This window comes from Mesoplodon densirostris, chromosome 15, assembly GCF_025265405.1.
Source record: "Mesoplodon densirostris isolate mMesDen1 chromosome 15, mMesDen1 primary haplotype, whole genome shotgun sequence".
In the NCBI taxonomy this organism is placed as follows: domain Eukaryota; kingdom Metazoa; phylum Chordata; class Mammalia; order Artiodactyla; family Ziphiidae; genus Mesoplodon; species Mesoplodon densirostris.
Genome location: NC_082675.1, coordinates 23497808 through 23555653, shown reverse-complemented (window position 1 = coordinate 23555653; position 57846 = coordinate 23497808). Strand labels below are relative to the sequence as shown.

At 55.6% G+C, this 57846-nt stretch overlaps 2 protein-coding genes across 4 annotated transcripts in view; both read left to right on the top strand.

The window, feature by feature from the left end:
- Window positions 1–2870, top strand: part of OSM (oncostatin M) — a 3007-nt gene extending 137 nt beyond the window's left edge. Inside the window, exons 2-3 of the mRNA XM_060119683.1 lie at window positions 1538–1671; window positions 2310–2870. Coding sequence (XP_059975666.1) covers window positions 1538–1671; window positions 2310–2870 — 695 coding nt within the window. The remainder of the gene's footprint in view (window positions 1–1537; window positions 1672–2309) is intronic.
- A 5537-nt stretch (window positions 2871–8407) lies between these two features.
- On the top strand, window positions 8408–24936 carry LIF (LIF interleukin 6 family cytokine). 3 transcript variants are annotated; one of them, XM_060118693.1, is made up of 4 exons: window positions 8408–8462; window positions 18674–18794; window positions 20503–20681; window positions 21387–24936. In XM_060118693.1, exons 2-4 carry the CDS (start codon window positions 18776–18778, stop codon window positions 21795–21797), a joined length of 609 nt encoding a protein of 202 aa, XP_059974676.1. In that variant the 5' UTR covers window positions 8408–8462; window positions 18674–18775; the 3' UTR covers window positions 21798–24936. The 3 variants fall into 3 exon arrangements, with proteins under 3 accessions (XP_059974676.1, XP_059974675.1, XP_059974674.1); XM_060118692.1 differs by lacking the exon at window positions 8408–8462 and adding an exon at window positions 16435–16476; XM_060118691.1 differs by lacking the exons at window positions 8408–8462; window positions 18674–18794 and adding an exon at window positions 18976–19324.
- Window positions 24937–57846: the final 32910 nt, after the last annotated feature.

Sequence of the window (57846 nt, the reverse complement as noted above, 5' to 3'; positions counted from 1 at the left end):
ACCGGGCAGAAGGATGCTGAGAAGGGGAGAGAGCCAGGGGGTCAGGCAAAGAGAGGGATCCACTGAGAACAGAGCATCTTCTCAGGGTGGAGAAAGATATTACCAGAGCACTTCCAGGGGGAGGGTGATGTAGAGTCAACTCTGGGAGCAAGGAAGTGAAGGAAGGGGGTCACTGCGGGAGAAGCCAGGGAAGCAGGTGGGAGGTGGGAGATGTGCTGGGGCAGAGGAAGAAGCCGCAGAAGCTGAGCAGCATCATGGTGTGATGTCTGGAAGGGCTGTGGAGCCTCCTTCTTGCCCCGATTTGAAGGCTCTGGGATGAATGGACACTGTCAGCCGGGCCTGGGGGCCCTGGAGCCCACACAGTCACACAGCACGCATAGCCACACCCACAAGATGACATGCACACAGAGCCACGTGACGTCATCTGGAACCCTCAATCTCACCAATCTGGGAACCCCCGCATGCAGCCTGGGGCCCCTGCCATGGATGGGACGCAACTGTTGTGTGTGGCCAGCTGTTCCCTCGAGCCTCGCGCAGATCTAGACGCACACCCATGCAGGCATCCTAGTCCCACGTGTGCTGTGCCCACACCAGCCCCCCTGCCCGAGCCCAGCAGAAGGTACCTGGGGGGCGGTGAGGGGTGCCTGGTAGTCATTATGCCTGGGCGCCCAGCCCCTTGGCCTCCCCAGCAGCATCTTCCCCAAGGGGCCACAGTTCTTAGGAAGGGAAGGTGGTGTCACTGCCTTCCGGGCCATTGCGCCACAGGCCCTTCCGACCACGTGGCTGCCAGGGCCCTGTGGGTGGGTGGGTGGAGGCAGGGGAGTGGTAACTATACCCGCCCCCCAGAACGTTCTGGCTCACAGCATCTCTGGTGGGCCTGACAAAAGTGGCCACTTACGGAGAGAGGAGGGAGGCATGAGAGATGGGGGCATGGGCTGGCCTTGGGTGACCTGAGCAAGCCCTTCTCCTCTGGAGCCTTGGTTTTCCTGTCAGTCAAATAGGGGCATGGACGAGATGGTCTCACACATCCTTTCCAGATGGAAACTTTGGGTGGAAAGGCAGCCTCTCCTGGTTCTGCAGACATAGCTCAAGGTGTCTGGCTGCTCCTGGGCTGCAAAACCCTCCAGAGCCCACCTGCGTGGGGGGTGGGGTCTGTTACAGCAGGTTCAGGGCCTGCAGCAATGGCCACCCCTTAGCCCAGAGGACTTGCGGGGAGCAGCCCCACCTGGGCCACCCCAGGTCAGCTCCTGAGTTTGGCAGGCTTGACTCTAGCCAGGGCCCACCACCTCGTCTCAAAGTCTTACTTGGTGAATTGCAACCACTGTTTTAGGTGCTGGGCAGTGACTCGCTGGGAAGGTGGTGGTGGCCCCAGCAGGTACCCCCGTGCATGCACCGTGCCCAGCCCTGCCCCCAATTGCAAAAAGCCGGGGATGATGGGCTGTGCCCTCTGAGGCCCGCTTGAGTGACCTCCCCTCTGAAAGGCACCCACATGTGGCTTCCTCACTAAGGCAGGTGGCACGTCCCCTCTCTGCCCCAGGTGTGATCCTCGGACTCCTGTTCCTGAGCATGGCGGCCACAAGCAAGTGCTTGGGCAAGTACCATGAACTCCTCCTGCAGCTCCGGCGTCAGACGGACCTCATGCAGGACACCAGCACGCTCCTGGACCCCTTTGTGAGTGACCAGCCCCTGGGGGCATCTGAGTCTCAGAGAACTGTGGGGTTAGGGCAACAGTGAGTCCCAGAGAAGACAGGCCCAAACCCCACTCAATCTGAGGCTGGGGGGAAAACGAGTCTCCGTGTTATTCCTGGGCCACGGTGAACATCCCAGGCCTAATGCTGAGATGCCAAGGAGGCAATGCAGCTCCCCCAGCTTAGTGGGCCTGGAGTGTGAACCCCAACTCCATTGCCTCATTCGTCCATTTGCCCCATGTGCTCAGTGCACACCTACCACGGGCCTTGTCTAGGCACCAGGATGTAGCAGTGAACAGTCCCACCCTCCTGAGCTCATGTCACCTCCCGTCACCTCCTCAATGACACAACTCATGCCACAATCACCACCTGTGTGGTCACCCCTCCAGCCCCCCGGCATCCCTCTAACCTCACCTGCAGTGATCCAGGAGTCCTCTCCCCTCTCGGGCCTCAGTTTCTGGATCTGTACAATGGGAGGATTGGATGGGGGCTACATGAGGTCCAGCGGTTCAAGGCTGAGCAGAGCAGATTCGTGTGTGTGTGTGTGTGTGTGTGTGTGTGTGTGTGTGTGTGTGTGCTGGGGGCTCCAGCTCTCACCCCTGCATTGTCCTGTCCCCACAGATCCGCATCCAAGGCCTGGACACGCCAGGACTGAAGGAGCACTGCAGGGAGTGCCCCGGGGCCTTCCCCAGCGAGGACGCCCTGCGGGGGCTCAGCAGACAGGGCTTCCTGCGGACCCTCAATGACACGCTGGGCCTCGTCCTGCACAGACTGACTGCTTTGTATCAGGACCTCCCTGAAGCCCAGCAGTTGGTGGGACTGAACATCCGCGGGTTCAGGAGTAACATCCACTGCATGTCCCAGCTGCTGCGCAGCTCCTCGGAGGCGGAGACACCTGAGCCCACTCAGCCAGGCCCCGGGCCCACGCCGCCGCCCACACCACCCTCAGACGCCTTCCAGCACAAGCTGAAGAGCTGCAGGTTCCTGCGCGGCTACCACCGCTTCATGCACTCTGTGGGGCAGGTCCTCCGGGAGTGGGGGGAGAGCCGGAGCCGGAGACACAGCCCCCGCCGGGCCCCTGGAGACACAGCCCTCGCCAGGCCCTTCAGAGGGGGGGCCCGCAGGACGTGGCCCTTCCGGAGGGACAGGAGACTCATGCTGAGGAGACAGCTTCCCCGGTAGCCTTAGAGGCACCCCTGCCAGGTGAAAGGTCAGCAGGTACTCTGCAGGATGGCACAGCCCCGGGGCCTGCCATCCTGCTCCCCTCTGTCCCCCGCCTCTCAGAAGTGCACTTTAAGGGGTGGGAGCCGGGCAGCCCCTCTACCTCCTCTGGGCTGGGCTAGGGACATAGGGTCAGGCTGTTGAGCCCCCCAGCCCTGAGTTCCTCAGTCTGGTGGGGTGGCCAGGTCAGGTCCACACGGGGCCAACTTTCCATTGATTCAGGGGTCTGATGACACAGGATGACTCATGGCCAGACTGGCCGCCACCCCCTGCTCTGCTGCCCGGAGGCCTGCCGGACTGTCCCTCTCATGACTTGCAGGGCCGTTGCCCCCATACTTCCTCCTTTCCCTAGTGGCCTGGTTCCAAGGTGGGGGAGGTCAGGGCCTGAGCTGGCCTCCTATGCCTCATCACGTCTCAGGCCAGAACCCTGGATGTCTGGATGACCTCACTTTAGGCAGCTGTGATGGGGCAGAGTGTACTAGAAAGAGCACTGATTTGGGGGGGTCCAAGGTTGGTCCCTAACTTGCTGTGTGGCCTCAGCAAGGCCACTTTACCTCTTTGTACCTCAGTTTTCTCTTTGTGATTTCAAGGGTCCCCAGACCATGTAAACCCCTCACTGCCTGTCAGTTGCTGGGACTCTGTGACATAGGGTGGATATCAAATTCTCTCCATACATGGGGACACGCAGTACAGATGGCCACTGGGCACAGACTGAGTTCTCTGGAAGAGACCTCCTAACTAGCACCTGGAAGCGCCTGGTCTTGGGTCTTGGGTGCTGGCTGCTCCCCCTGGTGGTACATCATGGTATTTTCTTATGCTGAAACCATTGCCCTCCTGGAGGGGGTCCCAGAAGCTGCTGGGCCAATTCCTTGGAGGGACATGACTAATTTATAGATTTTTTAAATCAGTTTTTATCTGTTTCCTATTTATAAGGCTTATTTATAATGTGTATTTAATGTTAATATTGTGCCAACATATATTTAAAACTTGCCTGGTTTCTAAAGCCCCCGTGTCTCTCTGCTGCCTTGTGGGACAGGATGTGGGGGAGCCTCTCGGCGGGGGGTCCCTATGTGGTAAGGCCACAAGTATCCACCACCTGGGGCCTGGGCTTGGGGGTCCTTGCTCTATCCAGGAAGGGAAGTCGCACACCCCAGTCAGCTGGGGGCTCTGACTGTGGGGCATGTCAAACACAGACAAGGTGTTTGTTGTTTCTGAATGGGTCTCTCTTGAGAAGTTGGGGACCAGGGGTGTTGGGGTTTGGGAGCCAGAGGGGAGGGAGGAAGGATGGAGTGTATGGGTTGCTCTGGGCCCTTGTGGGTGTCTGGCTGGGGGTATGTGTGCTGATGTGTGTTGTGTGAAACAGACAAGATAATAATAGATCCTGCCTCACATGTGGCCTGTAACCTGGTAGGTGCTTGAAACTGCTTCCTGAAGGGCCCCAGGGTGGATAGGGATTCCACCTGGCTCTCTCCGGATGCTCAGGGCCCCGCCTCGGGAGGGTCATCTCTAGGCTGATGACAGGCTGAGGCAGCAGCTACAAAGGAAGGGCTCACAGAAGCCTGTGAACGTGACCTGGATCAGTCCCATTTCCAGTGGGAACAGGACTTAACATGGCGTGGAAGAGAGCCCTGTGTGGGCTTCCCCACAATAGATATAACCCACTTTGCAGATAAGAAGACCAAGGCTCAGAGAGTTTGAGTCCTCAGAGCAAATTTACTGGGGGTGGGCACATTTTAAATTCAGGCCCGTTAGATGCCAGGGCAGGAGCATCCTCCTGTCACCTTTCAGCCTCTGTAACTCCGCTGACAATTTCACGAGTCCCCGGGGGCATGGAGCTCCCAAGTGTGGGGGCAGACAGACAACAGACAAGCAAAAGAACCAACAGGAGCATCTGAGGCTGCAGTGTGAGCTTGAGCTTGGCAAAAACAAAGCGGTGATGTAATAGAGAGTGAGAGTCAGGTGACGTGGGTTGTCAGTGTGGTGCCTGGAAGAGGTGATGTCCACTCTGAGGACTGAATGACGCACAGGAGAAGGGGCGGAGCCTGTAGGTGGCAGGAAGAGCTAGGGCAAAGGCTCCGAGCATTCAAGGATGAGGATATAGTGAGTGAGGGCATTGCTGATTTATCAAAAAGGCCCAGAGAGGGGAAGCATCTTGCTCAATGTCACAGAGCGAGTTAGTGCAGTGCTGGGGCTAGAACTCCAGGTCTCTTACTCCCAACCAGCAAGCGCCCAATATATTCCAGGCTGTTTACCAAGTACTTAGTAAGGGTCTCTACTGCCCCGCAATGGGCTCTCTCTTGCTCTCGGGCTCCTGCCACACCAGCCACTTTTGGGATCCCAATATGCCCAGGGTACCCTCCCACCACAAGGTCTCTGCCTAGGCTCTTCTCTCTGTCTGCAATGCCGTGCTCTGTTCTTTTGGTTAGTGCATCCTCGGCAATTCTTACCCCCATCGTGTTCTGGGTCTAACAACTTGGTTATTTTTTTTCTCAAAACTGTCGTGTGGGGGGCCTCTCTTGGTTTGCTTTGCCGTCTGCCTCCCCCGCTAGCCTGGAGTCTCCAAGGATGGAGACCACATCTGCCTTGCTCTGTTCTCAGCACAGTACCTGGCGCCCAGCAGGAGCTCAGTGAGCAGCAGGGCAGGGAACCTGGCCTAGACAGGTGCTACCCAGGTGTGGCCAAAGGCAGGGGCCGGCCTTGCTCTCTTCTGCCCTGCCCCAGCATGGGTGTGGGGGACTTTCCTCGGGCTGGGCTGCTGGGAATCTCTGGGTGGGAGGTGGCAGACACCGAAAGCCAGGCACCCTCAGGCTCCTGGAGCAGAAGGGGAATTGGCACTAAGGCAGCCTGTGGCTGCCCATGGAGAGGGTAGAAGTTGGTCTGCGGAGGAAGAGCTGGGAAGCCCAGGGTGATTGTTCTTCACCCCTGCCTGGGCCCCCTGCCTGGGCCCCCTGCCAGCCTCTAGAGAGGTGGCTAAGCCCCGGGAGAGGTGTCTGGGGCTGCTTTGAACTGGAGCTGCACCCACCCGGCAGGAAGCAGATCAGGGAGCCCCAGACTCTGGGGTGGGGTTCTTGGGGGTCCTATCAGTGAGGACTTGTCAATTCCACACTGTCTTCTGATGAGACCACAGCTGCAGGTGCCATCTCCAGCCTGGTCCCAGATCCACAGACCCAGCTGCCAGAACATCTGCTGGGTGCCCTGTGGGTGCCTCAAGGCTGAACTCAGCCCCAAGCCCACACGCTTCCTAATTGCCCCCACTGAAGTTCCAGAACCCCAGCGCACCTCCCTCAACCTCCCTTAGCCTCAACCTCTTCTCTCCCCATTGATCCTGTGATTTCTCCAACACCCTGTCCCTGGCACCTGCCTCCTTCTCTCCCCACCGCCAACCAGGTCCTGACTCCCTGGACACATCTCACTGTCATGTCTTCTGCTCACAAACCTTCGATGACTCCCTCCCATCCTGCTGCCTGAGGCATCGATTCCAAACTCCTCAGCACAGCCGGCCAGGGCCCTGCTCTCAGGCCCACCCAAATTTGCGAGCTCATCTCTGCATTTGCTACATGCTCAGCTGGCCCCCAACACATCCAGGCATCCTGACCTCCCAGTGCCTCCCCACTGCTCCTGCCCTCCCAGGCCCCTCCTCCTTAACTCCCCATCGAGTGGCTGGCGGGGCTTCCCTGGGGCTTCGGGCAGGGCAGCTTGCAGGGGTTGTTTCTGGTGTCTGCGCCTGGAGTCAGAGCGAGCCCTCTTGGATCGTCCCCGCCCCCCCCCCCCCCGCCCACCTACTACAGCGACAACTGCTGTGATATCAGGGTTCCCATGACCATCCGGCGTGAGGGGTAGTGGGGGAGGGGTTCTAATAATGCTTTTGTACCACAGTGTGAAGCTGATCCCCCTCAAGGCATGCTTTTCCCAGAGTGGCGATGCCCTGTGAGCCTGCAAATAGCATATGCTCCCCCCAGTGGCTCATGTGAAGGGACAAAGCAGCCGCGGGCCATGGGCGAGCTGGTACAGGGTCAGAGAGATAAGGAGTCCTCGGGCAACCCTGCTGCCGGAATCGACCACAAGCTGGGTTTTCTTTTCTTTCTCAAGTTTTTCAGGGTGACAGCCACAGCCCCTCAGTCAACCCTGAACATGACACACACGGATGGAAAGGTTCCTGGGACGGGGGGCCTGGAGGGCAGGGAAACTGCAGGAAAAAAGGCAAGGATGGGGTGCCAGCACTTATAGTCTGTTTAAAGAACAAAATCGTGGCTTGCAAATGGCAGATCTGGGTCTCTGGCCTCCATAGCCTCAGCGCCTTCGCTGCCCGCCAGTTCTGATGTGATTTAAACGCTCGCTCTCAAGGGACAGGAAAGTACTTGGGAGTTCAGCAAAGTGACTTCAAACCCCAGCCCCGTGGCCCGCGTAACCTCCGGGCTGAGCCTCGGCTTTCCTGTCTGCACAACAGACTCAGTTAATTGGCCACCTCCCAGGCCAGAGCAGAGGTTTTCTGGGAAACAATGCAACGCAGGGTCTGTTGGCGTTGCCGTCATAAGCTGTCACAGAACAGGTGCCCGAGCCGCCTCCTCTTTATTTTCTCTCCCTCATTTTCCCTTTTCCTTGTTGGTTTCTTTTTTCACAGCTCTTCTGTCTTTGTTCCTGTCCCCCCTCCTCACCGCCACCACCCACGCCAGGCCTGGGACCTGGAGTGCCCACAGAACCCCTTTTCCACGCTGAGGAAAGGGTCACAGTCCATGGTCAGAGTGGGGAGGCCCTGGGCTCAGCCAACCCCGCTCCCTGCTTCCTGGGGCGTCCCCGAGGGCTGGGCTCCACTGACTCGGGGAGGGGCGAAGGTCTCTGAGGGAGGGGGTTGGGCAGGTGGGGCCCCAGAGCCCGTGGAGGAGGGCGGACCAGATGGGCCAGGTGGCTCCCGGGTTCTGAGGTGGGTGCCAGGGCAAGGAGTGGTGGCTTGAGGGGCACCGTGTCCTGGGGGTTGGCTGCAGCCCTGTGACTCCTCCAGGGATGGGGACAAGGGGACATGGCCCTGGTGCACACGGCCTGTGGCAGGTCTGAGTCAAAACACCTAAGGCCGACCCCGGCCGGTCATGTGGAGGGCTGCCCAGTCATCGCCTTATGCCGGCCTGGATCACCCTGGCCGGCTGGGCGCGGCCCAGTCAGCCGTGAGTCAGGCCCCGGCGGCCTCGCCACGCAGCACAGGGCAGGGGCCGCCGGGCCCAAGGACGACCCCTCCCCACCCCTGGCCCTGCTTCTCCCCTCAACCAACTTGAAGACCCTGCCCCACGTGTGTCAGGTGCAGTCTGGCCAGGGACCTGGGCTTCCGGCCCCTGTTGCCCCCAACCCTTCAGCCAGGGGGTGGGGTGGAAGTGGGGGGAGCCTCGGGGCCACCCGGCCCTGGACGGGAAGTCAAGTCGGGGGCGGGGTGAGGAGCTGTCTCCAGAGAAGATTCAGCAGGAGCAAGAAGCAGAGGATCCTGGCCCACGTTGACGGTGCCCCACTGAAGACCCAGCAAGCACCCCGCCAGACGCTGGAGGGTCCAGCGTGGCACAGACCACGGTAGGCTTCCCCCAATTTATCCTCAGCACAGGCAAACGTCACCTTTTCCCGCATGTGTCGGGGGCACCGGATGGCCCACCTGGCTCTCCAGGCCTCAGTCTCCCCGTCCGCGTAATGGGCATGGTAAGACGTGCCCTGCACATGTCTCTGAGCCTGTGGAGGTAGAGTTCAGACCAGATGTGAAAGTGTCATGTGGACACCTGAGGGGTTAAAGATCATGGCAGGTTTAGAGGGCAGAGGAGAGAGTACTGGATGGGGAGGCCGGAGTCCTGGCTTTGCCATCCCGAAGGGGTCACCCCTGGGGGTGTTGATTCCTGGATTCCCAAGGGGCCCTCAAGTTCCCTTTTCCCCAGAGCAGTGGAGGGTTCTGAGTTCGTGGCGGCCTAGCTTTCCCTGGGATGGAGACCTGGCAGGTAGAGGGTCCCTGTCCCCCCAGAAGGGGCTGCGGTGGGTCACAGGGTGGTCCCTGCCTGCCTCTGCTTTTGGGAGAAGAGAGTGAGTCTTTGCTAAAGTGAAGTCCCTCAAGGGGGGCTCTGGGGTGTGTGGTCGGTCAAGGTCATGGCCCCTATGCTTTTGACCTTGACCCAGAGAGGACTCGACCTCTCTGTGCTTTGCTTACTCTGTAAGGTGGGCTTAACTGTGGGGGCACCAGCTCACGGACCATGCAGGGAGAAAGGAGAAATATAAGTAAAATCTTCACAGAGTTTGGCACCGGGGGGCGGGGGGGCGGGTGGCACCTTGGCATAAATAACCTGAGAAGGGGCTGGACCCCAATCTTGCCATCAGCAGTTCCCCAGGACTGGGGAGAGGCTCCCGGGAGGGCAGGGACATTGTCCCCAGAACCTGTCCTGGGTGGGGATTAGGTGGTCCTGGGGCTTGAGGGGGGTGGGAGGGGACAGTAGTCCCCCTCCTCCCCCTCCTCTCCCTCCTACCCGCCCCCCCCGCCCCTCCTCCCAGAGCTCCCACTGGATGGAGTCACGCAGCCCCCATCCCAGGCCCACTTCATGAGGTCTCTGGCACCCCCTTGTGGCCAGTCCTCAAGGCACACCCCCTCCCCCCGACCGCCAGGTGCTCAGCAGGGCAGAGGCCCCTCCAGGACCCCTCCGCTGGCCTCCTTCTCCGCCCTGGCTGACGGCCTCGGCCTACCCTCCATTCTGAGCCCCAGGCATCTACCCCCACTTCTTCTATCCCCAAATCCTGCCCTGCCCAGCCCTACGGAAGGCACTGACCCAGTCAGGTGGACCCAGGGCTGGAGGTGCCCCTGCCACGATGCCTGCTGCCCATTGGTCAGTGGAGGGCGCTGCAGCCCACGGCTTGGGGCTGAGCTCAGTGGCTGAGTGCTGGCGAGCGCTGGGCCGCGAGCCCTGGACCTGGCCCTCACCCCCGCTGTGTCCAGCGCTCCAGGGTGCCTGGGAGGCTTTCTCTATCCTCCACCACCCCATCCCATAGTTCACACCTCAAAGAGCCTTTCTGTATCCTTGGAGACAGATGGCCTTCTCTAGGCTGGTTTTACAGACAGGAAAACCGAGACTCCTAAAAGGTTCTTTCTGGAATCCTCACAGCTAATCAGGACTAAAACCTGGGATTCCCGACTCCTTGTCTGGGAGCCTGAGGGAGGCACACAGCCCACATGCTGTTGAGGGTGTGCCACTAATCTGTGGCCTTGGAAAAGTCACTTCCCCTCTCTGGGCCCCACCTGTGAAGTTTTAACAGCTAAGATAATAATACTATCAGTCACTCAGGCATGTCTTCTGTGCCTGCAGGGTTTCCCAGAGGGTGATGTTAACCTCGCAGGTTGACAACATTGTGTCCCATTTTATACTATTGGAACTGGGGTCTGAGCAATGAGGTCACCTGTCTGAGGCTGTGAGTGGCAAAGCTAGGACTGCCCTTGAGGCCTGGCTGATTGCAGAGACCACCAACCCCACCCCCCCGACACCCCCCTCATTCTTTCTGACCTTTTCCCTTTGCAAGTGGGGACATGGAGGCAGCAGAGGCCAGGGTGGTCTTTAAGTTTCCCAGGCTAACACCACTTTAGGAGGTACGTGGGCTCTTGAAGGGGAGCCTAAGGGTCAGGAACTACAGGCCACTGTCCTCCCTCTATGTGAGGGTCTCCTGCTGCCAGCCTGCTGACCAGAGTGGACTCTGGGGAGGCCACAGCCACTGAGGGGCTTGCGGGACTCCAGCTCTCTAGACAGTCCACTGTGATCCTGGGGCAGGCGTGGTCCCACCCAGAAAGGGAGGAAGCGGAAACGGGGTCCAGGGGTGGGGCAGGGGTGGAGGAGGCCTGGCTGGGCAGGAGATCAGAGCGGGATTGTGTCATGGGAGTCCTGCAGCTGATAAGCAGCTGAGCGGCCGGCCCAGGCAGAAGGAGGGGATCCTGGGGTTGACTCATCCTGGGGACCCCCCTGGCCCCCTGCTGCCAGTGAGCCCTGGACCACACTTGGCCTCCTGGCTCCGGTTTGAGGGAGGCTGTGGGGTCGTGGGCTGGAGAGCTCGCTCCATCGCACCCTGTGTGACCTTAGGCAAATCGTTCAACTTTCTGAGCCTCAGTTTCCATGTCTGTAAAACCAGGATTAAAGTGTCTCCCGCGGGGATGGGTGTTAGGACTGGAGATAATAGGGGACTCTCGTGAGTGCTTTGCTTGCTTTGGGGGATGCAGGCGGGAGAGAAGCTCATAAGGCCTTTGGGGTCAGCGATGGGCCAGCCACGTGCCCCAGAAAGCATGGGAAGCAGGGCTGGAGTGGCTCACGGGTGCAGGGTAGTGGGGACGGGTGTCATACCCAGGTTACCTGGAGGACAGAGGGGCAGCCTGGCCCTCTCCTCTCGGCTCCCCCCAGCTCCTCCCCTACCTGGTCCTGTCCCTCCCTGACTTCAGGGAGCTCATCTTTTCTTCTCTTCCCAGGAGGAGGACGGTCCATCCTCCGCCGGGCCTCACCCCTCTATCCCCCCCGCCCACTGGGACTGGGCTACTCTACTCTGTCCATCTTATCATCAGGCCTGAGGCTCACATCACCTCCCACCCACCATCCTCAGAACGGTTTCCTCAGTCCGTGCTGGCGCTGAGGGACGGTTGGGGAGAGGGCCTGGCTGCTTCCCTGACATCAGCTCTGGGGTCGGGTCAGGGTGGCCCCAGTGGGCTTGTCTGGGGGAGGGGACGCCAGTCCCCACCTCAGGGCCAGCCAGTTTCAGGCTGAGTGGGTCCGTGGGGCTGCTTCCTGTTCTGTTTATTGCTTCTGAGTTCAGGAAATCACTGAGTGAAACATCCTCCCCACCTCCCCCCACCAACCCCACGATTATTTAATAGGAGCCGGGCTGTGGTCTCTCTCTTTTGGAAAATCCAGTGGGAGAAGGAAGCTGTCAGCTCAGCTCTGACATCAGCTTGGTCCCTGAGCCAAGAGTCAGGGTGGCCAGGGCAGGGGGGCGGCGCTGGGGCGGGGTAGGGAGGAAACCAGCTGCTGGTGGCCCCCGTGACGTGAGGCTGCCACAGAGTTCCCAGGGGCGGGGGCTGGAGGGTGAGGAGCAGGGATTGTTGGAGACACACTCGGGGGCGCGCGCGCGCGCACACACACACACACACACACACACACACACAGGGTCACGCCTCCCCACACATGTCCAGAGACCCCTGGCACGCACAGACTCACATCCACTGGTACAGGATCCAGGCACACGGTCACACACACACTCACACAATCACACAGGGGGCTCACAAAGTCAGCCAGAGGTGTGTCCACCCCGGCTCCCTCCCAGCCACACACACACACACACGCACACGCACACACACACATGGCCAGACACAGCCCAACACAGACACAGCCACACAAACGGCCTCACCACACACGCACACACATGCAGATGCCCACTCTGGCTGGGAGAGACAGACCCAAGGGGAGCCCAGCAGGCACTCCCAGAAGTGGGCTGGGCCTCTGGGCCGCGGGCTACCCTGGAGCGGGGACTGCAACCACGTCCCCCTCCTGCTGCCCGAATGAGGATGAAGAGCAAGGTGGCAGAGTGAGGAAGGCCTGTGACTATTCCGGGCCCCACCCGGGCAGGGCCGGGCGGGGTGGGGAGCCCGGGGATCTGAGGCTGTGGAAGGGAGTGGATGGTGAGAGGCCAGGCCGTGGGAGGGCCTTTGTCCTGGCACCAGGTGATGCCAGGCCCCCGCCCCCCCACCATGAGCACCTGCCCGGCCCCACCCTGCCTGCAGCACCTCCTGCCACTCCTGGGCTGCAAAGGATGGCAGCTGAGGAGCAAGTCAGGAACCCCACATTGCCAGCTGCCGAGTGACCTCGGGCAAGTCACTCCTCAGCCCCTCAGGGCCTGGTTTTCATCATTGATACCAGTGGCTTACAAACGTTTCTGACTGAGACCCGCAGTTCGAAACACATTGCACCTTGCAACCAGAGGGTGATGCACATGCTGACACATCCAGACAACGGAAACAAAAGTTTCACCGAGCAGTGCTTGCCCTCGCTCTGGGCAATGCTGGGTGATTTTGCGATTCTATTTTCTTTTGAAAGTGCTGGCGGCAACCCTCTAAATTGAATCCATGATCCACTAAGAGGCAAAGACTTACAGTTGTGAAAATATCGCTCTTTACCTCTGCCTGCGATGGTCTCAAGCTAGTTCAAGATTCAGAGAGAGCCTGGGGGAGGTCAAAGTGCTTGCAGAGGCTAAAATGCCAGATCCATTAAGGGCTGATGCACGAACCATCAGAGAGGAGAGACACCCATTCTAAAGATGGAGACGTTGAGGACAGAGCCTGCAGTGGAATCAGGCCCCATGCAACTTGGCATGGACCTCGGAGGCAGGCCTCTGACCCCACTGATGATCGGAGCCCTGTAGGCTGCTGCTTCCCTTGCAATTTCTATCAGAATTGAAGAAAAAATATGCAGTCACTCTGATTCACCTCCAGGGGGGTGATTCCTGACGCAGAACCAGTCAGGAAATGTCAGGGTGATGCTGGGGACAGTTGGCAGGAGGCCAGACTGGCTTCTAGCTCCCACTTGGCCCCGAGGGTGTGTAGCTGGTCCCTGCCAGAGATTTGATGGGGTGAGGGTGAGAAGGGCAGACTATAGGCCCAGAACTGGACCTCAAGAGCCCCAAAGACAGCTGGAAGGGAAGTGTTGCTTATTCCCAACGTGGGAAGTATTGCTTATTCCCCTGCAGAGGCTCTGAGAGGTTGCCTGTTCCCCCAGGACCCACACCACAGTCTGTCTACTGAGAGGACTCAGGAGCCCTCCTTGGCCTAACTCTCAGATCACGGGTGGAGCACGGACCCCTGGACCCAGGCCCAACCCAATCCCCTGACTCAGGCAAGGGTTTGAGCCCCTCCTGTGGCCACCCCGACCTCTGGTTAGAATGGCTGCCACGTGGCAGGCACTGTGTGTTTCCCACTTAACATCTTCATGACAGCCCCATGAGCCCAGCGCTACCGCATCCTCACTCTCAGTGGGCTCAGAGAGAGGAAGCCAGTTGCCCCAGGTCACAGTTGTGGGCAGGAATCAAACCCATGTTTGCCTGGCTCTAAGACACACCCGTACTCACTGGTGCTACCAATCTAGCCCCAAAGGGACCAAAGGTGACTTGCAAAGCCGAGCCAGCAGCCACAGGAAAGTACATGAGAGCATATAGATGGTGGAGGTGGGCAGCCCTGCAGGTGTAGTTACATCCTCCTTTCTCAAGTGCTGAATAATGAGGTGTTTTTGCCTTTTTGGACAGGATACCCAACTGCCAGGGCTGTGCCAGGAATTCCTGAGCTTCTCCTGTCTCCTCTGGCTGCCCCTCACCAACTCTGGTCCTGGGCCACTCCCTCTGGCCCCCAACTTCCTCCCCTGGGCCCATCTGACTCCGCTGTGCTCATTGCCCAGGTGGGAGCGTCAAGGCGAGGAGCGAGGACTGAGCTGATGGCTGAGAGCAGCTGCTGGTCGCGTTTTCAGAGAACTGAGATCTTAGATGGGGACAGGGAAGAGGGATGGGAAGGGAGGAGGGGGGGCCAGCCTGGGCAATGGGGGTTGCCCAGAGCACTGTTTCTGGGTCACTAGTCTTGGGGAATTCCCCGATGCCCAGAGAGCTGCTTACCTGGTGAGTAACTGCTCCTGGCTGCCCACACAGGATGCCTGGCTGTGAGAGTACCTCCCTGCCACCCCCTGCCAATGGCCACTGCCATGTTACCCTCTCCCCTGAGTGCCCCGGGGCCCAGGAAAGAGACAGACAGACAGGCAGGGGGCTGTCCCCCACCTCCACAACTCCCCCCGGGGCTCCGCAGGGGGCGGCTGGTGATTCAAGCCCCTCTGAGCTGAACTATGTCTCCTTCCTTCTCAGATGGGCCCTGGGGGTGAATCAGCTCCTGGGGGCGGTGAGGCTGGGTCAGCCACTGTCTTCAGCTCAAGCCTGGGGTGGGGTTGGTCACGGGCCAGGATGGGACGTAGGGAGAGAGAGCCCACCGCCGTGCCAGCGCCCCCCCCAGCAACCCATCTGATCTTCCTGGGGCACCCCGGAAGCTGGAGGCTCGAGGGTGTTTTGTTTCCATTATCCATCAGGAGAGAATGAACAGGCCCCTCTCCTGCCCAACTTTCCCCCTTTAGCCCTGGATTATGTCCAACTTTCCTCATCTGTAAAATGGGGACAAGAACCCCTACTCCTCCGCGGTGAGGAGGATCAATGCTGATGCGTAGAGGGTTGGCTGGGCTCCCAGAACTGTGCTGAGCCTGAGCCCTCACAGCAAATGCACAGCACAGGTGTCATTATTCCCATTTTATAGATGAGAAGACTGAGGCCAGGACGTGGTCACTTCCTCAAAGTCACCCAGCTCATAACTGGCAGACCCAAACCTCTAACCCGGCTCTGACTGAGGCTGAAGTCCATGCTTCCAACCAGCAGACTTTACTCCTTCTCGCCATGAGAGACTTGGCACAGACAGCTTTTGGAAACTAAAATGCTTTTAGAAAATACTTAGCATCTGCTCTGATGTAACCCTGAGCCAGGTGCTGTCAAGAGTACAAATGAGGATCAGACCCCAACCAAGCCCTCAAAGAGGGAGGAATGAGACTTGTTCCCACTTGAAAGGAGAGTGGGCAGGGCTGGGCAGACTCAGCTAACCTGGGCTGTGGGAGGAAGGGGAGGCTTCCTGGGAGAAGCGGCCTGAGTGCAGCTCGCCACCTCTTGCTCCCATCGCAGCATGAGGTGCTGCTGGCATTAGCTGTGGCCTTCAAGCCAGAGGCCGGGGGTCCAGGCCTCATTCTCTTGTTAGCTCTCTGTGCTGCCCTGGGCAAGTGTCTTCACCTCTCTGAGCCTCAGCTTCCCCACCTGACATTCTAAGAGAGACTTGTGGATGGCGAGTGAGAATCAGAAGAAAAGGAGGGGCTGAATGGCCACATGTGCCAAAGTGAGTGGGAGAGAAGAGCCCTCAGGGGCCCTGGGGAGGCCCCAGGCCGGCCCTGGACTCGCTTCCTGGAGATGAGCAGGTGGATGGCACAGCCGCCTGGAGGAGCACCCCCAGCCCTGGCCTGGCCGCCCCCCGCCCAGACTGAGGGTGCCCTATGTGGGCCCCAACTGTCCCCCTCACCCCGAGGCCGGTCAAATCCCCAGCAGGCCCAGTGTGCAGAAGCAGGACAGGCTGGGATGAAGTCACAGCTGGAAGGGGCCGGGCTGGGGCTGCCACTCCAGGGTGGGGCCTGGGGTCACGACCCTGGGAGCAGGCAGCCAAGAAGGGAGGATGCCTTCCGTGAGGAAGCTGGGGAAAACACACACACACACATAGCAGCGTAGAGAGGGAAGGAAGAAAACAAACTCCAGGAGACCAAAGCTGGCCTGGAGCGCCGCCTGGGCAGCCGATTCCCGGGGACCGAGGCCACGTTGCAGGCGGCTCACGGGTCCGCGGCTCCGAGACCCTGCCCGGCCTGCCCCCGAGAGGCCCGGTGCAGGTGGTGGCTGGACATGGACAGGAGAGGGAGGCTGGGCCTGGGGTGCCGAGGGGCCCAGAACACTTGGGGAGCACAGACCAAGTCAGGTACCGTGAGAGGGGAAACTGAGGCAGGGGAGGGGGCCAATCAGGGCGAGGGTGAAGTATCTTCTAGACTCCGCCCCACTTCCTGTTTCCTGTGGGGTGGGGCTGAGATTACATGGCGTTTGGGGGCGTTTTATAGGGCTGAGGAGGGGTCTGGGCAGCCAGAGGACAGTGCAAGGCCCGGCGAGTCCACTGGGAGTGATGCAGGGGAGGAACCGTGGGACGAGGAGGCTGCCTCCAGGAGAATCAGGGCACCCAGTGAGCTACTTGGGCGGGGGAACAGGGGACCCATAGATGGGGCCTCTGTGGGGCCCTGGTGAAATGGATTTGGGGTCCACAACAGAAGAGTCAGGATGAGTCAGACGACAGGGGTCTGGGAGATGTGGGGGGGCGGTCTGGAGGCTGATCCAGAGTTCATGCTCCCCGAGTGCTCACTGGGGGATTATGAGAGGGAGGTGAGCTGGGATGTCCTGGGGTGTGGGGCTGCCTGAGACAGGCTGGGGTGGCTGGACCTCCTAGGGGCATACACAGACCCCAGAGCAGGTGCATGAGAGGGGCAAGTGCCAGGTGGGGCCTTCCATGGCCCCCAAGGAAGACACAAGGTGTGGAGCGGCTGGGAGGAGGAAGGAAAGCCAGTGTGGGCTCTACCAGCCTCCTCCCTGCTGGGAAGCGCCCGCTGGGATGGGCAGTTTTATGGCCCCACAGCCGAGGCCCAGCTGGGAGAGCGGGGAGGAAGCAGCCTGGAGAGGGCAGGGCGTGCGTGGTGGGGAGGGGGCACGGTGGCAGCAGGAGGGCTCGTCCTGGCACAGAACGAACAACGCTGGGCAGGTCCTCCGGGATGTGGCAAGAGGCGGGAGCTGGGGGCATGGGGGAGGGCTGAGGGGGTGGGCAGAGGGAATCAGGGGCCAGGGAAAGGCTGCAGGGCTCCCTGGCCTTGGAGAAGCAACTCTCCTGCCTCGTTCTCTGGTCGGGGTCAGGTGGGAGGGCTGCAGCGGGGGTGCCCCTGGCAACTTGTGGGACCACATAGCCCCAGATGTGTCTGATCAGCACTCCCCCACCTCTTTTGCTTTGTTTTGAGTGCTTTTTGCCAGGGAGGAGTTGCTGTGCTCATTTTGCCCTAGTCCTCACCATTCCTTCCTGCCCCTCCTTACTCATTTATGAATCTACCTGGCCACGATAGACACCAGAATTTGTGACCCTGCCTAAGAGACTCCAGAAGCACCTTTTGGGGGCCATAATCATTCTCTGATGCTGAGCCCCAAGGGCCCTCCAAGACATTTTCTGTTCTCCTCAGCCATCCCTCTGCGTCCTGAGGAGCAAATCTGGCTCCGATTGGCTCAGCCTCCTTAAGTCTCTGCTCTAAATGTCCTTTCAAAATGGAAATGCTGGACCACCGTCCCCTGAAGGGTGCAAAGAGTTTAGGTAAACACCAGACACACCACACCTTCCCAGAATCTCCTCCCCAGGCTCTCCCCAAAGAAGGGAGTCACAGCAACCCCTCACCTCCCATCTTCCCAGCCCCCTCCTCAGCCCCACAGGTACCTGTGGTCATCAATGCAGGCTTGCTGATGGCAGTCAGGAGGCCTGACCTTGTGAGACCCTGGACAACCTGTCCCTTTGGGAGCCCCACTTTGCATGGTGGCAGCGGGCAGGTTGGAGGAGCCCACCTCTGCGGTAGCTTCCAGCGCTCACGTTCAGTTTCGCTTTTTTACCGTCTAAAGTCCACACCAGGGCCCCAGCCCCTCTTCCTGGAGCCGCCTTCTCAGCCAAGCCCCAGCCTGCCTCCTCCCCACTGACCCCCTAACCCCCTGACCAGGGGGCCACAGGTGGCAGCCTCCGTCTGCTTGCCTAGTTTCAAGCCACCTCCCCAAACCCAGGTGAGTCAGGGCTGTCTGGGGTACCCACTGCCCAGGGACCCCGATGACTCGGGGACCCTCCTCCCCCTCCCCATCTTCAAGCAACTCCCAGGGCAAGCCACGCAGGAAAACCGCAGGGTGTTTTGTTGAAGAGTTCATTATAATTTTATCAATCAAATTCTTAGAAGAGGGAAAAAGTCTGCTCTCGCCACCCTCCCCCCTCACTGCCCCCCCTTCACTCTCACTTTCTTCCATTCATAATTTCCTATGATGCACCTCAAACAACTTCCTGGACGGGGATCCCTGCTAAATATAGCTGTTTCTCTCTCTGTCTTACAACACAGGCTCCAGTATATAAATCGGGCAAATTCCCCATTTGAGCATGAACCTCTGAAAACTGCAGGCATCTAAGGTCTCCTCCAAGGCCCTCTGGAGTCCAGCCCATAATGAAGGTCTTGGCGGCAGGTAAATCCACCCGCCCCGCGCCGGCTTCCGCACCCCGCCACGGGCGCAGCGGTAACTTGGGGCACTTGGCGATCGTGAGCGGGACACCCACTCGCCGCAGACACACGGACACTTGGGGCGCCCGCGCAGCCCGCCGGGCCGCCGGAGGCGCTGGGTGGCGGCCGGGAGCGAGAGCAGGCACATGGTCCCGGCACCGCGCACCCAGCCCGCCCTGGGGCCCGCAGGTTGGCGGGCAAGGGAGGGTGCGCCGCAGCCTTCCCCCTCCTCCTCCTCCTCCTCCTCCTCGCTCCGCCGGCTCTCCTGCTGCTCTTCCCGCTCAACTTTCTCCGGGACTCACCCTCCCTCTTTCTTTCTTTCTTTTCTTTCTTTCTTTCTTTCTTTCTGTCTTTCCGCTTTCTCTTTTCCAACCGCGTCCCGGGCTGCTCCCTGGGAGGGGCGCCGGCCTCCGAGCAGCTTGCAAACTCCGGCCCGGGACGGGAGCAGGTGCCGCCTCCATCTGCTAGTGTCTGGAAAGCTGTGGTCTGTGCTAGGTGAGCCTGGGGTGTGGGGGCCCCCCAGCCATTGGGGGCCTCAGCACTGCCGGGGGATGCTGGGAGGCACAGGGGACCCAGAAGTGAACTTGAGGCTGCCACTGTCCCAGGAAGGGACCCGGCTCCTGCGCGCCACCCTTTCCCCCAACCTCATCGGTTCTCCAGCCTCACAGGTCCACCGACCCCAGCCCTTGATGCTTGGGTCACTTGGAAAGCAAGGGGAGGTGGGGGAGGCGGGAAGCAGGCGCCCTGGGCGGGGAGGGGCGATCCTGGACAGGCCCGGACAGCTCTCAGCTCTCCTGTCACCTTTCACTTTCCTTCCTCCCCCGCCCACCTGGCTGCGTGCGACATGTTCCCTTTTTTCTTTCCTGGTTGCACCATTCCTTTGCCCTCCCGAAGGCTCTGGGGGACTGAGGGACCCCAGGATTCTCCTTGTCCTAACCCACAACCTGGGGCAAGGACCAGTAGACAGGAGTGGGAGGGCATGGGGGCCAGGAGCAGTACAGAGTGGGATAGGAAGTTTTGAAGAATGACTTGGGAATGGAGGGGGGCGCAGAGCTGCAGAATTGGGGTGGAGTTGAGGGTCCTAGATAGGATAGTGGCCATATTTGGAGAAGGATAACCACAGAATTAGGGGACAAAGGGCCCAGTGAGCCAAAATCATGTGACAGGTTTGGGAGATGAGGGTCAGCAGAAACCGCCCCCCTCCCCGTGGTCCCCTAAGAAGCCCACTCTGAGAGACTGAAGCGTGAAGTAACACTTAGGAATCTGGACCATCCTGGGAGGTGGGGAGGTAGGGGCTGCTCTTTTCCTTGAGACCCGCTGGGGCTGGGGCGTGGTACCCTCCAGCCAGAGGCCAGGATGGTGTCACCCTGGACCCAGCTTCCAACTGGTAGAAACAGCTCACGTTCTGCCCCCTTGCTCCTGTCAGGAGACAGCAGGGAGTGATAGATGGGAGTGAAGCAGAGACAGAGGGTTAGAGCTCTGGAGAGAGGGGGACAGAGAAGCAGATTTGGTGACATCGTGAAAGTAAGAAACAGCCATGCTGGGCGAAGAGAGAGCTGGAGGCTGAGAGGGGACACTGGTGTCCCTGAGGGAGACGAGGCGCATTCTCTACCATGAGACCCCTTGCCCACCCCCCACCTCCCTGCTCATGGCTCCCTCCTGCCTGTTCCCAGGAGTCGTGCCCCTGCTGCTGGTTCTGCACTGGAAACACGGAGCGGGGAGCCCCCTTCCCATCACCCCTGTCAACGCCACCTGTGCCACACGCCACCCATGTCACAGCAACCTCATGAACCAGATCAAGAACCAGCTGGCGCAGCTCAACAGCAGTGCCAAAGCCCTCTTTATTCTCTATGTAAGTCTCCCCCCAGGGTGCCAAGGAAGGAGGGAGGGAGGGGCTGGGCTTTGCTACAGGGACCTGGGCTGGCGGGGCTGGTCAGGGAAGGGAAGGGAGGGGGACTGGTCCCACCACACCCAGACTCCCTCAGCTTCCTCCCCACCCCCTGGCCCAGGCTCCGCCACTTGCCTAGTGTGCCCAGTTAGATAGGGGCAGAGCTGCCTGGAGAAGGGGGTGCCTGGCACTTCTACCCTGGGATTCCTCCACCTTGTGGAGGGAGAGGCCGATGAGAGACAGAGAAGGAGGCAGTGAGGTGGACGGGAGGGTGCTGTTGGGAGAGACGGCGGGTTGTGGGTGACAGGGGTGCAGAGCCGCCCAGGAAGAGGGCGAGTGCAGTGGGTGAAAGGGCAAGTGTGTGTGGTGCACATGTTGGAGGTGAGACTCGGTGTTTTCCTTTCTGTCCCCATGTGGTCCTGATGATTGTGATGAGGAGGATAATTCCTTGCATGGTATAGGCCTGGATGCTTTACCAAGGGAATCCGCACCCACAATTACTTCAGGCTCTCAGGACAGTCCCGAGATGCCTACAGGGCAAGTGATTGGGTCCTCATGCCACCGTGTTTGGGGTGGGGGGACTGAAGCCCAAGAGCTGCCCCAGAGACTTGGTGGCAGGGCTGCATCACCCGCCCCTGACTCCCACGCCACCTCCCCTCTGCTCCTCAGTACACGGCCCAGGGGGAGCCGTTCCCCAACAACCTGGACAAGCTGTGCAGCCCCAATGTGACCGACTTCCCGCCCTTCCACGCCAATGGCACGGAGAGGGCCCGGCTGGTGGAGCTGTACCGCATCATCGCGTACCTGGGAGCCTCCCTGGGCAACATCACACGGGACCAGAAGGTTCTCAATCCCAGCGCCCACAGCCTGCACAGCAAGCTGAACGCCACGGCGGATGTCATGCGGGGCCTCCTCAGCAACGTGCTCTGCCGCCTGTGCAGCAAGTACCACGTGGCCCACGTGGACGTGGCCTACGGCCCGGACACCTCAGGCAAGGACGTCTTCCAGAAGAAGAAGCTCGGCTGTCAGCTCCTGGGGAAGTATAAGCAGGTCATCGCTGTGGTGGCCCAGGCCTTCTAGACGGGAGGTCTCATAGTGCACAGTGACCTGAGATCTTAGACTTAGGTGTCTCTCAAACTGTGGCCGGGGCCCAGAGCAGTGCCAAAGCCAAGTGGGGGCTGCTCGCAGACCCCGAGGGGTTCCTGGCCAGTCTACCCCCCTCCAGGGTGGGCTGTGATGAAGCCAAGCAGAGCCAAAACTCCCAGAGGGAGAACCTATATATGGCACCAACTAGAAGAAAGCGCCCCTTCTTCTGGGAGACTGCAGCCAGGCACCCGGTGTCGGGCTGGATTTTGGCCCCTTCTCCTCCCCTCAGCCAGGGTCTTCGTGAGCAAACCACACAAGTTGCCTCCGGCGACCCTGACCATGGGGCAAGACAGCAGGGGTCGGGGGCGTTAGCGGAATGATGACTATCAGTGCCTTCGCTGCCCCTTCGGTAGACCTTGAAAGGTCTGGTTGGAACTCAGGCAGCCCAGAGGGGCTGGGATCCTGAAGGATCCTTGGCCCCTACAAGTATGGTGAGTGGAAGGCTAGAAAGGGAGCTCTGGTTTGAGATGCTGCCTTGTCTTGGGCGTGATTGGAGAACTCAGGCCTAGGACTGTCAGGTGGAAGGTTCCAGAAGGAGGTCGCTGGCCTTCAGCCTCCTGGGAAGGCAGAGAGGCCGCCTTCAGGCCTGGGAAGGAAGAGAGGCCCTTGAAAGTCTCGACGGGCTCTTCTTCCTTGAGCCCGCAGTCTGTCCTGCTGTCCCGGTGGCTGGGGTCTGGTGGCTGGACCTGGAGGCGGGGTGTGGGGAGGTGAATGGGTTGCAAAGTCAGGTGAGGAGGTTCTGAGGGGACCCAGAGTCTTGTGGGCAAGGGTCTGTAAGGGAGGGGTGGATGCAGTAGTTCAGAGTGGCAGCTCACATCTGAGGCCCACGGAGGCCCCATGAGGTCACACAAAGGTACTTGAGGGGCACCAGAGGCCATCACTGGTCCCCGGAGCAAGGGGACAGCAGAAGTTGAGGTCAGGGTCTCAGGAAGCCTGAGATCCAAGGGTGCTGTGTGTCTGACCCAGCATGATTGTCTATTTATTTTGATGCCCTATTTATATTAACTTATTGGTGCTTTAAATAGCAAAGTTAATTCCCCTTTCCCTGCTCCCTCTCCAACAGAAATAATATGATGGCTCCTTCTGCAGGAGCCGGGGCCAGGCCTTAGCAGGGCCTGGTCTGGAAGTCGAAGATGTTACAAGTGGGATAAGCCTTATGGGTGAGGCTCAGAGAAGGGTCAGGAGCTGAGAGAACTGGTCAGTCTGGGAGGGGATGGGGCACATAGCTCCACCCCCCACCCTAATGGTAACTGGCTCTGGGGCTATCGGGACCCTGGCTGCAAGGCAGGCTGGGCCAGTTTGTGGAGTGGCCAAGGGGCCCTTTCCCAGGGCCACCATGTTGCTTGGCTCCAAGGGGCCCATTCAACACTGTGTTGTCTGGCGCCCCCTGGAATTGTGCTGTTGGAGGCAACATTCACCATGGAGATGGCACCCCTGGAGCAGTGAGCAAGGCAGCCCTGGTGGCCCACCTGCTGCTGTTTCCTTGTCCTCACGCTGCCTCTAGACTAGCAGTCTAGGGGCCCTGGAACAGTCCTGACCAGCACCCAGCGGGGAAGTGCCTTCTCGGGTGGCCTGAACACCCACAGAGGGCGAGAGGACCTGGCTGGACCTCAGGAAGCTGGACGGCCCAGGGAGGAGGCCCCTGCTCTGGAGAGGAGGACGAGGAGGCCCTGGGATGCAGACCAGGAAGCTGTGGTCCCTCCTGCCCCACCTCCCCCCACACCCCCACCCATGTCTGGGCTCCCAGGCAGGGAACCTGATCCTTTCCTTTGTGCTGGGGCCAGGCTAGTGGAGAAACGCCCTCCAGTCTGGGAGCAGGGGAGGAGGGCCCAGAGCTGGGGCAGCTGCTAAGAGCAGGGTTCTGGCGTCTTCTCAAACCCTGAGCGGGCAGCGAGCCTAGCCGTTCAGCCAGCACGATTTTGGTGCTTTGCACTCACTTTGCACCCCTCTGCCTCCTCCGAGCACTTTACCCGTGTCCGTCGGCGGGCAGGTGGGCAAGGCAGCAGGCAGGCCCTGAGGCCTGGGGTCGGGGGCTGGAGGTGGGAGTTGTCCATCCCATTGGAGGAGACCACGATGGCTACATGTTTTCCAACACTGTCTTAACTGAGGGTTAAGACACTGAGGGTTGCGCTCAGCCTTGTCCAGGATCTCAGCCTGCTGTTCCCCGTCACTCTGCTCCGTCAGTGAACGTGGCTTGGAAGGCTTGGAGCCGGCTGGTCTCCCTTCATCTCATCACCCCGTGGACGCAGACTCCCCGTGCCAGGCCCACCTGGGCAGCCTCTGAGGCTCGGGGACCAAGTGATTCTCCTCCCCAAGGCGTAGCCCCGGCTCTGCCCCTCACCCTCATCCTCAGTGCTCTTCGTAGAACCTGTCTGGCAGATGGGCACCCACTTTGCACAGCATCTCTGAATTTTGGAGCCTTTGTGTGGAAAAAAGCTTTGCAGGGCAGGAAGCTGTCCACTTCCTCCTTTATCTGGTTTTGACCCACACCTGCATCCTGGGTCACGGCCCCAGCCCGAGGAGGAGGGAGAGGCCGGCAGGAGAGGAGGGGGTAGGACAGTCCTTTTGCAGTTTATCGAAAGAGGGGTATTGGGGACCTTATTTATTTAAAAAATTTTTAAACGAGAAAGCACCACTATTTATTTGTCTCTCCTCCTCCTCGTCCTTCTCCCCCTCTCCTTGTTCCCTCCTTGGGGATGTCTCCCCGATAGAAGCAGTCCAGCTCTGCCTTGCTGGCTCTCCAGAATAGACATAGCGTGTGGGGCTGGAGGCCAGAACCAAGTGAGAGGTTAATTTCCCTTCAGATGGTACAGATGTTCCTACTTCCGGATTGCCACCCCCCTCCACCGTCCCGCCTGTCCCTTGCCCACACCCAGTACCTGGGCGTCACTCCCATCCACACTGCTAGCTAGCTCCGTGCATCCTTCCGTGTTTCCCTCCTTCCTTTCTACTGGAAAGGACTTGGCCTTGGGGGACAAATTCCTCTTTGATGAATGTACCCTGTGGGAATGTTTCATACTGACAGATTATTTTTATTTATTCAATGTCATATTTAAAATATTTATTTTTTATACTGAAGGAATACTTTTTTTAAAAGAAAAAAAGAGAAATTAATAAAGAATCTACTCTTGGCAAGCTTTCCAGATTGTATTCATGTGGGGAGACGGGGCTGGAGGGGCTGGGATCATCTCTGTCCTGGGCGCCCAGCTGGGTGGGGCTCTGCCAGGCCAGGGGCGGGCAGGTGGGAAGAGGGGGTGTTTCCACCGGGCAAGGGTGCCGGCATGGGTGAGGGCGGGGTGGGCAGAACGTTGGCACAGGCAGGACAAGGTGGGTGGGGCTCCAGATCATGGGGTGCCACCAGGAGGTCCTGTTCGGAATCACACAGGACACTGGGGCCAGAACCAGGGCTTCTGTTGGGCTCTTCTGGGCCTGAGCAGCTCTCCCACTGCAGACACTGCTGTCCCTATTCCTGCCTCACACCTGGGGACCCCCTTTCCCTGCAACCTTCTTCCCAGCCTCCTGAGACCCCTTCCTTGGAGAACAAGAGAATTTGGAACCGGATGGTCACAGACGCAGGGACTCTGGAGCAGCCCCCAGTCTCTCCCCTGTGCTTTGCTGGGGTCCAGGGCTCCCCCAGCTGAGACTCCTTTAGGGATGTGGGCAGTTTTCTGAGAGCCACCTACGTGCTCTTTCGTGAATGTTTGTAAGTGTCAGGTCGTGTGTAGGTTTCCAAAGGTGCGTAGGATAGAGTTCATGCCTCTGGAAGCTCCAAGGCGAGTGGGACAGTGAGTGAACACGTGTGTGTGTGTGTGTGTGTGTGTGTGTGTGTGTGCGCTCGTTGATGGAAGAGGCACAGAGGAGGTGCTGAGCCAAGGCAGAGAGAGCGCTCACTGCCCGGTGTCTGCAGGGCGCTCAGGCCTAGGTCCTCTGCTTTCTGTGCCAAGAAGGGCCTTGACTCACAGCAACACTGGCCTCACCTGGGGGTGATCAGGAAGGTGGCAACACTGCCTCTTACTTCTTGGCCTTTAACGTGCACTCGGATCACCTGCGATCTTATTAAAGGGCAGATTTCAATTCAGCAAGTCTTGGGTAGGGAGGGGGCAGATCCTTGCTGAATTGAAATCTGCCCTTTAATAAGATCGCAGGTGATCCGAGTGCACGTTAAAGCCCAAGAAAGGCCGCCCTGCCCTCCTTCCACCTCTCCTCCTGAGTCGACCAAGACGCCAAGTGTAAGTCACCAAGGGCTGCAGGGCGGGCAGCTGCCTGGGAGGGAGAGGCTGGCGGCTTCTGGGAGCCCCCAAACCCACAGCTGTTTCAGACTTTTTCTCCTGAAGCTCGTGGCAGGCTGGCTGAATCCCCCCTCCAGGCCACACCCCCAGCGTCCCCCACTTCTCCTTCTCTCGTGGGAGACAAGGTTGAAGCTTTTCAAAAGAAACCTTTGCTAGAAAACTAGAGGAAAACAAAGCAAACACCAAAGCTCAGACAGGAGGGAAGTACAGGGATATCAGATCCTAAATGCCATCCTGGCGGGCTGGCTGGGCTGCCCGGCCCTCGGGGTCTTCCCTCACCTCTGTGGGGAGTTCTCACCCCAAGAGAGGGGAGGTGTTTTGTTCTCTGCCCTGCCCTGGCCAGAGAGAACACAGGGCGGTTAATTGGTCATTGGGTGATCCTCCCGTAGGAGGTGAAACAGTCGGTGGGTGGGAGGAAAGGAGGCTGCCACTCCGCTGGGAAGGCTGTGCCCTTGAGGCCTGGGTCCTTGCCATGCTGCCACATGCAGTCCTGTGACCCTCCAGAGTGAACTCAGCTCTCTTATCTGTGAAACTGCAAGAGGAATCGGTGATAAATGTCATCCTATCTACTTCACGAGGCTGCTGAAAGGCACCCGAGAGCAGGGAACTCGAAACGCTGTGTGAATTGGCACGGCCGGCTGGCCCATCAGTAGGTGGAGATGGAGAAAAGAGAACCCAGTGCCTCAGGCCCCAGAGCCGTCTCTGCAGGGGAAAGGGGGTCCTCTTCCCCAGTGAGTGCAGGAGGGGGGAGCTGACAGCTCTGAGTCCAAGGCTGGGGGGCTAGGCTGATGAGAAAGAGAGGGAGCAGGGCGGACGAACTTTCAGTGAATTGCTCCTCCGACGGTACCCTGAGCCGCAGGCCTGGAGGAGTCCAGCCCAGAGAGGAGCCAGGGGCAGCCTAGGTACCCAACTGAGCCTTCTCCCATCCTGGCTCTCGGGAGGTCAACAGGACAGGAGAGACACTCCCTCCCCCTTACCAAGAAGCCAATTGTCAACAGCTATCCCGCTAGAGGCACAATCCCATGGGCTCTGTAATGACCCTGCAGTTTACAAAGTTTACAGTTTACAAAGCATTTTCTCACTCATTAGGAGATCCTCCCAACCATTCTGAGATGGGACTAGATTACTAGTCCATTTTACAGATGAGGAAACTGAGGCCCCAGGAGGCTAAGGGACTCTCCTGACATCCATCACTCAGCTTGTTGAGAGAGGCTCCTTATATTTGTTCATCCTTACATTCATCATCTGTCCACTTAACTTGTCAAGACTCTACGAGCCAGGCTTTAGACCCAAGGAGCTCAAGGGTCAGCGGTGGAAGAAAGAATTTCCCAGGCCACCTCTGCCCTAAATTCAGACTAGGCAGAAGGAGAATTATATTATCATGCTAAACAACCACATTTTCAGCAATAAAATTAACATCTTAATGGAAACATTATATATTTCCTTATTTATAGTCCTCTTTGTCCTAAACAGCATGCAAAGCATCTTGCAACAGAGGCACATTATAAAAATACTGGTAAAATAAAGAGAATCAACATCGGAGAAGACAGAGACAGAGTGAGAAAACTAAGACCACAGAGAGAAAGAAAATAAATGTTTCAGATCACGAGGGGCCACATAATTATCATGGCTGAGCTTCAGAGTTGGCTCTGAGATTCCTGGCAGCTAAAGGAAAAAGGGAAATGTGATCTATTACGCAAAAAAAAAAAGGAGGAGGCTTTCTAGAGCCTCAGGGAAAGCAGAGCCTGTCCTGGGACTGGGTTCTGAAGGGGATTCCTCCCTTGAGACCCACGGGGGTAGTGGGTGATGTGATGGGCCCTACTGCAGTGAGTGAATTCCTAGGGGCTGTTTCTGCAGTGGTCTTTGCAAAAGCAAATGCTTAGCATCCGATGCAGCCCAATGACAGGAATTCTACAAGAGCCCAGGACGACACAGTTGCAGACTGGGGCTCTGGCCCGACCCAAGAGTGGACTTCTGAGTCCTGAGGTTGAAGCAGGGGCTGAATATGCCTCAGGAGCACCCCCATCCCCAGAATTTTGAAAAACCTTTTTCTGGATGTATAATATGCCTATAAAATGGACATCAGATGACTTCCTCCCTCCTGGAAGATTCTGTGAAGCTGGAGTGATGCCGGGTGGTTCATGAAGAGAGGTGTGGGAAGGATGCACCGTGATGCAGGCAGGGATTTGGGGGTCGGTGGGCCTTGAGTCTCTGTCCTCGCCTCACTCCAAGGCCACTCAGGTCCCCTGGGGCCCCTGGTTTCAGCGTCCAGGACACTTCCCGTGGCCCCTCCTGCCTGAGCAGAGCCCAGCTTGAATCTGTCCCTTTGACTTGGGGGAAGAACCGCCCTGCCCTGGCCTCACTTCAGGGGCCAAATATTTCAATTATGAGGACGCGGTCAAGTCTGCCCAGTCCAGCCTCAATGACGGCGGTGAGGAGAGGGTATCTCTTGGGGGAGCGGTGGGCGGCGTGCAGAGGGAGCCGCAGACGGGAGAGGGGATGGGAGCCTGAGTGGGGTTTAGGGAGCAGACAGGCCTTCTCTGCTGGCTGAGAACAAAACCACCGGCTGGGAGGAAAATATGTGTGAGGCATTTTTGTAATTCCAAGAGGCTCGGTCCAGCTCCTGCCCAGATGGTCAATGAATCAAAGCCGGGAAGGGCTCTACCTGTCAGCAGGCTTTCTCCTGGCCCTGCTCACCAAGGCCCCACCTCTCCGACCCCAGCAGGCCAACTGGAACCCTCCCAGTTCCCCAGAAGGACGGTTCTTTTAAGAGTGTGTCACAGGCAAAGACCAGATGCGGGCAGCCCATGGGCAGAAGTCTTGGCATCCTCCTCTGCCTGTTCTGCTCCCCCGCCTTGGAGAGGGGCACAGCCTGCATCGCCCGCTACAGTGGGTTGAATGGTGGCCCCAAGAAGGTATATCCGTGTCCTAATCCCTGGAACCCATGTGATGGTGTCCGTATTTGGAGAAAAGAATCTTTGCAGATGTCATTAAGGATCTTGAGGTGAGATCATCTTGGACTTTTCAAGTGAGCCCTAAATGCAGGACAAGTGTCCTTATAAGAGGCCCACAGAGGAAAGAAGAGGAGATGGTCACATGAAGGCAGAGGCAGAAATTGCAAGGATGCAGCCACACGCCAAGGAATGCCTGGGGCCACTAGAAGAGGGAGGGAGAATCCTCCCCTGGAGCCTTCCGAGGGAGTTCGGGCTTGCCAACCCCTTGATTTAGGACTTCCAGTCTCTAGGTCTGTGAGAGAATAAATTGCTGTTTTAAGCCACCCAGTTTGTGGGAATGTGTTACAGCCGCCCTAGGACACTAACACATCTGTCTATCACCTTGAAGGAGCCCTGCATTTTCATTTTACAATCACATTGCTGGCCCTGCCCAACTTCACCTTCTCGGCTGGCCTCCCCAGTGCCCCCTGACCTCTGGCCATGTGGCTTGGTGGTCTGTTAAATGTCCCATCTTTTCACCGTTCCACATGTTTGCTCTGGCTCTTGCTTTTTGTCTAGAATGCCCTTTCTCCTTTGTTATATGGGAAGTTCTTTGTGGTCCTTCAAGGCCCAGCTCAAATGTCACCTCTTCCATGAAGTCTTCCTTGACTCCTTCAGTTTGACTGTCCTAAGTCCATTTTAGCTCTAATTGTATTTTTGCACAGGGCTCTAGAATTTGCCAAGCTTTTCTTTATATGATCATGTTTCACAAGGATAATGATACCTACTGTTTTTTGTGCACCTACTATGCACAGAGCATGTACTAGGTAATAGAAATAATAGCTTCCATGTACTGAAGGCCCATGCCAGGCACTTAACCATGTTACACTATGTAAAATGAGTGGAGCACAGACCGCCTGTGTCCACAGCCCTGGGAGCTAAGAAGTACAGAATCTTGGCCCTACCTTGGAGAGGCCAAAATGGAATCTGCATTTCAGTGTGATTCTCAGGGGATTCTGTTCACTCGGGTCTGAGAAGGGCTGACCTACAGCACCCAGCACAGGGACAGGGCTCTGACACCCTGGGTTTGAATCCTGGCTCAGTCCTTTGCAGCTGGGGGAGCTCAGGCAAGTTTCTTCCACTCTCTGGGCCTCATTTTCCTCCTCTGTCATGTGACTCTCCTACAGCCTTTGAGAGAAGTAGATGCCATAATGCCCGGCACATGGGGTAGGTGGCTTAGGTAGCATCTGAATATCCAAGTCCTAGCTGCCGCCCCCTACCCTGCCCACAAGGGCCATCTGTTCTTGATTCATTTTGAGAACTTTTGAAAGCCCCCCACCATGATGACCCTGCTAAGGGAAACCTCAGGCCTCCTAGAGGCAGCAGAGGAGGTATTGGGGTGCAAGGGGGCCTTTTCGTCTTCCCCACTCCCACCCCAGGCTTGGGCTGGGGACCCCAATACCCCTGACTCGGTCCAGCCTCCCGCATCCTCTAGTTACCGCCCCTCACCCCAGGGACCCCCGGGAGGTCCTGCTTCCCAGCAGCAGTGAACCCCCAAGGGAAGCACTGGAGGAGGGAGAGTCGGGCGTGAGGTCAGCCCCAACATCAGCCCCTCTCACTTTCCCTGGAGGAGGCCGCTGCGCGGGTTCCAGCCCTGGGGGAGGTCTGTCCCCGCTCCAGGGCCAGACCACAGGCAGCCACGCTGGGCTGCTGCCAGCCGGAGGGGAGGTGTTCTCAGCCCCCAAGCTCCTCTCCGTCTGGCCCTCAGGACCCCTCCCTGACCCCAGATCCAAGCAACCACCAAGGGCTCTTCCAAGCAGGTGAGGTCATTCTCTCCACCAGACCAGCCTGATGCAAAGAAGTCAGCCACCCGCGTGGCAGGATTCCCACACCCCAGGTCCCTGGTCCAAATCTTCTCTCCCAGCAGCAGCCCTGGGCCCCCCATTCCCTCCACTTCATTCCCTCCAAGGGGTCCTCAGGAGTTGGCCCCAAACACCTGTTGGGGAAACAGACCCCCTGACTACCTTCCAGAGTCCACGTGGGTCCATGAGGACAGGCCCAGAGTGGGTGGGCCTTTGAACAAGCTCGGGGCACAGACAGGTGCCAGAACCCCTGGCTCCAGGCATCATTCTCTGCCTCCAGAACTCAGGCTGCATTGACTAAATTTATTCTGTGCTCACAGCTTTTATCACAGCTTGGCCAAGACAAAGTCTTTCTTCCGCTTTTTAGGGTTTCCCAATCATACCAGTCGGGATGCCCAGAATGTTTTTGCCAAAGGCCTGGGGAGGTTCGTGGGCCTCTGGAGAGTGGGTGAGTACAGAATCCCCCAGGAGACCTTTGAGGAGGTTCAAATCTCAGTTAGTCAAAAGCAGTAGATCTCAGCTGGGGTGATTTCGTCCCAACTCACACCTCCCATGGCCCCGGGACATTTGATAACATCTGGAGACATTGCTGGCTGTCACATAGAACTAGTGGATGTGCTCCTTACTGGCATCCAGTGGGTAGAGGCCAGGGGTGCTGCTAAACATCCTAAAAACCACAGGACAGCCCCCTTTGCAAAGAATCATCGGCCCAAGTGTCTATGGTGTGGAGGCTAAGCCCAGGTCAAAACGAATCCATCAATCAACCCATCATCTCTCAGCATCTAATCTGCTCCCAGAAGATGCAGCCCCCCGAAGCTGACAGGATCCGCAGCTTCAGGCCTTGTGTGTGAGCACATGCATATACACACATGTGCACACACACAGGAAGTAATCCGAGAGGTCAACAACAACGCAAGTTCACACACAGACGTGGTGGGCAGCTCTTGGAAACCTCAGAGGATGGGGAGGCAGGAAGCCTACATCCTGGTTCTGGGCAGGCGTCCCCATTACTGTGTGCCCTGGACCTCTCACTTTACCTCTCTGAGCCTCAGTTTTTGCATCATAGAGATTGGTTTAGGAGAGCACAGGCTTGCAGCCAGACTGCCCTGGGATTGGACCCTGGCTCTGGCCCTCACCAGCTATGGGAACCTGGGGTCCTTACTTCCCTCTCTGAGTCCCCATTTCCTTGTATGTAAAATGGGGACCCCATGTCCCACCTCACAGGGCTTCTGGGAAGATGAAAGGAGATAGTACACAGAAGGTGCCTAGGCCAGTGCCACTACCTGGCAGGCGTTGCATGATGGCGCTCTTCCCTGACACTTCCAAGGTTCACACCAACACAGAGGCTCCACCAGGGTTGACACACTATGACCCACCAGCTTAGGGTTGCAGATAAATCCAGGATGCTACCATTCAAATTTAACTGGATGTCTGGTATTTTTATTTGCTAAATCTGGTGCTATCTGCTTTTGTAAATAAAGCTTTATTGGGACACAGCCTTGCCTGTTCATTGACACATTGTCTCGGTCTGCTTTTTGTGCTACAATAGAGTCAGTATCCAACAGAGACCTTAATGGTCTGCAAAGCCTAAAACAGTTAGTATCTGACCCTTTACAGAAAAAGTTTGCTGAGCCCTGGGCTAAGTTGGGAAATGATCGCCTCAGGGCGGTGGGGGTGTGTGTCTGGAGCTCATGGAGGAACTGCCCCCCTTTCTGGGCAGTGGGTGGAAAAGGTATGTGCAGAGGATGGTGGACCCTTCTGATTACCTTGCTGCCCGCAGCCTGCAAGACATCAGAAAGAGCCTTGGCCTCAGGGGACAGGGGCCTGGGTTCTAGACCTGGCCCTCCACTGACTTTTGATTGACCTTGGCAAAGTCCTTTCCCTTCTCTTGCCCCTGTTCTTACTTCCTTCATTTGTTCAACAGATGTTCATTAAACGCATGCAGTGTGGCAGATGCCGCCAGACACGTGTCCCTGCTCTCACGCGGCTTCAATTCAAGCTGAGGTGAGAGAAAATTAACAAGCCCACACGTCCCCAAGCTGGTGTCAGCAGGTGAGGAAATTACGAGGATTCTGTGGCAGAGCTGGGTGGCGGGAGGTGATGTTTGAGTGGAGACCGTGATGGAGGCGGAGCCTCGATTGCCCCGCCTGCTACCTCCTTGGGGGCTGCCCAGGCTGCATAGGGCAGGAATGGGTCAACTCTGGCCAAGAGGCAACATTTTTTTAAAACCCCTTTGTGTAAGACCCCTAAGAGAGGGGCCTTTCATCTCACCTTCTGATTTGGAGAGGAGAGGCCGCCGGCCAGTAGGGCTGCCACCTGGTGGGATGGCGGGGTTTGGGAGGGGGTTGGGTAGTGGAGGAAGGCCCGAATTCTGACCATGGCCAGCAGCTACCTCCCTTCCTGTTTTCCTGTGCCCATTCCCAGGAGTGTCGTGTCCCAAGCCCACAGCTGGCCAAACTGGCCTGATCCCAGTGGCCAGGCCAGGGGACCAGGAGGGCTGTGCTACAAGGGCTTCCTGCAGGGCACAGCTCAGACCCCCGGGCCAACCAGCAGCCCTGGGCAAAGTGGGCCAGAGGCTCCTCCCAGCTTTGGCTTGTCCTCCTCCAAGGGCCTGGCCCGGATGTCCTGGGAGGTAAGGAACCCGGCCTAGCCCTGTCTGGACGGGAGCGGTGGTTGACAGGGACTGTGACAGCCGTCAAACCTGGCATATAGCCCCACCCGCGCTCCCTGTGCCCCTAGAACCCCCTGCAGCATTGTTTATTCCCTCTTCCACCGAGGAGCCTCTCAGTTCTGAATTCTTTCCTCTGGACTGTTTTTTCTGCCGGATTAATCAGATGAACAAATTACCAATGATTATGGCTTGATGCTGTGCCAGGGGTGCTGATGGCCCAGTGGAGACACCACTAAGATCACACATTTACATTTTACTTGGGGTCTTCGGAGCCCTAAGGCAAATGAGTGACTAATGGTGGAATTTTAGACACATGGCAAGTCAGTGGGGGGATAAGACCCTTGGATTATAGTGTATATAAAAAAAGTAGCTCCTTACAGGTGAGCAGGGCTATAAAATTTACTAATGTAAAACTCATCTCATAGGCATTCATTTATTTAATTTCCTAATAACCCGATTGGAGAGGCAGGTCTCATTTGAGGCTTTCATTCACATATTATTCAGTGCCTGGCTCTGTGCCGGCTACTAGAGCCGGGGGTGTGGGTGCGTGAAAACACAAGAGCCCTTTTACAAGGAGGCCATGTGGTCACTGTAATACAGGAGACAACTGACTCAAAGGAGGCAGTGAGGAGGAAATGGAGGCTCAGAGATGTGGTGTGCATCCCTGCAAGGGATCAGCATGGCCCACTGGGGATGGGGGGGATCCACTGCTCTCCACCCTTAGGGGAAGCTCACTGGTGTTCAGAGAATGAAAGGACTTTGCATCAAAAACGTTTGGGAAACCCTGGGTTAAACAAAATCAAAAAGATGTCTTCGTTGCGGGACTTCTCAGAGCCTTTAGGACAGTCAGGTGGGAGGGGCAAGTGCAGCATGTCCATAGACCTTTCATAACTATATTCCGTGGACATGGTCTGGGAAATGCTGATCTGCCCACTTCCTTTAATGTCCTGTTAGGCATCTTTCCCAGAGGCCGCCGCCTGCCTGCCCCACACGAATTCTGTCTGCAGACCTTTTGTCTTCCACTTCCCTAGACTTCTGGCACGACCTGGGCTTCCTGAACAAAAAGGGAGATGGAGGGGAATCAACAAGGCACAGGTCTTTCTGGCCCAAATCTCACCTTCATCTCACACCTGCTAAGCCAGGGACCGGAGCTAGACTCCAGGGCAGGGCACATGACACCCTTGTGAGGGATCCTTGCAGAGATGCCCCCAGCCACACTAGACATGGCCCCGGGGGCCCTAGTCAAGGCTGGGGCCCGAGTAATCTTTGTAAAACACAAATTGGCCGATGCAGCTTCTGCTTAAAACCCTCAGTGGCTCCCCAGTACCCTCAGGAGCAAGTCCAAAGCCTTACCTTGTGCTGAGCCTCATTCCCCATCACTTCCTGCTTTATGCTCCAGCAAAACCAAACTGCTTGTGGTCCCCAGGACATGCCATGCTTAGTCCTGCTTCCCTGCCTCTGTACATCCAGTCTCCGTGTCTAGAGCATCCTTCGCATTCTTCTTCCTCTGTATCATTTCATTCCTCCTGCGAAGCCTCCTAATTGGGCCTCTTCTCCTGTGAGAATTCTCCCCACACCCCCAAGCTGGTGTCTCCCCCATATTCTAAGAAGTGATCTTATATGTGTCTATCTCCCCAGCTAGACCACCCCCTGTTCTATCCCTCTGAGTCCTCAGAGCTGTACAGAGGACCATTCCACGGCTGGCACTCACAAATGTGTACCAACTCCAATGTATCAGGAGACACATGGGGTCTCCAGTGGGGAGTGCAGGACCACAGACTGGCTGTGTGGCTTTGGGCAAGTTCCTGGACCTCTCTGTGCCTCTGTCTTCTTCTGTAGGTTGTGGTCACTCTGAGCTGATAGACGTATAACATAGAACAATGTCTGGCCTGTGCTAAGAAATATGCCTGTTATGCTTTGCTGACAATGGTGGCATCAATACCAAGGTCCCTGTGCTAGCTCTGTCACTGACTGGCTGGCCGTGGGCAAGAGCCTTTACCTGGCTGAGACTCAGTGTCCCCAACCTCAAAACAAGGCCATAGGATGGTTGATCCCTGTAGTGGGTTGAATGGTGGTCCCCCAAAAAGGTACATCCACATCCCAGAACATGTCACTGTGACCTCATCTGGAAAAGGGTTCTTGCAGATGTAATAAGTCAAGGATCTCTAAATGAGATTATTCTGGATTATCCAGGTAGGTCCTAAATCCAATGACAAGTGTCCTTATAAGAGAAAGGCAGAGGGCTTCCCTGGTGGCGCAGTGGTTGAGAGTCCGCCTGCCGATGCAGGGGATACGGGTTCGTGCCCCGGTCTGGGAAGATCCCACATGCCGCGGAGAGGCTTGGCCTGTGAGCCATGGCCGCTGGGCCTGTGCGTCCGGAGCCTGTGCTCCACAATGGGGGAGGCCACAACAGTGAGAGGCCCGCGTACAGCAAAAAAAAAAAAAAAAAAAGAGAAAGGCAGAGAGGGAATTCCCTGGTGACCTAGTGGTTAGGATTCTGGGCTTTCACTGCTGTGGCCTGGGTTCAGTCCCTGGTTGGGGAACTGAGATCCTGCAAGCAGCACGACATGGCCGAAGGAAAAAAAAAAAGAGGGAGCGAGAAAGGCAAAGGGAGATTTGAGACACGCAGGGAAGAAGGCCACGTGAAGACAGAGACAGCGATTGGAGTGATGCAGCCATAAGCTAAGGAAAGCCTAGAGCCATCTTCTAGAAGCCACCCAGAAGAGGCAAGAAAGGATTCTCCCCCTGAGCCTTCAGAGGGAGCATGGCGCTGCCCACACCTTGATTTCAGACTTCTGGGCTCCAGAACTGTGGGAGAATAAATGTCTACTGTTTTAGGTCACCCAGTTTGTGGTCATTTGTTACAGGCAGCCACAGGAAACGAACACAATTCCTAAAAGGTTCATCTAGCTCCTGTGAGAACTGACCCAGAGATTCTCATTATTATCAGATATGTTCTCCATGGGTAGTGCCAGGGTCCTTGAAGCCTGAGAAGGAGAAACCCTATTCCTTCTCTGAGATATTGATCCTGGGATACCTACACTTCCTCCCTCAACATCCCTTAATAACCCATCAATACCTGTGGTGGTTCGAGCTGGAAGAGTCTTTTGAGATCCTTCCTCATGCCTCTGCACCTTAGCATAGGCTATTCCCTCGGGTGGAAATGCTATTCCCTGCTGCTTCCATCTGCCACTTGACTACTCAGTCTCCCAGTGGGCTCAGACATCCCCTTCTCAATGAAAACTCCTTCAAACACTCACCCACCAGCTGCCTGGCAGAGTAAACCCTTAGCCCCTTTTCCTGTTGTAGCAGGGGCCATGTTTTTATTCATTTCTCTATCATCAGCATCCAACTCAATCCCCATCCCTGAGCAATCACTCAAGCCACTTGTGCTGATGCGAAGGCAGGCTCCCATCAAACACCCGCAGCATCCAGGTTAGGAGACCAAGCCTGGGTTTGCTCAGGGCCACTCAGAGGATGGCCTGGGAGGCCCTTGACAGTGGAGCTGAGAACTCTGGCTTCAGCCACTTCCAAGTGACTGTACCTCTCTGAGCCTCAGTTTCTTAATCAGTTAAAAAAAAAAGGAAAAAGAATGTACAGCAAACCTCAAAGGGATGAGAAAGTGCTTGTGCAGCATTTCAGAGTTACAGCTGTTGTCTTGGGGCTGTGGCCGCTGCCGTCAGGCTGGGACCAGACCTGTGTGTCTCTGTCATCCAAACACAGCGGGGCCTGCCTGGGTGTGCTCATGTCCTCGGCCTGTAACCCTTTCTGGGGTAATGAGTTCCATACGTTTATCTTTGCTGGGTACTGTGAATTCCTGTTTATCCAGAGACCCACAGAAATAAACACAATACTCAAATGACCAGAATTTTCCATCTCAGCATGTTCAAGGATAACCCCAGTCACAGCTATCCCCTGGGCCTTGTGAGACCCTGAGTGTGCATCACATACACGTTCCCCCAACCCCCGTCCCTGGCATGTTTGGTTGCATTTCAACATTTGGTGGGGCCAGTTATAGAACTGCAGACCACAGGAGCTAGAAGGGCCTCAAAGAAACCCCTGTGGGTTTCAAACTGGGCCCCGAGGAGCCCTGGGGGGCGGGGAGGTGACCCAGGGCTATTTGGGGGAGCGGGGAACAAGGCATGCTGAGAAGGCAGAGCTCAGGGTTTTACATTTTGGGCTATCACATGAGATTTTCCTTTAAGGAGGGGTTTTCTTTTGCTAAAAACAAAATAAAAACACCCGTAAAATGTCAGAAACCACCAACATGGTTCAAATCTTCCTCACTTGACAAAAGAAACCTCTGGAGTCCTGAGCACCTTAGCAGAGATGGCCGATTGTGCACTGGTTGCTGGATCCTGAGGTCCGGCCTGAGCCCATAAAGGGCAGTGGGCTTCCCACCATCCTATGCCTAGATTCCTACCAAATCAGAACACCCTCTGCCCTGCCTACCCCCCGGGCGGAAGTTGACTGGGCTTCCCTCGTGTATCCCAGACTGACCTCCTTCCAGCTTTGAAGAAGAGGACCTGCTCGGGGACCAGGGGTTTGGTAAACATGACTGTGGTCACTTTCCCCATCCAGGGCATCTCCTCCTGCAGGGAGGGTCCTGCCCACATGACCCCTTGCCCCTCCTCCTTCCCGTGGAGCCAGCAGTCTGGACATCTGCTGGCATATGGGTCAGAGATTTGTGCTCGGGAGGAGCCGGGAAGGGGGTGTGCAGCCGGGCAGCAGGTGGTTTCCTGAGGAGGGGTTCAGGGGTCCTGCGAGTAGCACAGGGCGGTCACAGGCAGCCCCACTGACCAGGGTTGGCTTAGTGATGTGCTGAGTTGAATCCTCAGAGCTTGCTCCCTCAGGGTGTGTGTGTGTGTGTGTGTGCGCGTGCGCGCGCATGTGTGGAGTCCCTACCATGTGGGGTCCCAGAGGTGAGCAAGACCCAGTGACCCTCCTGGAGCCTGCGGTCCAGCGGGAAGACAGACGTGCAGGAACTCAGATGCTGTGCTATTTAGGGGGGTGCTGGGAGCTGGAATATAACAAAAAGGGTGTGGGTGAATGAGATGGGGGGGGTGGGGTAGGGAGGGACTCCAGGGAGAGTGACATTGAATCTGGGAGGAATTGGAGTAAGCCAGGCAGAGGAGCAGCAAGAATGGTGTAAGAAAACAGAATGACGAGACAGATGACGACATTAGGTGAGATGATGCGTGTATGACCCATAACAATCATGCAGGCCACAGGGCTCAAAAAATGACAGTGATTCTTGTAATTCCTTGTCTAGAATGACGGAATCATGGGCTCTCAAAAGATCATCTTAGCCAGTACTTCTCAACAAGGAAGGGTGGAAATGGGTGTGATTTTGCCCCAGGGGACACTTGGCAATGTCTGGAGACATTTTTGATTGTCACAAAGATTGGGTGGGGAAGCCTGTGCTGCATTAGAGATAAAGGCCAGAGATGTTGCTGAAAATCATAAGGGTGGGCCTCAACTCAGAGTGTCAACCACACCAAGGTTAAGAATCTCGGCTCTAGGCTCACTTCCCTCAGACTTCCCTCCCTCTCTGAGCCACCTCCACCAACTGCCCGTCAGGTCTGCACTTGAGCACACCCCAGGGACAGGGAGCTCATTACTGCCAGGCAGCCTGTTCCGTCCATAAGTTCAGCATATTCACAATGTTCCTTTTCACCATGATTTGAAATCCCTTCTGCACGTTCCTATAACCTGCAAGCATTTGTCCTAGTTCTGACATTGGAACTAGCCTAAATTGAGCATCTGCTTCAGATGCCTTCTAATGTCTGTGAATTTTCAAATGTTTATGAACCTTCAAATGTTTGTGAATTTTCAAATGTCTGTGAATCTTCAAATTCTTGTGAATCTTCCCTGTTCCACGCCCCTCCATGTGATCAGGAAGCTTGACCTGGGATGTGGGGTGGTCCGCTGCCTGTACGAAAAGCACAAGGATCTCGGCACCCCTACTTGGGAGCCAGCAGGGCCGGGCCCGAGGAGCCTTGTGTCCCCGGGTTCTCCTGCTGCCACTTGACGCTCTTGGTCATGCAGCTTCTCGGAGCCTCAGTTTTGTCTCCTGTCAAATGGATAGGAAGACAGCCTGGCTTTTTTGCTTGGTGCCATGATGCTCAAAGGAGGTAACGGATAGGAAGATGCATTAGAAAGGTGAAGACACTGCACAGAACAGTATAAGAGGTTAACCTTATGGGCCAGGGTTTTTTTTTGGTTTTTTAAAAAAATATTTATTTATTTGACTGCACCAGGTCTTAGTTGCGGCACGAGGGATCTTCATTGCTGTGTGCGAGATCTTCATTGTGGCATGCGGGATCTAGCTCCCTGACCAGGGATTGAACTTGGGCCCCCTGCATTGGGAGCATGGAGTCTTAACCACTGGACCACCAGGGAAGTCCCTGGGCCAGGTATTTTCATGTTTGTGACTGTCTTCCTATTCGCTGATAGCAGAGGCAGAGTGGCAGTGGTGATCCCATTTTACATAGGAGCAAACTGAGGTGGCAGAGACCACAATTAAGACATGGCAGGAACCTAAGTGTCCATCAACGGATGAATGGATAAAGAAAATGTAGTATACCCATACAATGGAATACTATCAATACTTAGCCATAAAAAAACCCCGAAAATTTGCCATTTGCAACATAGATGGACTTGGAGGGCATTATGCTAAGTGAAATAAGTCAGACAGAGAAAGGTAAATACTGTATGATATCACTTATATGAGGAATCTAAAAACTAAAACAAACTAGTGAATATAACAAAATAAAACTGACTCACAGATATAGAGAACGAACTATTGGTTACCAGTGGGGAGAGAAAAGAGGGGAGGGGCAAGACAGGGGTAGGGAATGAAGAGGTACAAACTATTATGTATAAAATAAGCTACAAGGATATATTGTACAATACAGGGAATATAACCAATAGTTTATACTAACTATAAGTGCAGTATAACCTTTAAAAATTATGAATCACTGTGTTGTACACCTGAAACTTGTATAATATTGTACATCAGCTATATCTCAATTAAAGAAAACATGGTAGGGCCAAAAGATGAACCCAGATCCTCTGGCTCAAATTCAGGACCACAAATGCCAGAGTCACGGCGGCCAAGGGAGGGAGAGGAACGCATTGGGGTAAGAAGACAGGAGGCTGCCTGGCACCACCCGTGGGAAACACCGCCGTCACACACGCTTCTGTTGCCCCTTTGAAGCTTCCTGTAGCTGGGTTCACCTGAACACAGGGAGCGGGCCCACACCCAGGGCACCTGCCCTTCTTTCATACCCCCCTCCTCTTCCGCTTCCTCTCCAGGCCTGTTTCCTTCCTCACTTCAAAGCTCACAGGTCCTCTCCTTAGAAGCCACTTTCTTTTCTTTCTTGGAATCTGCCCAGGAAGAGACGCCTGCGTTTCTGTTTCGATTTCTCCTAAGGCCCCCGTGTTTCCTGGGGAGGTTGGGGCAGGGGTGGGGGGATGTGGCCCATGGGCAGCCACCCATCAGGCTGGGAAGCGTGCCTGCGGGGTCCCGGGCCCTCTGCTTCCAGGCCCTGACACCCAACCACCCCACCTCCTTCTGCCTCTCTATCTGTCATGAGTTTGCCCTCTTCAGTCTCTGGCTCAGAGACTCACAACTTCAGAGATGGGCGGGGTTTTGTTGGAATCCAGGCTCAGAGAGGGGCAGGGGCTTGCTTGCAGGAACACAGCGAGCAGGGGCAGATGGGAGTCCCCTCCCTTTCCCACTATGCCAGGCAGGAATCCTCTCTCAGCCTCTCCCCCACTGCCACCCTCAGGACATTTTCTGGGTATGCTTCTGCCTCCTCCACCTGTGACATCTTTTTCCACTCCTCACTTTGTTGCCCGACTCATTCTTTAAGACACAGCCAGTGTCACCTACTCCAGGAAGCCTCCCTGGATTGCCTCCCCCTTCGCCCCAGCTCCCTGGGCTGAGAGATGGTCCACCTCTCTTCCCATAGCACTATAACTACATGGCCTCAGGTGGAAAACTTGTTACTTTCACACTAGGACTCATGCTCATCCTCACGCTGGCCTGTGATTTCTGGTGTCGTGAATGGAATTTTTGGCTTCTCTGCCCTCCCTCACTTGTGAGCGCCTTAAAGGCTGCACCTTAAATCTTTTCTTTCTTTCTTTTTTCTTTTTTAAAAAAATTATTTAGGGCCTCCCTGGTGGCGCAAGTGGTTGAGAGTCCGCCTGCCGATGCAGGGGATACGGGTTCGTGCCCCGGTCTGGGAGGATCCCATATGCCGCGGAGCGGCTGGGCCCGTGAGCCATGGCCGCTGAGCCTGCGCGTCCGGAGCCTGTGCTCCGCAACGGGAGAGGCCACAACAGTGAGAGGCCCGCATACCGCAAAAAAAAAAAAAAAAAAATATTTATTTATTTATTAATTATTTATTTTTGGCTATACCGGGTCTCAGTTGCGGCACATGGGATCTTTGTTGCAGCATGTGGGCTTCTTAGTTGTGGCATGTGGGCTCCTTAGTTGCAGCATGCGGGCTTCTTAGTTGCGACATGCCGACTCTTATTTGTGGCATGCATGTGGGATCTAGTTCCCTGACCAGGGATTGAACCTGGGCCCCCTGCATTGGGAGTGTGAAGTCTTAGCCACTGGACCACCAGGGAAGTCTCAAATCTTTTCTTTCTTAAACAGCTTTACTGAGATCAAATTCACACACCATACAATTCACCCATTTAAACGGTTTTTAGTGTATTCACAGACAATGGGCAGTCATCACGATAGTCCGTTTTAGAACATTCTAATCGCCTCAAAAAGAAAGCCTGTTACTTTTGGCTATTATCATCCACCCACCATGTTCCCCCTCATCCCCACCCCCAACCCTGAGCAAACACTAACCTCCCTTCTGTCTCTGTGGATTTCCCTATTCTAAATATTTCATATGAATGCAATCATACAACATGTGGACTTTTGTGACTCGATTCTTTCAGTCAGCATAATGTTTTCAAGGTTCATCCATGTTGTAACATGTATCAGTACTTCATTCCTTTGTATGGTTGAATAATATTCCATTGTATGGACGGAACACATTGTACTTATCCCTTGGGATTGTTTCTACATTTTGGCTGTTATGAATAATGCTGCTATGAATGTTCCTATACATGTCTTTGTGTGGACATATGTTTTTATTTCTCTTGGGTAGATACCCAGGAGTGGCATTGCTGGGTCCTATGGTAGCTCTATGTTGAATTGTTTGAGGAACCGCCAGACTGTTTTCCAAAGTGGCTGCACCATTTTCCATTCCCACCAGCAGAGTATGATGATAGATTTCGCCACATCTTGGCTGTCACTTGTTATTATCTGACTTTTTAATTCTAGCCAACCTAGTAGTTGTGAAGTGGTGAGTCTTACAGATCTTTTATGTGCTGGGCAACAAGGCCTGGCAGGGGAGCCCTGGAGGCAGGTCCAGGGCTGGAAGCCCAGCTCTTCACTTCTGCTGGGGGACTTCACCTGGCTGAGCCTCATCCTTTTCATCTGTGGAATGGAATAATACTAGGTGGTCTAGAGATCATGAGTGGAAAGCACTTGGCATAAGTGCTGGCATACAACACGTGCTTGATCAGTGTGAACTACAGTAACAGCTACAGTGATCACTCCAAAGCCTGGCAGTTTCTGGCGCACGGTGGGCCCCAGTGGATGTGGGTGGAGTGACCAGCGGCAAGTGCGCCCCGGGGAGGTGCCAGCTGAGGACCTGGGCTGGACGCAAGGGAGCCCAGGGAAGCGCTCACAGCCTCCCGTCCACGGGCCCCTTGCCTGAGCCCCGCCCCATCCAGGCCGCTCTTGTCTGGCACAGGGAGCAGGGAGCCGTCTTCTTTCTCAGGCGTTTTGAGACTCAGCACATGTTAACCTCCTCCTGATGGTTTGAATTAGAAAGCAGCTGATGCCTTCTGGAAACCCAGGGAAAAACATTATTGTTGGAGGCCAGTCTCCTCGTTGGCAGAGCTGACTGCCCTGGCCTGGCATTTCAGAGCACAAAAGCCTTCGCTGGCAAAATTGGAGCCTTCCCTTGGGGGCTCCCCTCCCCTCTTTCTCCCCTCTTTCTTCCCTCCCCTCTTTCTCACCCAGCCCCAGCCGGGAGGGGAGTTGGGACAAGAATCCCCGGCTGCACGGGCCCATCCACTCCAGCAGCATGTTGGTGGACTGAGGTCTGACTCAACTCCCTACCTGGCAAAGGCCCAGGGTCTGGTGCAGTGCAAAGGTGGTGCCCTCGAGCGAGCAGGGAGGGGAGGCTGCAGAGCAGGGAGCAGGGCCAGGAGGGGGTTGGCAACAGGCTGGCCGGACACGGAGCCATGAGCCACGAAAAGGAGAAATGGTGTTGCTGATTTCACTGGACAGATGAGGAAGTTGAGGCTCAGAGAGGTGATGTCCCCTGGCAGGGTCGCAGAGCCAACAGAGGTGGCCTGAGGCCTGGACCCCAGGTGGCCTCCCAGGCCCCACCTTTCTGTTTCATGCTGAGAATGGCAGTAGAAGTGCTTTGTGAACCAAAAGTACACATAGGAGAGGTTTTAAGTATCCTTCTTACAGCAGTTTTCCTCGTCCGGATATGCCCTGTCCGGAGGGTCCCTGGGGAGGTGGTCAGAAGATGCTGGAGGGGCTTCCCTTCGAGCCGGCCATCAGCTCTGCAGCAGCTTCTGCTTGGCCACCGATGGTTAGAGCCACATGACCAGGGCTGCCTTATCTCTTCCAGGATGGCAGGCCCAGCTCCAGGAAGCCGGGCTTCAGATGGGCAGTGGTGATTGTCAAGACCTGCAGCGCCCCGATAAAGCCTCCGCAGCATGGGACCAGACAGACCCAAGTCCCATCGCTCCCCTTCCTTCACTGGCCTCGGCTGCCCTGGCTGCTAACACTCCTCCCCCTTCCCCACGAGGACAGACCGGTCCCCCCTCCCACAGTCCTTTGTGGCTCCCTGGGCTTGAGACCAAGCCAACCCGGGGTCAGGAGCACGGCCACATTTCGGCCAGAGTGTGGGTGCCTCCATTTGCTCACCCTAAAATGAGGCTTCTCTTGTCTCCGCCCCACAGGGTGTTGGGAAGATCAAATGAGGTAACACGTGATATGCATGAGAATAGAGGCTGGCACGAGAGAAGGTGCCAGTCATGTTCTTTATCCATCTCCCCAGACCTGTGCCTTAGCAGTGCTGTCCCCTTGCCTGGAATTCCTCTGGTCTTTCCAGACCCTGCCTCTCCTTGAAGGGCAAGTCTGAATCTCACCTTCTCCCCAAAGCCACTGGACCACCAGGGAAGTCCCAAATCTTTTCTTTCTTAAACAACTTTAAGAAACGTCTGTCCCCAGGCCCCGTAACCTCCCTGTGCTTCACCCTCACATCAGTTGGCATCGGCCTCTTTGAGGAATAAGCAGAGGCTGGAAGGAGGTACCCTGATGGGCTAACCAGGGCTATCTGGGGTGGTGAGCTGCAAACGATTTGGACATCCCCCCCCCCGCCGTCCCCCCGTTGTGTGTGTTTGCGTCCCCTCTTTTCTACATTATGCATAATTTACATGGATAATTAGAAAAGAATTCCAAACAAATGCTGTTGTCAGAAACATCTGCTCCACTTGGTTGACCACTTCACTGAACGACGCAACTTGTGTCTGTCATGGCTGTGTTGACCGTGATCGTCCAGGCAGTGGTCCTTAGACCTGATCCCCCGTGCACACCCGCTCACTGTCCCTTCTGGTGTGACCCTCACTAACTCGCCAGCCTCAGCTCCGTCGGCTCCAGCCCCGAGGACACCTACCACTAACCGTCTGAGGTGTCCCCACAGTCCGCACCTGCTCTCCCTTCCCGAGGTCCAAGTTTTGGTCCAAGTACAGCTCAGAATCCATCTCCTTTGGACTTCCCCTGCCACGCCCACCCAGAGCCCATCTAGCACTCCACTGGCTTCCCCAGGCCGCTAGTTAGCTGTCTCCCCATTAGGCGTTACTGTCCTTAGGCGCAGGGGACACATACCTCCCCGCCCCCCCGCACCTGGCTCGGTGCCCGGCACACAGCAGAGCAGGTGCTCAGGAAGAAGAGCACTGAGGATGGTGATGACGGCCGCCACCACTTCCAGAACACTGACCTTGAGCCTTTACCTGCTCAGCTCTTTACCCAGATTCTGTCACCTAACCCTGTCCTCCCTGCAACCCAGGGACTCCGGTGCTATTAAGTGCATCTTATAGAGGAGAAAAGGCCACCAAGAAAGAAAGGCCTGGACCTCAGATCGTGTCCCGGAGACGCAGCCCCTCTTCCTGCCTTGATTTCCTCTGCTGTGCGGGGGGTGCCTGACACCTGCTCGCCTTTCCTCCCTCCAGGTGGTCACGAGGGTCAAATAGCACAGTGAGCATGATGTCCAGTGCAAACAGCTGTACGAAGCCCCGGGTAATGGAGTAAATGCATACGGGAGGACCCATCCAGACCCGCCAGCTGGGGAGGAAAGGGAATTTTTCACGTTCCCTTTCCCACTTCTCTCTAAGGATAATAGAGAAAGTGAGCCGATTACAGGGGCCCTCTTTGCTATGGGAGGACTCAGGCACGGGCCCCTGTAACCCCCATCCCCCCATCCCTTTCCTTCCCCTTCACCAGCTCCAGCCACACTGGTTTCCGTCCTAGTCAGAGCCAAGCCGCTGCCCAGGCTGTGCTCTTTGCTTGCAAAGCTCTCCCACTCCACTCACCTGATCCTGACCCACCCTTCCAATTTCAGCAGAGATGTCAGCCCCACGGGGCAGCCTTTCCCAGGCCGTGGCCCTGGCCTGTGCCTGTGAGAGGCTGGCAGTGCCCATACCCTTTCGGTGGTACTCATCTTTGCTCTAATGAGACAATTAACTGTGTAATAAGGACATTGACTTCTCCCACCAGGCCATAGGCTCTGCTAGGGTGGGGAGGTCCTCCGTCCTATTTGGGTCAGGTCCTCGGGACAGACATTCAGACGAGCCCACGGGTGTGGCTCGGCAAAGACTCATTGACAGAGTGAATGAAGGTGGAATTCAGCCCCATCTCTCACCAAAGCTCAGCCTGGCTGTGCCGTGGGTCCAACTGAGGACGCTCATCGGTCCTCAGATGTTAGTAGTGTGTGGCACATGGGCTCTGGAGCCAGACGGAGTCTGAATCCCAGCTCTGCCGCTTCTGAGCTGTGTGATGTCGAGGAAGTTGCTCAACCTCTCTAGGCCTAATTGTAGCACTGAGATAATATTAGTGCCTCATTGGTGCTATCGATATGGGCTACATGAGTTAAAGATTACAATGAGTATGACTGCAATTACTATTACTATTACTGCTGGTAACGACTCAAAGGAGTCTTGCTCCCAATTAATATCTTTGTTCTGTAGCAGCAGGGGCCCAGGTCTCAACAACAAAACTGGAAAGGCCTGGGAAGGGAGCCAGAAGCCCGGGGGCTCTACCTCAGTGGCCCAGCCCGGCCATGTGACCATCTCGCCCACTGGCCAGATGACTAACACCGGCAGCAATCATATTTCCTAATTTGCTACCTCACAAGGGTGTGGGAGACAATCAGAGACATGAATGAGAACTATTCTCTCTGCAAATATTTGTTGGGACACTTACTGTGTTCCAGGGCTTGAGGAGGACCAAACAGTCAATGAGACCACAGGAGCCCTCCCCCTGGGAAGCCAGAAATTAAGGGATTACTAGGAAGTGAGCAAGTATCCTATAAACTGTCTGCAGTACAATCTAACGGTTCAACGGGGAAGTACCTCCCGCTCTGCCTCCTTCTAGCGATGTGATCTGGGCGTGTCCCTCAACTCTCAAAGCCTCTGAGTCTTCCCTTATGAAATGGGCTTGGAGGTACGCATGAACTATCCCCCACCTCACCACACTGGTGGAAGGATGAAGTGAGCTCGTGCGTGTTAGGGCTTAAGCACCACGCTGGAAGTGGCTAAGCTCTCTCTGGGTGGTCGTGATTGTCAATGCCATGACCTTTGCCATGACCTTGCCACCTGGCCCTGAGCTGGCACCTGGGGTTAGTGAGTGAGATGCGCATGTCCTTCAAAGAGAGAGAGAGACCAGGAGCGTGGCTGGCACCCAGGGACTGTGTTCCCTTGCCATCACAAGCTGACTTTTGTTACACACACATACATCATGATTGTACAGGAACATAAGTAGGTTTGAAATATTCCAGAGAGTGGGGTGAGGACATTTACCAATACCTTTTACTTTTATGTATTGTTCGAATAAGAGATTTTTTTTTTTTTTTGGTTTTTGTGATAAAATATACATCATGATTGTACAGGAACATAAGTAGGTTTGAAATATTCCAGAGAGTGGGGTGAGGACATTTACCAATACCTTTTACTTTTATGTATTGTTCGAATAAGAGATTTTTTTTTTTTTGGTTTTTGTGATAAAATATACAAATTTTAATTTTTTTTTTTTGCCATGCTGTACGGCATGCGGGATCTTAGTGCTCTGACCAGAGATCGAACCTGTGCCCCCTGCCGTGGAAGCACGGAATCTTAACCACTGGACCGCCAGGGAAGTCCCTGTTTTAATCATTTTTAAGAGTACAGTTCAGGGGCTTCCCTGGTGGCGCAGTGGTTGAGAGTCTGCCTGCCAATGCAGGGGAAAGGGGTTCGTGCCCCGGTCTGGGAAGATCCCACATGCCGCGGAGCGGCTGTGCCCGTGGGCCATGGCCGCTGGGCCTGTGCGTCCGGAGCCTGTGCTCCGCAACGGGAGAGGCCACAACAGTGAGAGGCCCACATACCACAAAAAAAAAAAAAAAAAAAAAAAAAAAAAAAGAGTTCAGTTCAGCAGTATTCGTACATCTGTATTGTTTTGCAACCATCACCACCATCCCTCTCCAGAACAGTTTCCACCTCCCCTAACTTAAACTCTTCACCTTTAAGTACAAACTCCCCGCACCTCCTCCCCGAGCCCCTGGCAACCTCTCTACTCTACTATCTGTCCTGATGATTTTGACTATCTGGGAAACTCACATAAGTGGACTCATACAGGATTTGTCCTTTCGTGGCTGGCTTATTCACTCAGCATAGTGCCCTCAAGGTTCACCCATGTTGTAGCCTCAGTCAGAATTTTATTCCTTTTTAAGGCTGAATAATATTCAATAGATTACTTTTGCAATTGGTAAAAATAAAGATTGACCCAAGACAGCAACAGAAAGAATGACCGTGTGAATGACCTACAAAGGAATGGTAGTTGGCTGCTGGGGCCTCGGATGGGGCAGCAGGCTGGTAACATGGCACAGGAGCCCCGTGAATCAGCCCTGGGTGTCCTCTATCCTAAGAGGAGGGCATCGGGCCTCCTGCCAGGGCTCTGGCCCCACTGTCCCACAGCTAAGAGGACAATGAAGACACTCAGCCTGCCAGCCAGCGGCTGTGACTCACAGGCTGTGAGGCCAGGCAGGCCCCCGACGCCCAGGGCCATTCAACCTGGGCAGTGAGCAGCTCAGAGTTCCCGGTCCCCTTCTGATACCGGCCCTGCTCCCAGTCTCTGGGGACAACCCAACTGGCCTGGTGAGTAAGGAGACTCTGGACAATCCCTCCTTTCATAAACCTCCACTGCTGACTAATGCCTCCCAGTCACGCTGGGCCCTTCCACCCCAGAACCAGTCCGTGCCCTGGAGCTGGCTCTGTGGAGTTTGGAGGGAGGTTCCCCTATCCCCGCTGGTGCTGCCCTCATGCCCTGTCCTGCTAGCTTCTGGGCCCCACTACTCAGCCCTTTCTCTCCCGGGCCATTTCCCTTTCCTCCTGTCAACCCCCAGCCCTCCCCAGCCCTCGCCCCTGGGCCTCAGGTTGGTCCTGCCATGGTCAAACCTTTGTATACCCTCTTCCTGCACATCTCTGGCTTTTCCTGTTAGAACGGTTGGGGTCACCAGGAAATGACTCCAATGGGGGGATTCCAGGCACTCAGGCAGACCAGTGGGGACTATTTCTGAGCACAAGTGCAATGGTGTCTTGAGATGCCTCCAGCTCCTTTGGGGCCCACGGAGAGGCATTGTGGAAAGAGATGGCCTTTGGAGTCAGACTTGAGTTCAAATTCTGACTCTGCCCCTCAGTAGCTGGGTGACCATGGGCAGGTAACTTAACCTCTCTGAGCCTGGATTTCTACATCTGTTAAAAAGAAAGGGGAATTCCCTGCCGGTCCAGTGGTTAGGACTCTGCGCTTTCACTGCCGACGGCCCAGGTTCGACCCCTGGTCGGAGAACTAAGATTCCACAAGCCACACGGCACGGCCAAAAGAAAAAAAAAAAAAAGGACTGGGCATGGGAATAACAATTCCTCCCCTCCAGAATGGATGTAAAGCACCTTCCAGAGGGATTCTGGACTAGGCTTGGGTGGAGGTGACTGGCCGAATAGAGGACTCAGGAAATGGGGTTGGGATGCTTTGGGGAGCACCTGCCATCCAAGGGGAGGCCTCAGCCAAGGAGCACGTGGCTGGTAAGGGCCGAGCGGAGTCCCTCTGATGCCTTGGCCCTCAAGATGGATTGATTCCCAGCTGAGAAATGGCCTCTTGTTCTCAAGGTTGGCGGGAGGGTGAATTCTTTTATGATACCATGATACCATGTGAGGGCAGGGAGCTGCACCCCTGGAGGGGAGCCTGGCATGGGTAGTCCCGGGCATCAGATGACAAGCAAAACTATCCTTGCTCAGTTGTGGAAGGGAATCTCCTTCCTTTTTCGGCAGGAGGTGGGAGGGGAATGAGAAAGGGCCATGGCCAGCTTCTCTTACTAATGAGGCCTAACTGAGGCAAGCGTGGGAATGACTTGGCGGGATGCGAGAGGCAGCTTGGAGGACTGGGAAAAGCTCTTGCCTGGGAGGTGAGAACTATGGTCCCAGCTGCCCGCCCCACCTCCAAGACGAGTGGCCATGCGTGAGTCACAGTCTCTCAAGTGACACGGCTCTTATCTTCAAAATAAGGAGGTGAGATGTGAGGTCTTTCAGGCCCTTTCCAACTCTGAGAGTCTCTAACTTTGCAGCCATCTCTTTAAAGATGAGAAGCAGAGAGGCTGAGCTAAAACAGATGTGGCGGATAAAGCCAAGATAATCAGCCGAGCGGTTTCTCTCTCTCCAGTGCCCTGCGTCAGCAAGGCCTTGGGTGACTTCTGGCATTTGTTCATTTCGATAGGTAATCAAGGCAGCATCTGTGGGCCCAAACTTCCGGATGAGAGGCTGATCAAACAGTTTTTACCCTCAACCCTTCCTCTTTCCTAACTGGTGTGTGTGTGATGTGGATTTTCTGAGTCCAACGAGGTTCCAGGCTGGCTCCCGGCATGGAGCGTTTCCTAAATATGGTTTCTTTGCTCAGAGCCCCTGGTCCTCCTGACCTTCCACAGTCAGCTGGAGTCTGAGGATGCTCATTCCCTAAAGAAGTATTTTTTATGTGTCTCCCCAGTGCCTGGCATCAAAATCAAAGGTTCCAGGGCACGTGTGTTAGAGGGGATCCCCAGGAGTCTCTGGTGTGTGAGATAACCATGCTTCCTGCCTCTGAAGGGCTCACCAGCCAGGCAGAGAGAGGATACCAGTGGCCGGTATCCACTGGGCAAAGTGGCAGGAGGGCGAGAAGGGCTCTGGGTGGCTGACAGGAGCTAAGGCCTCAGAGGCAGGTGACAAATTTAGGCAGCATGCAGCTCTGAGGGTTGGATTTCATTTTAAAGTAACCCCCGCCCATTTCCATCCTGCACCTGGTTTGCTTCCTTCCTCACCTGATCCCATTCTGTAATTACACGCTCACTCGTTTATTATCCGAACTCTCCTCTAGAAGGAAAGCTAGAGAAGGAAAGTCTGTTGCTGCCTTATCCACCATCTAGACGCAGTGCCCGACAGAGCCCCGCGCAGAGAAGGTGCTGGAAAGCCCGTTTCGCCTGCATAAAGGCATGTGAGCAGGTAAGCGACAAAATCCAAGTCGTGTTTCAGGGTGGCGGAGTTGCAGAGCCGAGTCAGAGTTGGGCAAGGAGGTTGAACATTCCGTCTTCTTGAGAACCCGGGACATTTTTTACTTTTCGCTTCCTAATCAGTGTTCTTGCCCTTCGCCGGAGCCCGGGGCGCTGAGCATCCGGGTTGGAACGCGGACTGCGTGGGAGGGGCGCGAAACTGTGGCGGCAGCCCCGCGAAAAGAATCGGTTTTTGTCCTCATCTTCGCGTGCACCTGTCGTCCCAAAGCCTCGACAAACACTTTGTCATTCACCTTCCAAGCCTCTCTGTGGATTCAGCCTGGGGGGTGGGGGCGGGGCAGGGTGGGGACAGGCCGGAGCCCAAGGAGCCGCATTCCGCGCATTCCTGCCTCCTGACTGCTCCTGGTACCACGGCTGTGAGCCAGGGATGTCCAAAAATTCCAGCTGACTCATCCGTGGGTGAGCAAGGCCAACACGAGGGGACGGGTGAAATCTCCTGGGGTCTGCCTCTGACGAGGTCCCCAATTCAGAGGGGAAAGTGGGGCGGGGGGGGACGGGCGATGGCCGAGATTTAGGTGGTTTCTGCTTGAGTGATGCTCAGGTGTCCCTCGAGGTGCCAGGAGGTGGTGACAGGTGCAGCTCGGTGCCGTGGATGGGAGCCTGGGCGGGGACCTCTGCTACCTGGATTTGAGTTCTGGCTCCATCCTTATCACCTTTGGAACCTTATCAAACCTCTCCGGGTCTCAGTGTCCTGGAGTGGAAACGGGGGCAGTATTGGTTCCAACTCCACAGCGCGGTCGTGAGGATGAAGCAAGAATGTGGGTAAGATGCTGAGCACAGTCCCAGCACAGAGGAATTGCTTAACAGTGGTGACTTGTGCTAGGACGTCCGTCCGCCTTTTGAGGCAATGACGTGAGACATTATTCCAGGCCACCAGGCAAGTGTCTAATGGGTCCTTGCTCGGTCCTCCAGGACAAAGGCTGCAAGACAGGTGGGGGGAATGTTCCTGCCCCGCCGTGGGATTGTGGGTAGAGCCATCTCTCTCTGACTTCCGCCTGTCCCGACGGAGCCTCCGGGGAGCGGAGGGCTGTGCGTGCACTCACGGATGAGCCCACAGTGACTGGGCAGAGGCTTTTCTGGTATTCACGTCGGCCTCCAGATGGCTTATAACCAGATCCCTGCCAAATTCCTCTTACCTCCCCCCAGGACTTATCTGACGCCAGAGCATTTCTCAAAAGGGGGAAACACAGGCATATCGTCACCACCTCATCACCGCATTATTACAACCCTGGCTCGCCCTGCCTTCCAGCTGTCTTCCCCAGGGAAGTCTCTGAAAGTTTTTCTCCAGCTCCGTCCGGGGGCTGCCTGGGAGAGTGAAGTCCGGGAAGGAGGATGCGACACAGGACGAGACCTTGAGCCAGTCCCTGGCCTTTTTCACTTTCCCCGTCGTCTGTGAAACGAGGAGGCTGGCTGAGGTCATCCATTTCCGGCAGTTCAGTTCCAGGGGGTTCTGGCTCCCAAGGGCGGGGGAGAGCCGGCTAGATGGACACTTGTTCCTCTTTGGCAGGAGAGCACAGGGCTTAGGTGACAGATGTTTCTGGATTCAAATCCTCACCCTGTCCCCTTGCCAGCTCTGTGATCTTAGGCAAGGCTGTCACCCTCTCTGAGCAGTTGTCCTGTCTGTAAAATGGGCATGCTAATAGCCACCTCCAGAGCCACCTTAAGGATTGAGATGATGTGTGTGTGGAACTCAGCATGGTGCCTGGCACCCACAATATTATAATTTTTCCCTAGAAATATGGGCTTGGTCATTGTCACTGAACTGCTCACCTTAGACAGTAAGAAACCACGGCCAGGTGGTGGTGGTGGTTGGTGGTAAGAGAATTCAGGCCATGTTTCCGTGTTTCAGCCACCACACCAGGCCGGCTTCAGAAAGAAGCTGCAGTAACTCAGAGGAGAAGTCCCGCAGTGTCTGCTGCAGCTCCCTGGGCGGCTCTCAGCACGCGTGCCAAGACATGGCTTGGCGCCCTGCTCTGCGCTTCATGCCCGTTAGCGTATTTCCAGATGTTTCAGGCAGCAGCCGTGGAGTTTTCAGGTTCTGATCCTTTGGATCTCCTTTTCTGCAGCTTCTCTTTCCTCTGCTTTTCTCCAGCTGGGCAGACTTCACAAAGGGAGGGCCGGGACAGCCAGCTACCTCATAAAATGCCCCTTTTACCAGCAACAACATGAACCGCTTTTAGTACTACGATTTCATTGGTCCCATCCTTCATGTATCTGAGGCCTGGGAAATGGTAGCCTGGGGGGTTCTGGTGACTCAGGTCAGCCAAATGGAATGAGCTCTCTCCTGAACACCTACTCCGCATGGCCTCTCACCCAACCCCACGAAGTAGGTGATATTAGCCCCCTTTTCTGGATGAGAAGCTAAGACTCAGAGAGGCTGTGTAACTTGCCCAAGGTCACTCAGCTACTGAGAGGACCTTACTGGCCCAACTCCAAAGCCCTAGCTCTTTCCATGACAGACAAATGTCTTCATGGTCTGTGCATGGCCCAGGCCCTGGGCCTTTGCTACCAGCCGTCTGTCTACCAACTGGGTCCCAGGCCATGAGCTTCAAAGCAAAACCTGGCCCAGTAAGCAAGTCAAGGAGGAGAGTCAACTCGCAGGGAAGCAGCAGCAAAAAAAGGGGTGTGTGAGTGTGAGGGTGAGTGTGCCGCCACGTGTGAGGGCATGTGTTTATGTAAGGATGCATGTGTGTTTGTGTCCAGGGATGCGCATATGCGTGTGAACCTTTGTGTGCTGCATGTGAGAACATGTTGCAGTTTGAAAATGTGTACCCACATGTGTGTTTGTGTGTGAAGGTGCACTTATGTGTGAGGGTGTGCATGCACATACAAGTGGGCATACATGCGTGAAGATTGAGGGTCTGTGTTTGTTCATGTGTGTGCACAGAGGATGTTTGTGGATGCATGCATGTGTGAAAATATATTGCGTGCATGTGTGAGGATGTGTGCCTTGTGTGAAGATGTGCCTGCACACGTTTCTATACGAGGGTGCACATGCGTGTCCTCGTGTGAGGGTGGATGTGTGCACAAACGTGCGAGGGCATGTGTGTGTATGTGTGAAGATATGTGTGGGGATGTGTGTGGAAGGGTGAAACAGTGAACGCATACACGTATGAGGATGTGTGCTCCTGAGTACGTCTGCGCACACACGTGAGGACGTGTACGCATGCGTCAGAAAGCTGGGCCAGGATGGAGGTGGGGGCGGGAACGATGTGATGGCGACCAGATGGTTTTTTTGTTTTGCGAGACCTCTTTGGTGTTGAGTACCAGGAGTTTCCCAGCACCGAGGACAGATCTTTTTTTAAATGTATTTATCTTCTCAAGTGGTAAAAGGGCAGCAAGGAAAGCTGGGGTTTCTCTTCCCGGAGGGCTGGACTTGTCCGCCCTGGGCATCACAGACGAAGGTTTACCTTGGCCGCCTGTGGACTCTGCGGGCCCAGCTTGTTTAGGCTCGTTAAGGAGGAGCAGCCGCTGAGAGCGCCGGCCTCTCCCTTCCCCCCCCGGGGCCTGGTTCTGCTAAAAACACTTGATTTAGAGCTGCTCGCTTTGCTTTCCCTGGCTGGGTGTCCCGGCAGGAGGGGAAGCACCTAGGGCCCGGGCTGCTTTGTCCGCTGAGATTGGGGAGAGGGATTCGGTTTCCCCACTGAGGTGGCTCCAGCCGAGCAGCCCCGGTGGGTCTGGCCTATGAGTGCTGCTCCTTAGGGTGGGTGGGGTCAGGCTGAGATGGGAAGCGGGAGAGCGGAGCCTCAGGCTTGTGAGATAAAAGTCTCCTTCTGCATAGAGCGTGTGATGGTGTGAGGGAGCTTGCGTCTCTGCGTGTGTCCCGCTGGGAAAGCCCCTCTGTGTTCATTTAAACCCTTAAAAATTTTTTTCTTAAATCATTCCGCCCTGACGCTCCCGCCCCACACCTCCAATTTCCTCTACATTTAGCCTCTTGGGAATCATAAAGACTAGAGTGCCTTGGCCCTGAGGAGACACAGTGGTCCACACCCTCTCCACAGAGAACCTTCTCCATAACATCCTAAGTGTGTGCCCACCCAGCCTGCCTGAACCCTTCCTGGGCCACTAGATGGTAAGCCTCTTGAGGGCAAGGCCTGTATCTCTCTCTGGAGCCTGTCACTGCTCCATCGTCTGGCCAGGTGCCTGCTGCCTGGCACATACTTGGCCTTGGTATGTATTTATCAGATGCGTGAAGAATGAGGTAACTCATTGCTGCTGCAGGTAGACAGCCCTTGGTAGATTCCCTTCGTCCAAAGATCATTTGGATCTTTGAGTCAAATTATATTGAGCCAAAATGTGCTTCCCTTTGGGACTTCCCTGGTGGTCCAGTGGTTAAGACTTTGCATTTCAGTGCAGGGTGTGCGGTTCGATCCCTGGTTGGGGAGCTAAGATCCCACATGCCTTGAGGCCAAAAAAGATAAAACAGAAGCAATATTGTAACAAATTCAATAAAGACTTTAAAAATGGTCCACATCAAAAAACTTAAAAAGTGCTTCCCTTTGAAGGCAAATATACACTTTTTTTTTTAAATTGGGGTAGAGTTGATTTACAATGTTGTGTTAGTTTCAGGTGTACAGCAAGGTGAATCAGTTATACATATGCATATATCCACTCTTTTTTAGATTCTTTCCCCATATAGGCCATTAGAGAGTATTGAGTAGAGTTCCATGTGCTATACTGCAGGTTCTTATCAGTTACTTATTTTATATATAGTACTGTGTATATGTCAATGCCAATCTTCCAATTTATCCGCCCCCCTTACCTAACCCTGGTAACCATAAGTTTGTTTTCTATATCTGTAACTCTATATCTGTTTTGTAGTTAAGTTCACTTGTACCCTGTTTTAAAATTCCACATACAAGCGATATCATATGATATTTGTCTTTCTCTGTCTTACTTCACTCAGTATGACAATCTCTAGGTCCATCCATGTTGCTGCAAAAGGCATTATATCATTCTTTTTTATGGCTGAGTAATATTCCATTGTGTATATATGTACCACATCTTCTTTATCCATTCCACTGTTGATGGAAACACATTCCTCTGTTTAGGTGTCTTCCGTGTCCTGGCTATTGTAAATAATGCTGCAATGAACATTGGGGTGCATGTGTCTTTTCAAATTATGGTTTTCTGAATATATACTTCTCTTAATGCCTCCTGGATCTAAGCTGAATGTAGTTCCCGTAACCAATACACATATCACACAGATATGAGCAATTTTTTCAGGGGACATCTTGAAATATGGCTCATGAGCTGGACCCCAAATTCTAGGTGTAGCCTGGTCAGAGACCAGCACACTGGATGTTGTAGGAGTGTGTCTCCCCTCCCCCCAAAGATATGTTAAAGTCCTAACCCCTGGCACCTGTGAATGTGACCTTGTTTGGAAATAGTGTCTTTACAGATGTAATCAAGTCAAGATGAGGATGTATTGGAGTAGGGTGGGCCCGAAATCCAGTGACTGACACGACATCCTTACGAAGAGAGAGATTTGGAGATAAACAGACACACTCATGGGGAGGAAGGCCTTGTGAAGACATAAGAGGCTGTTCCTTTCCTGGGCAGAGCTTGGAAGGGGGAGGGGAGGGATAGTAAAATATATGCATATCTGCTGATCGCTGCTGCATTTCCTTGGCTAGTTCTGTCATTCACGGTGTTCTCAGAGTGGGGGCTTTGTAATTACCAGGACCTCTTTTTCGTAATCCAGTCATCTGAATTTTCAGGCCCAAATTAGGTTGGGGAAGCACCCAGAATTTGCAGACTTTGATAGTCTCAGTTTCATCAGAAGTTTGCTGAGCCTCTGTAGGCTCTGTGCCAGGTCCTGGGCGGTTCACTACAGGTGGTTATATGTGCCTTGCACAGGATGGCTTTGCACTGGCTCCTGAGGGAGCTGGGATGCAGACTAGCCAAGGAAGGGTGCAGCCAGGCAGTCAAGTGCCACTGAACACAGCTTGGTGTTTCCCACCTCATCATGTAAGAATGACCAGATGTGCTACAAACACAGTCATTTTTACTGAGTGTGAAGGAGTAATTTAGGATGTTAAATTATGCTCGAGGGCATTTTGGGGAGAACTTTTTTTGCCATCATGATGGTCACAGGGGGTGCCAGATTCCAGATGCGGAAGCTTGTGGTAAAGCCAGAGTAAGGACCACAGAGAGAAGTGCCAGTTCCTGAGTAAGAGGGAAGTTGTGCAAGGAGTGTGGCTGACTGTGGGCCAGTGCAGGGAGGCTGCGTGGGGGCTGGCCTAGGTCAGTGGATGGTGACCCTGGAAGCACATTATAATGACCTGGG

What these genes read in the sequence shown, in the direction of transcription:
- LIF (XM_060118691.1), top strand. Translation starts at nt 18,976, where the DNA reads ATGGTCCCGGCACCGCGCACCCAGCCCGCCCTGGGGCCCGCAGGTTGG. An exon ending in AAAGCTGTGGTCTGTGCTAG is followed by an intron (nt 19,325 to 20,502) that starts GTGAGCCTGGGG and finishes GCCTGTTCCCAG; the next exon opens with GAGTCGTGCCCCTGCTGCTG. An exon ending in AAGCCCTCTTTATTCTCTAT is followed by an intron (nt 20,682 to 21,386) that starts GTAAGTCTCCCC and finishes TCTGCTCCTCAG; the next exon opens with TACACGGCCCAGGGGGAGCC.